We start from the raw sequence: 72089 nt of genomic DNA on the forward strand, positions 1-72089 counted from the left end.
CAGCCCGTAGCTGCCTGAGGGCAAACGGTCGGACTCCTAAAGCTCCACGTTCATTGTTCCCAGGTTAAACCTTCAGTGGGGCTAGAATGGAAGCAGCATTCAGATGTGGGACTGACATTTAACTGTGAGCTGAGAACAGCCATGAGAATAAATCCTCCATGTCTTAAACAACAATATAAGTATAATACAAGTATATCAACTGCAGACAGAAGGCTAACATCAGCCACTCACCCAGGGTCACTGTAATCAAACTTTTCAACCAAGTGTAGCTGGTTGAAAGTCGCAGCTTCATTTTCATAATGACTATACAGTAAGCCTAAACATTTAGAAAGAACAAAAGTTATCTATTTGTCAGAAAAGTGTATTGTAATATAGTAATTAATGGCAGGTCTGTTGGTATGGCTAATGATCTCTTGAATGTGAATTTGGAGTATTGACCTTGTTATGGTACAGAAAAAGAAGAGTGTCTCAGATATTAATATTCAGATATAGTCTCCTCCTCACTGGACCAGAGTACGTGTTCTGAGGAAAAAAGCGCGAATGTGCAGTTTAACACCGACAGAGATTAAATAAACCGTTTGGGATTTAAGATAATAATGTTTATAATTCTGGTTAATTCCCAAACTGCCATTCTCACACACACACACACACACACACGCACACACGCACACACGCACACACACACACACACACACACACACACACACACACACACACACACAGCATCATCAAAGATTTTGGCACGTGGTCGTCTGTCTGTTGAGGAGGGGTGGCGGGGGACAGTTTGCAGGTAGGTGTGAGGCCCCGCCCCTTTCTCCCGCCACTTGTTCATTCATTTCACACGCTGCTGCAAACTCTGTCATTAACATGACTGGAAAAGAGTTTCCTCTGAAAACCACCATATCAATGGAAATCAGGGCGTAAGAAACACGGAAAAGTGCAATATAGATATACTTCATGAATACTTTTTTCCTAAGGATTGATCAATGAAACTTAGCTTACTGAGTTTAGGATGCTGTTCCCAAATCCAAAGTATTTATTAACTTTAAAAAGGCTTATTGTGTCAAATGCTTTATAAAAATCATCTACAAATAAAATAAAACTATTGTCCAATATATATTCATTTAATCAATCATATCCGGTATTAATTGTATATAGCAAAGACCAATGCAAATATCTATATATCTACATATACATCTTGGCATCGTTCCTTTAACAGACTAATCGGTCTCCAGCTCTCAATACTTTACAGCAGTGTTTATATCCCAATATTAGCTTTTACATTTGCAGATTGTGCTTCAAAAATCATAAAAGTGGGGTTTATTTGAGAAAAGTATATCTTTCTGAACAAAACATGTAATATCATAAATGTTTGTTTGCCACAGGGCTTATTTTCTGCTATCAAAAATCCTATAGAGCTATGGAGACCTATAAACACTGCATCAGTCACACTTCATTCAAAAGTAACAATTAATCAAATGTATTTACAAAGCACATTTAAAAACAACCGATGTTGACCAAAGTGCTGAAGAGACCAGATCTGATGGGGAGGGGGAGCTTGAGTTTCAATCGGAGGACAGCAGGAGCCCTGAGTCAGCAACCCGAGGGACCTGGAGGAGGAGTAATAATGGGCTTCATAGACAAACAGGACAACCTTCAAATCAGGTCTGAACCGTTCTGGCAGCCAGTGGAGGGTAATATGGTCCTTCTTCCAGGTACCACAATATACAATAATAATACAATAGAAATAGAATACCATACTTGTTTAAATTAGCTTTACCTTCAAAAAGTGCAATAATACAATGTTCAAATTGACGTCACATTTGATGGCAGGATTTAATCTTGTTCTCTGAGCTCCTTTTATTTCAGTAAAGAACGAGAATCCTTCTGTCGCCACTCTGAGTTCACCCCTCAGAAAGAATGTGATGAACACAGCTCCTTAACGTGCAGGTGTCCTTCTACCTGCAAATAAATAAAGACTTATACGTTTGCTGTTTTTGTTTTGCATTTATCAAAAAACTGTTCAATCACAACCTGAAGATGCACCAGCATTATTCATCTCATCACAATCAGTTCCACAAATGTCCGGTGTGAGATCATCTCTACATGTTACAGTAAAACGGAATGAAGCAGTTCAACTTTTTTTTGAGTGTACTGATACTGAGACAACGCTATGATTATCAAAATACATATTAATATTAGCACAATATCAAATGTATTCATGTCACCGACCACTAGTGAACGTAGCTTTAACTCTTTGGCTGAGTTTTACTGCTACTCACCGGTTGTTTGATGTGAGATGCAGTCTTGTGACATCTAATCTGTGAAGACACTAAAACCTCTGCAAACAGCAGCATTTCATTGTTAATCCTCATGAAGTCCTCTAAACACAGTTGGAAACCTGCCTGAGCTGCTTCTCTTCCGTCCCTGCAGACTCTCAGACACTTTGGATAAATAAGCGCAGCAGAGAAGATTCACAGATTGAGAAGCCTTTAAGCTTCAAACCACATCAGGCTGATCCTCCATCAGTCCACAGAGAGAAACCACAAAGTTACTGGTTCAGTTCATTCACTTCCTTGTTTTCTCTCCATAATACTGTTAATGGCTATTTTATCATCTATAATTACATTTTCAATAGAGTTTGACAGGACTCCTGTGCGTTTTTACTTCATGCAGTTAGAGGTGGTGAATATTTATATATTTATGTATTTAGGATGTCCTCATGGGCCTCTTTTGCCTTAATTAAACACCAGACGGACATTTGAGTGACTCACTGCCCCTCATGGTGTGACCCGGGGGCCAAACAGATCTTCATGTACGCTGACAGCCTGTGGACATCACTGATTACTACACAGTGTGTAATGAGACCATCATAGGCGGGCAGGACACAAGTTGAACGTAGCCACAGGTTACTAGCCTTCGACTGTAGTTCACCCTTCAACCTCCTCGGTGTAAAGACATGGCTGCACACAATAGAAGATCTTTACATTCTTCACTGATACTTCTTTGCTTTGGTCAGCAACTAAGGAAAAGGTGGAAATGATCCAAATACAAAAGGTCCCTTAAGGTGAGTCAACATTTGGGGATTTTTTGGGGTCAACCGTTTGCTTTAAAGCAGTGGTCCCCAAACTACGGCCCGCCTCCACATTTGGTCCGGCCCCCTGAACAAAACCAGAGACGCATTATGAATTTTTTTCAGTCTGCACAATTAATCGAATTTTAATCGCGATCACCATTTTGGCTGCCACGATTAAATGAGCATGATCGTCTGTGATATTGACGTTTAAAATACGTGCTCTGCTACATATCAAACAATTTGGACCTGCTCAAAGATCTGGAGCAGTGGTCCCCAAACTACGGCCCGCGGGCCGGATGCGGCCCGCCTCCACATTTGGTCCGGCCCCCTGAACAATACCAGAGACGCATTATGATTTTTTTTCAGTCTGCACAATTAATCGAATTTTAATCGCGATCACGATTTTGAGCATTAAATGAGCATGATCGTCTGCGATATTAACGTTTAAAATACGTGCTCTGCTACATATCAAATCAAACGCTTCCTGAATCAGCCAACCACCAGGGGGCGAACGAGATGAGAGCTGTCATGCACGCGCCCTGTAGAAGTAGAAGAGTAGAAGAAGTAGAAGAGCAGAGAGACGGGAGCTTGAAGGACGAGTACTTGTGCTTAATTTATTTACACGCCAGCATGTCATGTCTGTCACTACATGGTTGCGCGTTTTCAATTCCCCTGCTCTCTGTATCGCGCACGGCGGTGTTCCGCCCCGATCCGCGCGCACGATGCAACAGTCGCTCACCTGCGAGTAGCACGCACGTAGCACCCCCCCCCCATCATATCATCATATATAATATGCAATACTTTATTACTTACGTGACATTTTAAAATAATTTTAATTTCACATATAAGTATGTATAATCATTGACATTATTTGACCAGAATGGACATGGATTCCTGTCATTCCCTTTAGAGTCAGACTGTTTCCATACAGGCTGAGGAGGCTTTCACTGCATTTCAGAGGTGCAAACTGTGCCGACACCTTCACAGATGGATACTTGTGAAGCAGGAGTCCAACAGAGAGGGGACAGGGAAAACAGATGGAGAGGTTTCAAGCCACCGCAGGGTTTCTACTTTAAATCCAAGAATGTGACCGATTCCTGAGGTTTGGCTGGAATTCAACTTGTTTTTCTGTTCATTCGCCTTCAAATGTACACAAGAACTACACGTGGTCCCTTCAAACCTCATCACAAACATCTGTGGTCTGGAGAAGTAAAGACAACTTTAAACCATCTTTACTTTTTCCTCTTTTGTGCTCCGTACACAAGAAATAATATAATGCTAAAACTTGTACTGTAACATATTACAAATAATGCAGTTCAAATCTAACTGGTAAAACAAATTCAAGTGCTCACTTACTCAGAGAGAGAAGAGTAAAGTGTGTCTCTATTGAGCATTATTTGGCATTAGTGTGTCCTATACGGAACAGGATGGCTGGAAACAATATTTTAAATAAATCCTAAATTAGGGGAAATTCCGTTTTATGGGGGAACTGGAGAGAAATCCACAGGTTGTAAATAGTGAAGGAAAATAACTTCACAGTAAGCAAACAAATAAAGTTGTTTATGTATCTTGAAGACTGGGAATCAATCCCGTTTTATGCTCCGATAGAAGGAACGAACTCCAATGAAAATGTGGTGAATGTAAAAGAATGTGGACGAAAAACTGTGTGCAAAGACATGGAATAAGCATAGTTTGTTTCCTTTATTGAGGACGTCAATGGTGAGTTCACATCAACACAGAATCTTTCAACAAGCACATTCAGAGGAACGGCAGCTGAGCACTTCCTCTCCGTGGACGGTTGTTCTCTCCTTAAGGAGGAGAGGAGAGGATTCACCTAAAGAGGCCTCCTCGGGTCATTCAAGCTGCTCCATGATACAATTAGCATTTATGTATGTTTGCTGAACTTTAAAGAGGGTTTCTAGTTTAGCTGACAAGGTCCTTAATGTTCCTTAGTTAACATGAACACACACACACTGCAGTTTATTTTGACCCCATACCACACACACCCAGTAGAGCACCAAATGTGGATTGATCTGCCGCTGAAAACAGTCCCAAACAGATGCGCTTTTTTCTCCTGTTTGTTTGATTAAAAACTACAGTGACCAGCTGTTTTAGAAAATTACTGATGAAACTGTACATTTGTGTTTTTAAAGATTTCCGTCACCAGTGGGCTTGGAGGCACAGACAGGAAGTCAGACGGTATTGAGCGACGGACTAACAATGTCTTTTTTTATAGAATGTTTTGACGATAAGGAAAAGTACAGCACTGTCGCCTCACAGCAAGACGGGCCCAGGTTCCCAATCCCCGGCCGGGGACGTGAACTTCTCCTGTGTTGAGTTAGCATGTTCTCTGTCATGTTCTCTCCGCGGGTCTCAGCGTGGGTTTTCTCCAGGTTCCTCCCACAATCCAGAGAGGATTACATAATTGAGGACTCTACATTGCCCGTAGGGTGTGTGCTGGAATGGTTGTCTGTCTCTGTGCGTCAGCCCTGTGACAGTCTGGAGACCTGTCCAGGGTGAACTCTGCCTTCACCCAATGTCAGCTGGTCCCCCCCCCCCCCCCCCCGAATAAGAGAAGTGGTTTCAAATGAAGGATGAATGATCTTTTAACCAATTGTAAATGAAAGATGAGGAAAGCGACATTAGCTTGAATTCTTTTTTTTCCTACAGCTCGAGCTCAGCTGCTATTCCAGTCTTCATTGTGGCCACAAGCGGAGATGATTTCCTGTCCATGCCACCACCACCAGTCCTACATATCCAGTCCTTTATTTCTTATAAACAATAATCATTATTTTAACTTTGTCTCCAGCAGCCCGTCAGCACACTCTGACACACACACACACACACACACACACAGAGGAAATAAAAAATAAAATAAAATACACAATCTGAAGGTGTGGTACAGGATCTCAGGTCAGATCCTGTGAGCGGCGGGGCTAACCAGAGCTGGAGTGGTGATAGCAGCGCTGATCTCAGATCAACCACCAAACCGCCAACAACAAGAGTTTATCCTGACCTGGATCCTCTGTTTTTTCCTTTTTTAACCAATCAGCAGCTTGATATGCATCACATCAAGATGACCAAAGGGAGGGGGCCGCCGACGCCCTGCCTCCATAAGAACAGGAAGTGCCTCTGTCATTGGTGCAGAGGACGGCCAATGTTCCAGCACCGCAGACCCGCCCACTGAGACATGATTGGTTGTAGGGACCGCTCAGCTACAGCACGCGGGTCTCCTCTCTCCCCTCCCTCTTTATCCTCTGGCCGTCCCCTCGATGCAGATGGCGAGCCGGGCTGCAATTGGTGGAAGTGTGAGAGGGGGGCGGGGCTCATTGCTGTTTGGAGCGCCAGAACCGCGAGGCAATGGAGCCGAGAGAGAGTCCCTGTTTCTTCTGCTGGGAGAGCTCGGCCAGACGCTGCTCCTCCTCCTGACGGACAGACAGACGATCGAATGAAATCAAACAACATCCAGACAAATCAAACCAGGGAGCACTAGATTGTTCCTCCTACCTGAGCCAGCTGAGCCTGTCTGCGTTTGAAGGCCTCGATGGGGTCTTCCTCCAAAGCGTAGTTCTCCAGCACTGAACGCACGTCGTCCACTCCGCTCAGAGCGATAGCTGCCGTTAAGGAGGAGGTCAATCAGCAGAATATACTTTTTCGGTTTTTAACAAAGCAATTTGACTTTATCATTACTCAAAACTCACAAACATTTCCTTCACTCTTATGTGTGCAGAACTGATTTGGATTACAATCCACTAATATAACATATACTATTCCGCATAATGAGTACTTTTACTGTTACGGATGATAATACTTTTCTACGTTTACTTAAGTTAAGCTTTTAACTTCTTGTATCAGATTGTTTCTACTCTTGTACAAGTACAAGATGGAGTACTTCCTCTTCCACTGCTGCTACAGTTCTGAATAATGAATGAGGCTCATTGTGCTTTAACTGAAAAGAATAGTTAAAACTTTTGGAAAATACATGCATGTGCTTTCTTTCTGAGGCGAGATGAGAAGTCGGGTATCATCTTTAAAACTCACAAAATAATAACACATATGTTGTTATACTACTGAGAGCAAAGGAGAGAAAAGAAAGAATGGATGGAGACGACTGAAGCCTGAACATTTGGTGTCTTACTCTTGAGGAAGTTGGCGAGGTCGTAGAGCGTCCGGTCCTCAGAGTTTCCGTCCCACTTCTTCAGAGCCATGCCGTTGAAGGGCTGCAGGCTGAACGCCTCCCTCTTACAGTCCACCACGATCACCTTACTGGTGTCCCGGTTCAGACAGGACACGTCCTGGACAGACAAGAGACGCAGAGAGCTGGGTCCAGAGGTTCAGAGAAACACCTTCATTCTGCTACAGATACAGTATGAGCCACAGCAACATGTTGACCTTTTTAAGGCCTCATCAAATACGCAACTTTATTACCTTAATGATCCAAATGAAAATCCACAAAGTCTCTGGTAGCTCGAGCTGGTGACTATTTGTGTGTGTGTGTGTGTGTGTGTGTGTGTGTGTGTGTGTGTATGTATATATATATATATATATATATATATATATATATATATATATATATATATATATATATATATATGTGTGTGTGTGTGTGTGTGTGTGTGTGTGTGTGTGTGTGTGTGTGTGTGTGTGTGTGTGTGTGTGTGTGTGTGTGTGTGTGTGTGTGTGTGTGTGTGTGTGTGTGTGTGTGTGTGTGTGTGTGCGTGCGTGCGTGCGTGCGTGTGTGTGTATATATATGTGTGTGTGTGTGTGTGTGTGTTTGTGTGTGTGTGTGTTGGGTAAAGCTTAACTCGTGTGTCTGCACATACACAAATATTTAAGTATGTTCACCTCCTCAGTATTCATGATACATCATAATATTTTTTCCATCATATTTATTCGGGCCAAAAGGTTCCAGAGGTTGTGGGTCAAACACAAATACACAACATACTGTATTTGCATATTTAGTAAATCAGTGGAGGTTTGTCTGTTTGGTGCTAAACTAGAATTAGAATGAGTCAACTCTTCATTCTTAAGAGAGTTCAGGCCCTTTTTAAAGCAACGTTGAAGGCCATTCATTTGCATGTCAATCAAAAACACATTACATAATGTTACGATACACTCACAAGGTGTCATTTCACTCTCAGCCTGAAGAGCGGCGTTCATTTTATAATCTTTATAATCTGGATAAGATTCAGCTATCAATGTGACTTGCTCGTCTTTCAACAGTACTCTTTAATAAAGTCCATAAAAACTTCCCTTTAGTTGTGAGCACTTCAAACTTTATTGAAGCAACAAAAGGTGGAAATATTTTCGATGCAACAGTTTTGCCAACAAATTATTATTTTGTATTTGTTTATTCAGGACACATTCAATGTGAAAAGGCTTTTGAGAAATTGAATCAGTGCAGTTTGATGGAAACGAACCAACCTGAACAGGTTTGAGTGAGAAAGCACCATTAAGGAGCGAACAGACTCCAGTTAGATCGTGTGGATGCGAGCCTGCATGCCCCTGTGTGTGTGTGTGTAGGTATGTTGACTGTCAACTGTTACAACACTGCCATCACTTCCAGTAACGAGGAAGCTTGAAACTCTCCAGAAGAGCAGCTATTGTGGTATGAACTGAATGAATACTCCAGCACGCTACAGCAGAAACACCTGCTGAGAAGCTTATGTTGACTCAACGTTAACTTTCAGGTGTGTTGCTTAAGCAAAGCTATTCTTATAATGTCACAAAAGAAATAAAGTCGCATCATTTACTGCTGACTTTTCTCAGAGAGATTAGGAATATCATATTATTTCACGTTGTAATCATGTTCATATGTGTTTTTACATGCATTTGTTTTATTAAAAGAAATGATTATCCATGGTGTCATTTTTAGCTAAAAAGGCTGCATTTGCATGTGTTTTGTGGGTTGAGCCTTTAATAAATAATGACATGAATAAATATAAAACATGGCAATTTATTATGTCATCGTCTCCTGAAGTCTACAGGTTTAGATTTATAAAGTAAACATGAGGATGACACATTAAACCTCCTGACAGTGACAGCAGGCCGTAGTAAGATAAGTTTGAAGTAAGACAGTTAATCCAACTGTTGTGTTGCGTTTCCTGTCCCGGCAACAGCCAACAAACAATAAGACGTCTGACGCTCAGATGCAGGGCAGCAAACAATAGCTGCATGTTGGTCAGGTTTATCAGAGGGTGAGGAGGGTCACCACACTGAGGCTCAGGAGGAATTATGGAGCTGTTCACGCTTATTTCTGAAACACTACCAGACAGCAGAGAGTAAAACAACTCCACAGGCTGCACATGTTATAAAAGTAGTATGAAAGGAGCTGCATGAAGTCTAATAAATGTCCTCAAGTGATGTCACTTGAGTCAGCGTCGGTTAGAGATGAGTAAAACATCACAGAAAGAAGTGAGAGCTCAGTCAGCTGCTCACCTCTGCTGTAGGACAGACGCTCTAGCTTACATTAGCTGCTGCTAGCATAATGCTCTCCAATCTCTGCACCACTAGAGTTGCATTGTGGGCAATCTAAACACCAGGAAGAAGAATGTGTGGCATAAAAGCTGATGACATCTCTGGTTCTCTTCTGCATCGATTTTGGTCCTTTTTGTTTTCTAATTGTCTGCTGTGAGCCCCACATGACCCATCAGTGGAGGACTCTTTAAATGACTTGTGTTTGTACATCCAGAGTGCTACATGTGACAAAAGATGCAATGCTCAGCAACAATTACAGCCCCACCATGTTTCCTAACGACACTGAATGGTCTCTACAGTCGTTACTCCACTAGTGGAGCGGTTCTAAGAATAAATGTGAGTGTCTGTAGTCTAATATTTAGAGTGAGGCTGGCGGTTCAATCCAGAGGATTTGTACCATAACTTTATTGTCAGTTTATACTGAAATACATTTAGCATCCTTGGGCAGTTCCGATCCAGAAACTTACAAAGAGGTTGAAGAAACAGCTACACGTATGGGACCATTTTGTAGACGTACAAAACACATTCAAACAGTCATGATATTTATATCGCCTGGCTTCAGATCTCAGTTAGCGGTGCAGTGATTTTGGTTTAGCAACAGGATAGACTGATCTATAAAAGAATTCTTCCGCCTGTTGTGTTTAGATGGAGCAACTCTAAATCACCTATTGGAGGGTCGAAGTCTTGCAGGAGACAAAAGACACAATGTGTGTGTCCACAGGTTGTGTTTTTATGTGTGCATAATGTCGCTGCCCCTCTTTCGGCACAGGCTGAAAACTCACCTCTTCAAGAAGTGCTACCCTGAGCCTTCCTCTTAGCACTTATTGTATTCATATTAGTTTGTTGCACTTATTGTATTAGTTTGTTTCTGCACTGTACGAATGCTCTGGTTTATTCTCTTAGATACTTGTTTAAACAAGGAGATGCACTCATGACTTCTGGTGACTAGTAGTTCTCTTGAATACCGATGTTGAATACACTTATTGTAAGTCGCTTTGGATAAAAGCGTCTGCTAAATGACTGTAATGTAATGTAATGTAATGCATGCTTTAGGTGTTGCAGTTTTTCTGAGCACTGATGCGCATTTGACAGTATCTGGTTCATAATTGTAGATGGCAGAAAATGTACATCCATAAACATTGACTAACTGTGTGTTGACATATGTAGCATCTCTAACTCTCCCTCAGCATATGGAGCATTATTAACTCTCTCTTAGCATCTGTTGCATTCAGCTTGTCTTGGCGTTATGGAGATGAGATGATAAGTGTGTCCTCTTCCTGGGAAGTAGGTTAAGTAGCTTCTTGCAGCCTCCAGACTGTTCGTCAATAAAAACCCAGAGATGACAGTTGGAGTAGGGGGGAGGAAGACAGGAGGAGAGGGAGGGGGGACATGAAGGAGGGAGTAAAAGAAATGGAGCAAAGGAGATGAGAGGATGGAAGGAAAGGAAGGAGGGCAGGGGTGAAAGAGGGTGAAAGGGAGGTGAGATAAGAGGAAGAGGGGAAAGACGGGAGGAGGCAGAAAGGTGAATGAGACCTGAGAGGGAGACAGAGGGGAGGAGGGAGGTCTATTGTGGTGAGGAGGAGGAGGAGGAGGAGAAGAATCAATGTGGCAGCAGAAGGCATTTAATGCAGCATGTTGGTGTTTACAGGTGTTCTATCATGTTCTATTCATTACTACATCAAAAAAGAACACTTTGAAAACAGGAACCTCGACTCAATCGAGTGGTAAAAAAGTTTTAGTGATAAACTGCTCAGGGTTGGCTAGAAAGGGGAGTTGAGGTCATGTTTAGTATCTCAAAGTGTTTATTACCATCAGGTTTTAATGCAATAGGTCCTATATATCATCATTAAAGACGTGATGCACACACTTAAGCAGTAAACTAAATGCTATGACTGTTCTGTGATGAAACCCATCAATGCTGATGTTAATATTGACATTTATTACCAAATTTATAAAAATCATGGTTTCATGGGTCAACACGCCATTTACTGTTTTAAATGAGTCGCAAGCCTAGCAAGCCAATGCTGACAGAGTTGACCGATGTATATAAATATATATACACATACACCCACCCAGCTTACCTTCACATGATGTCCCTCCATGTAGTGTGTTGCATCTCTGAAGAGGCGATACATAACGAAACCCTGAGGATCAATGCTGTCGATCAGAGGATACGCCGTCTGGGGGACGGGGAGAGACACACACACACACACTGTTATTCATTAAATTGAACCAGCTGATCTGTAATCATTGACTGACTCATTAGACAAGTTTAGTTTTGAGTCAAATCGATATTGAAGATTGTCTGCAGCCCTAACAATGACTACAGACTTAAAAATAACTGTGTCTGTCTGTCTGTGTGTCTGTCTGTGTGTCTGTCTGTGTGTCTGTCTGTCTGTGTGTCTGTGTGTCTGTCTGTCTGTGTGTCTGTCTGTCTGTGTGTCTGTGTGTCTGTCTGTGTGTCTGTCTGTGTGTCTGTCTGTCTGTGTGTCAGTGTGTCTGTCTGTGTGTCTGTCTGTGTGTCTGTGTGTCTGTCTGTGTGTCTGTCTGTCTGTGTGTCTGTGTGTCTGTCTGTGTGTCTGTCTGTGTGTCTGTCTGTCTGTGTGTCAGTGTGTCTGTCTGTGTGTCTGTCTGTGTGTCTGTGTGTCTGTCTGTGTGTCTGTGTGTCTGTGTGTCTGTCTGTCTGTGTGTCTGTGTGTCTGTCTGTGTGTGTGTCTGTCTGTCTGTGTGTGTGTCTGTGTGTCTGTGTGTCTGTCTGTGTGTCCGTGTGTCTGTCTGTGTGTCTGTCTGTGTGTGTGTGTGTCTGTCTGTCTGTGTGTGTGTCTGTGTGTCTGTGTGTCTGTCTGTGTGTCTGTGTGTCTGTCTGTGTGTGTGTCTGTGTGTCTGTGTGTCTGTCTGTGTGTGTGTCTGTGTGTCTGTCTGTCTGTGTGTCTGTGTGTCTGTCTGTGTGTGTGTCTGTGTGTCTGTCTGTGTGTGTGTCTGTGTGTCTGTGTGTCTGTCTGTGTGTGTGTCTGTGTGTCTGTCTGTCTGTCTGTGTGTCTGTGTGTGTGTCTGTGTGTCTGTGTGTCTGTCTGTGTGTCCGTGTGTCTGTCTGTGTGTCTGTCTGTGTGTCTGTCTGTGTGTCTGTGTGTCTGTCTGTGTGTCTGTGTGTCTGTCTGTGTGTCTGTGTGTCTGTCTGTGTGTCTGTGTGTCTGTCTGTGTGTCTGTGTGTCTGTCTGTCTGTGTGTCTGTGTGTCTGTCTGTGTGTCTGTGTGTCTGTGTGTCTGTCTGTCTGTGTGTCTGTGTGTCTGTCTGTCTGTGTGTCTGTGTGTCTGTCTGTGTCTGTGTGTCTGTCTGTCTGTGTGTCTGTGTGTCTGTCTGTGTGTCTGTGTGTCTGTGTGTCTGTCTGTGTGTGTGTCTGTGTGTCTGTCTGTGTGTGTGTCTGTGTGTCTGTGTGTCTGTCTGTCTGTGTGTCTGTGTGTCTGTCTGTGTGTGTGTCTGTGTGTCTGTGTGTCTGTCTGTGTGTCTGTGTGTCTGTGTGTCTGTCTGTGTGTGTGTCTGTGTGTCTGTCTGTGTGTGTGTCTGTGTGTCTGTGTGTCTGTCTGTCTGTGTGTCTGTCTGTGTGTGTGTCTGTGTGTCTGTGTGTCTGTCTGTGTGTGTGTCTGTGTGTCTGTGTGTCTGTCTGTGTGTGTGTCTGTGTGTCTGTGTGTCTGTCTGTGTGTCTGTCTGTGTGTCCGTGTGTCTGTCTGTGTGTCTGTGTGTCTGTCTGTGTGTCTGTCCGTGTGTCTGTCCGTGTGTCTGTCTGTGTGTCTGTCTGTGTGTGTGTCTGTCTGTCTGTCTGTCCGTGTGTCTGTGTGTCTGTCTGTCTGTGTGTCTGTGTGTCTGTGTGTCTGTCTGTGTGTGTGTCTGTGTGTCTGTGTGTCTGTCTGTGTGTGTGTGTCTGTCTGTCTGTGTGTCTGTGTGTCTGTCTGTCTGTGTGTCTGTGTGTCTGTCTGTGTGTGTGTCTGTGTGTCTGTGTGTCTGTCTGTGTGTGTGTCTGTGTGTCTGTGTGTCTGTCTGTGTGTCCGTGTGTCTGTCTGTGTGTCCGTGTGTCTGTCCGTGTGTCTGTCTGTGTGTCTGTCTGTCTGTCTGTCCGTGTGTCTGTCCGTGTGTCTGTCTGTGTGTCTGTCTGTGTGTCTGTCTGTCTGTCTGTGTGTCTGTGTGTCTGTGTGTCTGTGTGTCTGTGTGTCTCCTTCAGATGACTGTAAGCTAGTGGACGCACTTCACACACAAACAGAGCAGAGAGCTGCCTAACGACATCTAAAAGAACAGAGCAGAACCAGGCAGCAGGATTGTGTAAGTGACACTGCTACTCATTACCCATAATGCCACATAAAAAACCTGTATGTGACATATTTACTTCTTTGGTTAAACCAGTGACAATAAGTGAGCTTTACCTTTAGTCACTCTACAAACATTTCTAAATGAAAACATGTAATTAGATCATCAAACTGCTCATGTGTAATAAAACGGTGGTTCCTCGGGCAGCTTTCTGCTCCTGATGACAGTAAACAGTGAATGAGCTGGTCATACACACAGCAGACAACAGGTCTGACCTGTCCGCTCACATCGGCAGGTCAATGAAACCTCTGTGTGTGTGTGTGTGTGTGTGTGTGTGTGTGTGTGTGTAGGTGTGTGTGTGTGTGTGTGTGTGTGTGTGTGTGTGTGTGTGTGTGTGTGTGTGTGTGTGTGTGTGTAGGTGTGTGTGTGTGTGTGTGTAGGTGTGTGTGTGTGTGTGTGTGTGTGTGTGTGTGTGTGTGTGTGTGTGTGTGTGTGTGTGTGTGTCCCACCATGCCAGTCTCTGCAGTGAAGATGACGATCTCGTAGAGCGGTGCGAGCTGCTGGAACAGGTAGTCAATGCCCGGACGTTTCTTAAACCGCCAACCTGTCGACAACTGAAACAACGAAACAATCAAGGACTCAGAGGAAACACGCAGGAACCATCCATTCTTCCTTCTTAACCTGAGACTAACTGTGGCCTTGAGTATTAAATCACACACAAACTAAACCTCAATATTGTGATCATCATCATAATAGAATAAAACATGCTGATGGTGGATGCAACACAAATAATGAGAGCTAAGCATGAAGAAAGCTATTATTTATGAGCTATATTGTAACAGCAAATTATAGTCGTGACAGATCACTACAGCAATGATGTTACAAAAAATAAATGTGTCAAATAAAACAATAGAAACGTTGCTGGAAAAGCTCTCAGACACAGCAGATGGAAGTGATCCACCAATCAGGTTTAGCCAGTCCATGGCTGTGGTTTTACACTAGAGTGATCGGCATGTGGAATTGGCGGAGGAGGCAGAGAGACAGAGCTCTGATTGGCTGTGAATAATAACTAATGAATCAGTGATTGCAGCCATTCAGACTGGGTTGGAACAGATTGAAGTTCTTAAAGGTTCATGATGTGCCAAAACAAACTCTCAGAACAGATTTTATAATTCTGAAAGTTTACCATGGCAACAGTCACAGGGTTAACTTCGTATTTAAGGTGTCTCTGGAATCAACAATTGTCCATCTGCAGCAGGACAGTTCTTTAGTTCTGCTCAGACGCTCAGAGGTCCTAACCTCTTCCACTCCCGACGCAGCTCCAGTTAAACACACACATCAACAACCTGAGGGCTGCCGGACGTGCGTCCGTCCGTCCTTCCGTGTGAGTGAGTGAGTGAGTGAGTGGAAAGCTCGTATGATATTTTCCTACCAAAAGCCTGCAACACGTGTCAATTTCAGCTTGTTACATGCGTACTGTTTCAAAATAAACTTCTGTCCTCACAGGAAACTACTTAGTTAGGAAAAGATCGCCGTTAAGCCGTGGTCACACCAAACGCGATGAACGCGATGAACGCGGCGTGACTACATACAAAGTCTATGTACAGACGCGATGGCGCGGCGCGTTCGGCGCGGCGCGATTGACGCGTCAAAACGCCGAAACGCAGAAGTTGAAATATTTGAACTTCTGCGAAAAAATCGCGTGACGCTCCAGCGCGATAGCCAATCAGCGTTGAGTTGCTCTCTCCGTCATCAGTGAAGTCCTGCCGTTGCTAAATCAGAAAATAAATGCTGTGCTGTGTTCACCCAGAGCTCTACGATACCTCATATCAGTAGAGACCAGACCAAACTATGTGTAGACATGTGTGTGTGTAAACCATATGGTACAAACAATGAATAGACGCTGCCGTATTTACGTCTATATGACGTTATCGTGAGTGTTGATGGAGCTGCTATAATGTTAGCATAGCCTAGCACCGATCGATCCGAGCTTCATTGATAAAACAAGTACAAATCAGCATCATTACGTAGTTATTTCGGAGTCCCTTTTTGTCGGTTTATTGCCGTTAAATCACAGCCATGTCAGTTTATTGTGTGTTCATACAGCTGTAGTAAACAGCCGACGTGTGGCTCGCTAGACACAGCGAGCTCGATGAAATCCACAGAGCTCCTCCGGACTATGTTATGAACCAGACATGACGGCGTTTAGTTCCCCGTGATATCTGGGACTTCCACAACACGTACTGAGCAGAAATAGAGGCTATTTTTCTACGGTTGATGGCGGACAGTTGAACAGCTTTCAGGCCGATAAGCCACGCCCCCTTTTCGGCGCGTCCAGCGCGATGGACGCGATGCACGCGAATGAACACAAATAGTCCCCGGCGATGCCGGCGGCGCGATGGACGCGATGAACGCGATTCGCGCCGCGTTCATCGCGTTTGGTGTGAACGCACCTTTAGGGTTAAAATAACCACGGGAGTGTTGCGACTACTTAAGCAAGTCACATGACAAATAAATCAACGTTGACTTCTCGTTTCACACGGAGAACTTACAGCGGTCTTCCTGACCTCCCCTCCCGGTCTTTATACATCTTTGTTCATGATTACGTGGATAACATACGGGATGATTTCGTGGGATATCTACGATATTTTTAGGTTTAGCTACGAATGCTGGATGAGACCAGACCGGAAAGAGGACATGAAGTGTGTTTGCAGGCAGGGCTGTAAGGAAGAGGGAAGAGAGCTGGAAACAGAGTGTGTTTGTGTGGAGAAATAGATCATAATAATAATAATAGTAATAATGGAGAAATGTGTGTGTTACTGCAACAGGGAGGAAAGTTCAAGAGGTTGGGCAGGTGAAGCTACTTGAGTGTTTGTCTGTTTTAACAGGCGGCAGGTGTCGAGTTACGGCTGCTGCACACCTGTCAGGTAGGTGGACAGTGTGTGTGTGTGTGTGTGTGTGTGTGTGTGTGTGTGTGTCTCAGCAGACAACAAGACAAGTCGACAGGTGGTGGGACACACCTCCCGACATACACTTCGTATCCTTGACCTGTCCCATAAAACCATTAACCTACTGCGGCAGAGCAAGGTAGGAGAGAGCATTCAGGCCTCAGCGTGCTTCAACCAAAGGTGAGATGTGGAAACTCGAAGCCTACAGGTCACAAACACGTTTTACGACATCTTGTGTCCAACAGTTCTGCACATCCATGAAGTAAAGTGAAGTAAAGTGACGTACCGACCACTCCGGGTGCAGCAGGACGTCGGTGAGCTCCAGCACCAGCGTGTAGGGAGGCTGGTAGTACGGCTCCTTCAGGGGGTCGGGCAGCAGCTTCGGGCTCGTCGGCTCGATGATCATCTGACCGTGACATCATCAACACACACAGAGACAGCATGTTACACTGTGACTTCATAAATCAACATTAACCCTGAACGTAAAGTACCGCTCAGAATTTTTTAATCAGCTGTTTGGTATTGATGTTCTTCTTCTTTCCTTCAATACTAACTATTTCAACAGAGATAAAAACGGAATAATTCAGACTCCAAATGAATTATTCAGATGGTTATTTGGTGTTTGAACCATTGCACAGCGTTCTTTTGACTCTGTGACTAAAGCAAAATAAAAGAGGACTTTCTACAATGTGAAAGCATGAAAACCATTCAAACATAGAGTAGTCCTCTCAGACTTTGTGGCAAACATTTCAACAATTGTTGAGTACGATGAGGAAGTCGGGTAGTCTGAGGAAATCCATCTGAGAGGCGCTAGATTATTTCTGTTTATCAATCAGCTCATATTATCGCTCTGAAAAAGAAGCTGTTTAACAACAAAACGTCTCTGCAGGAAAACCCAAAACCACAATATGAATCCCCTTCACACTGATGGAATTACATTTTCTCATTCAGTGGGAGTGTCTGTTGTTAGTGTCAGCTTCTACAGAAACCTAGCACTATTACTCTGGTGAAAACCTGATGGTGTAAAAGATTCCTGCCTTTCCTTATATATAATAAATGTGATCCTGTTTATCTTGTATAAATGTTAGCTTTCTACATTTGTTTATTCATGAGTATATAAAACGGTGTGTTTGTATATAACATAGCATATATTTTACAATACAATGAATAATGTGCAAACTAATAAAACAGTATTTCCACCATGAATTAAATTCTGGTGAGGAAAATGTGTATTTATTATTGTATTGTGGGCACATTTAAAAGCCTTTACAGTTCAATCCCACTGACTGTATATCACACGTGGACATCCCATAGGTCTGTAGCTTTAATTATGTACACATGTACATAATGCTTAGAGCTCGTGTTAGGAAGTCACAAGTCATAGTTCACTCTCCAATCTATTTTATATTGCTGTGAAAACATCACAATCATGAGCGTTATAATTTAACTTTGCCTAAACCCATTTTCACTGAGGAGAGCTTGAACGCACCACGCAGGTCAACGCAACCTCCGGTAGCTGTTAAGCTCCGTGCTGTCAGTCACTGCGATCACTCTGAGCTGCATGATGGGATGAATTACAATATGATGCGTGTCTGATTAAGTAGGTACGGTTGTTCCTCCACGGAGGATTGTGGACTTTCAGTTGTTAATCTTCTTCACTCACCAACACATGTGGTGTTTGAGCTACAGTAGTGAAAGTCAAATGGACTCATCTACATAGCGCCTTTCTGGTTTTGGACCATACAAAGCTCTGAGGACGAGGACGGGGACGGAGACACACACACACACACACACACACACACACACACACACACACACACACACACACACACACACACACACACACACACACACACACACACACACACACACACACACACACACACACACACACACACACACACACCTTGTATGTGCAAACGTACTTGGCAATAAAACGATTGTGATACAATGTTTACTGAGGTAATAAATCATGAGAGAAGTAGTCATTTTCTTCTATACAACCAGAGGAGTCGCCCCCTGACAGTAGAGAGAATGCAGCTTTAAGGCACTTCTGCAATGGTTTCACTTTTCAGACCCTGAAATGTACCATTACATTGTCATTACAGTTCTAAAACATATTTTTACACATTTAAATTTAATTCACTGTTCCGCAGCTTACTCGGCGGTCAGGATGTCAGACTCACCTGTCTGTAGTCCTGGAAGTATTTGAAAGTTCTTTTCAACTGTTGGACGACGGGAGGATCTGAGAGAAAGAATGGGAACCCCATAGAGGGAGAACACTGGTCATCACGTGTCTAGACAGCTCTCTATACAGCGAATAATTCAATTTCATTCACTCATTCACATAGAAACAAGAGAGTGCAGGAAGTGGAAATCTATCGCCCTGCATTTTCAACTTTCATTAAGGAGAAATGTATAAAAAAATAAACAGAGATGAGCTCATCAACCACACTCAAGTTGTTTACTACAAACGTGAGAAAGAGCACAGCTGTAGTCTTAATGGGTCTTAAAAACTACAACTCCCTCAGGAGACATCGTCACTAACAGCTGATAAGATCTGAGCAGCTCAATGAGTCTGTCTGGACCCAACAAGCTACCAAGCCACGCTGAGGGAACAACACTGAATAATGTCCATGTGACTGACCGCTGATACTTCATGCCGACTGCTCACTGTTGTTGCATTTTGACATTGACATAACGCAGTATTTCCTCACTTCCTCGGATATTAAAACCTTCCAATGAATCTTTCGTAATGGATGAATATTTAAATTCCTGTGGACTGAAAACAGCAGAGCACAAGACGCTGTTTAAAGCGTGTTGGACAAGTGGTGAATCATCTTCAATACTTTCCATTTCAAGTCTAGCACAATCAGATTTCATTCTCCAAAGATATCCTGAAACATCAACACACTGAGCTCTTTAAAAAAGGTACAGAGACCCAGCTGTAGATACTTCTATTGAACCGATTCCTTCACATTCTCATTATGAATGTAATAACTAATGTGCTAAATAATCTCCCAAAAAGACACAAACTGGTTCTTTTGTTTCAAAGAGATAAAAAGTGTTACATTAAATTATTTGCTTTCTTAACATATCTGAGGCCTGTAATAAGAGGAGAAAAATAACTTTATTTATGAATGTGTTAATCCACATGAATTATGTATTACAGTATAGATTCTGTTTTGTTTGTAGAGGCTCAGCTGATCACATGTATTTATCGAGTGTGGTGAGCAGACCTGCAGCCTCCAAACCCATCAATGAGGCCGAGACCAGATGTGCTGATGAGGCTGATAAGCCAGCTAGCCGAGTCCTGTTAATAACACCTCCGGCTGTCAACGTGCTAATGGCTAATAATGATGAAGACTTGGTTTCCCAGGGGGCTCATTACTGTAAAATAGGACTACAATAGCGAGACACACGCACACGCACGCTTCACTCTGGCCTTCCATCTCACTCTAAACACACATGCTGAAGCTAGCACACTCTGGTCCCAGGAGACTCAATACCCCAGAGTGCATAGCAGCGTACTGAAGCAGGAAGCGGAAGCCATCTGCCGCTGTGATGACGCGCTGACGCGTTCACACGTGTGGCTGTGTGTGTATGTGTGTGTGTGTGTTAGCAGATGGGGAAGGTAAATGAAGATGAAGGGTGGAGCAAAGGTCAGAGAAGATGGATGTAGAGAAACTCAAAGTTATAGGGGATTCATTTTGACAGCAAACTCGTGCTCTGTTGGAAACGTAGAAATGAAGATACATTTACAATTACCATACAGCTCTCTGAGGAAGATATACTTCAAATATGCGCTGATCAAATAAAAGGCAAAAACACAGCCACACAGAAGTTGATCTCATTCTGATGCTGTACTTTTGTGAGCTTACAGAGATGAGAGAAAGCAGAGAATAAAGCGAGCAGAACATTTGCTGACACTGGCAAGGCTGGTTTACCCGTGAGCCAAAGAAGCTAATGTACTGTATATTCTAGAAAACTAAAATGCACTGAATTCAGGTGAAGGAGGAGCTCATCTTAAGTCTTATTAATACAAACATTTGTTAATTAGCAGGAATGTAATGTAAAATGTTTTGGTACAATTTAACTTTGCTTCTAGAAGATGTACTGTGAATATCGATCGTCTTATTTTGAAGGAAATATTTGTACATCAGCAGGAATGTCACACAACATGGTAGTGAAAGCAGTGTTGTGTTTAACTAAATGTGAAAGTGTGATAAAAGAAATAAAGTAAAAAAATGAATGATTGGCCGTATATTATAAATGTCCCATATTATAAATGTCCCAAAACAGTGTGGAATTCTAAATGGCGCATAGAAACATGATATACATTTTCTCAGTATGAAAATGAGAAACTTTCATATGCTGTTGATAAGGTACTTTGCTTGACAACATAATAAAAGCAGTAATTAAGCTATTTCTAACAACGGTAATCATTTCAAAGCTGACACTAAAACAGAGCCAGTCTACAGCTTATAATGACCGATTCAAACACTACATCTGGCCTGTTGTGCTGCGAGTGGCTCATTCTACATCCAGGACCAGGTTAAACAGTCTACGGTCTGCTACTGCCAGTCACACTGCTACTCCCTCACTATGAAGGGGGCCTAGCCATCGCTCCACAGAGTCATGACTGTTTCCTAGCTGCACACGACGAACAGCGACATCAGAACAGCAACAACTACATATCTTCTGACTGACAAATTACACTGCACTATGACCAATCAAATAAATCAATGAAAAAAAAAAAAATCTCTTATGGTCTTTAAATGCAGCACTTGAGGTAGAGCTGCTTATCTGTATATTTGATTAAGTTGATGTATTGTTAATAATCCACTTTTTCTTATGTGTGTCAAAAGTTAAAAGTCCTTGTGTTCTCATCTTAACTTTTGATGGCTTAAAGAATACGTGCCATTGTAGGTGATGTCAGACATTGTACGTAGAACTATGAGGATTTTGTATATATTCTTATTTTCTGTTTTGGACAGTTGGTTACCTTGATGTCCGAGCTTTGCTCTTGATGTCTTTGGGCCTGAGAGAAACACGATTTCATTCTCTTTTATGGTTGAAATGTGAATGATTTCTTTCATCACATTACTCATGAAAACCTGTTTGATTACAATGAAGTCAGAGTCCATTATGGTGATGTCAACGTGTCAGAGAGGGCTGCTCTGGCTGTCGAGTTACTCAGTGACCTGTGGACTCTCACAGGATTAAAACTCAAGTAAAACTTTTGAAATGCTTTAAACAACCTCTATTTTTAGCTTCAAACTTGAAATCTCCACTTCACAAACTGCAGTGTTTGGATGTAAAATGAGTGATTCCTGAGTTTCATCCAGATCATATTCTGGGAGATTTGAGGAGAGGCCATCGCCTCCTTTTTCTTCTCCTCTCCCATTTCTCTCCTTTCATCTTCTCTCCCTCTCTAACGGTTTTCCTTTCATAGTCAACGTCGGCTCTTTGTGCGAGAGGCCTCGCTCTGTCGAGCTGTCCGATCAGCGGTTTGTGTTTCCCTCCAAACCCGGCCTGGGTGGGCTGATCTCGGCCAAAACAATTTCCCTCCTGGCCCCAGGCTGATCTCTCCGGGTGATGCTCAGGCCAGCTAAATGTGTCCTGCCTGAGGTTATCATTCAGGTTTAGCTACTATGGATGTAATACAGACTTGTTATTCATCAGCAAGTCTCTTACCTGTGTCTGCTATTTGCTGCTGAGCAGGTAGCAGCTGCTGGAGACTGAATCAGACAGAAACTGTGCCATGAAACCACAAACTACGACTTAAATGGAGCTAAAAAGCTCTGATAGATGCCTAACAACATCCAGAAAAACTATACGACTAAATGGTGTTGGATTTCTTTTGCTTTTTCTAAGTTTGACAATTGTTTGGTGACATAGTTGTCAGATCCAAATAATCTTTACAGCTTACAGGTGGAGTCTGACAGAAGAAACATATTCCTGTGATCTGTAACATCGGTGGTAAACATTCGGTCATCCAGAATCAAAGGCTGCCATTTTTAAACTGCCAGTCAACAATCATACAAAGGAAATGCTTTGGGAGGGAGGAAGCCCAGGGACCTAAAAGGAGTTTGAATAAGCAACTTACATTTTTTGGGGAAACAAAAATACAATTGCTAAGTGAAGTAGAAACAGATGGTGAAGAAGAGGCTACACAAATTTAAAAGATTCCTAAAATATAATGAAACCTTTAAAGTTGTTGGTTAGTGCCACATATTTTGAAAGTGCATAAATCTATTTCAAGTTGTACTCTCCGTCACATGTGTTGCAGGGTGGACAAATAGAAAAAAAGAGAGTGGATACAAACAAATTTAAGGAGGGAGGGAGAAAGAATGAAGGAGGGAGGAGTTGAGCAAAATAATAAGAGAAGAGAAGAAAGAGTTTGAAGGATTAATAGAAAGAGGCTGTTATGAACGCAGCATAGAAGGGAGAGGTGGTAAAACAAAGTAGAAAAATAATAAAGAACGCAGGATAAAAGGATGGATGACAGAAGACAAGGAGAGGAAGGATACAGGTTAAGGAGGAGGCAAAAATGAGAATGGGAAGGAGGTAAAAAAGGGAGGAGAAAGAAAAGGAAGGATAGGAGGGACCAGCGGAGGAGGGACGAAAGGAGGGAGATGAAAATAAAATGGAAGATTGAAAAGAGAGAAACTATAACAGGAGTAAGTGCTAAATGAAAGTATGCAAGGAGAGAATGAGGAATAACAAGGAGGAGAAAATGGAAGATTGAAAGAAAGAAGGAAGAAAAGGCACAGAAGGAAAGCAAATGAGGAAGAAAGATGAGAAAAAGAGGGAGAACATGAGGAGAAAGAAAAGAGGAAACGAGGGATGAAATGAAGAGGTGAAGATGGAGGTGTGGAGAGACGGATGGAGGGGCCTCCGCCCCGAACAAAAGCTGTGGTCAGGCTCAGCATCTGCTTCACAACCCTCCCCCCATCGCAAATCGTTTGTTTTCTCTGTGTATGACAAGCAGCAGCGTGGCCCCGGCCTCTTTAGTGTGTGTGAGCGAGAGAGCGAGAGAGCGAGAGAGAGTGTGTGTTCATGTTAGAGCAGCAGCGGCCAGCCGTTTTTAAGCTCCACATTAATTATTTTATGATAAACACTAACAAAGATACTCAATTGGGCTCAGACAGTTCAGCATCACACACACAAGAGTTCATACAAAATACTTCAATATTTGCAAGTACTTGCAATCTGTCTGAAACAATAGCTAGGGGCCCATATGAACACTAGAATGTTCGTAAAAAATGTATTTATTAAATTGATTTTTGTTAATGAAAAATAAATATCTAGATGTTAGAAAGTAAACTTGTGTAGTTCTAGTATTGTGTTATACTGTGGACAGTTAACTGTAATGTAAATTAATACTACATGATGAAAAACACAGTATTTCTCTGTGTGCTATATGTTTAGGTGTGCATGTATATTTATCAGACATCATTGCAAAGAACGCACACAGAGCAGATAATTGTTGGCCTGTGAGGATCAAGGGTCAGTATACATGTCATGAAATCCAAGGGAAGTGCTGTGTGTGTGTGTGTGTTTAGGAGGTGTTATCTTTCCTGGTTGCTATGGTATCCGACGCTCCTTTGCACACGGAATGCCACCACTTGGCACGCAAACAGTCTGTAGTCAAACATGTCCCATTAGATCCAGTCATTCATCAATCCCTCCATCATCCATCCCTCGGGCCACCGTCTGCTGCTCCCAGAGGAGGAGGAGGAGGAGAGCAAGATATAGCAGAGGGGGAGGACAGGATGGCGGAGAGGATACTGGAGGTAGAGAAAGGGGGAAGACCGGATGGAGGAGTAGAAAGTGAATAGGTGAAGATGAAAAGGAAGAGAGGATTGAGAGGGATGGAAGGAACAGGAAGAGGAGGCTGAAGAAGAAAGCAAAGAATGGCAGAGGTGGAAGGCTGCCATGGAGGATAGGATGCTGGAGGAAGAATATGAGAGAGGAGGACAGGGTGGAGGAGAAGAGAGTTTACAGGTGAAGATGAAAAGAAGGAGAGGACTGAGAGAGATAGAAGAGGAGAAGAAAATGAGGGAGATCCCTGAGGGAGCATGAACTTTTACCCTGGTCCCTAAGCTCATCAGGGAATATTTGGCCCTGGTCCCTGAGGGCCAAATGGACTAAGACACGCCCAGTCGCATCCATCGCCTGCTCATTTTATGCAGCCAGTGTAGCATCATAATCACAGCACAGCACAAACCTTTTCTCTCTTTTCTGTAGACTTGAATTTAAGACATCAGCACTTTACAGAATCTAGTGGAACACTGTCAATGACTGATTATCTGGCAACAGCACTGATCTTTCCTACGCTGTCACAAGAACGTATGGAAGAAGCATTAAGTTGTTCACTTTGACTCATTTAGGGGCCGACTAGTTAGCTGGCTTGCTAATTCCTCGCTGATTTTATGCTACAGTTACAGAACATAAAAAGCACCCCATGAACTGAGTCTATGTTACTTTAACATTTAGCTGGATGATGGCTCTTATCTTTTTTTAGCTTATGCTAATCGCTAGCGCTAATTGATAAAGCTAATGGCTACTATTGTCATGATTACAGTGTGCTGTAAAGGGTCTGTTACAGTGACAAAATACAGCAATGATACAAGCTCTTACAGACATTTGTGAATTTCAGTTTACATGCTAGGATATGTGTATGCTAGCGATCAACATTGGCACTAGCAATTAGTGGCATCATGATTTAGATTCTAAATTAAAAAAAAATATATAAGCTTTCAACATTCAAACTCAAAAGCAGCACCAGCGATTCCCCCAGTATTTACCCCCCCCTACTTGCGCACATCCAAAAATAAATAAAGAATGTAATCACACTATCGCTTCTTAATTTCAATTGTATGTCTACATCACTTTGTATTGTAAAGCATGTAGGTGGCAGCCGACATGGATTTCATGATGAGTTCAGGTGCATCTTCTAAACTGAGAAACTCAAGATGTTGTGAAATGCCTTCCTGCCACTAAGTTCATTCCCAATTGACTGGAAACAGGGTCAGGGTCGTCCTTCAATCAGAGGATCGGTGGTTTGATCACCGGCTCCGCTAGTCGCATGTCGATGTGTCCTTGAGCAAGACATTTAACCCCAAAATTGCTCCCGTAGCTGTGCCTACGGTGTGTGATAGGCAAGTGTATCTTAGCCCCTGCCATCAGTGTGTGAATGGGTGAATGATGACAAGTAGTGTGAAAGTGAGTGGTCGGAAAGACTAGAAAAGGGCTATACAACTACAGTCCATTTACCATAACTTTAACTCCTAATTGATCATCAAAACACATTGTTGGTCCAAAACAAACAATGTGTTAGTCCGTCTCTCAACACTGAAGATGTAAATCTTTAAAAACACAAATGCATAGTTTCATCAGTATTTTCCTAAAACAGCTGGTCACTGTAACAAACAGGAGGAAATAGTGCAGTTGTGGTGATTAATCCACATTTGGTGCTCCAGTGAGTATTTGGGGCAGCAGGGTGGTGGATGTGGGACTGGGTCAAAATACTACAGTGTGGGAGGAAACTTTAAATAAATACCGAGTATATTGCGGCCTTAAACCACCCACACTATGTGTGAGCAACAGCTGTGGAGTTTAAATGCGATCGATCTGCCGGGACAGAACTCAGCTGTTAAAGGAATTCTGATCACCTGCTGATACCAATAATCCCTTCATCAATACCTCGGTGTTCCCGGAGGCCACATCCCTCCTTCTGTTCCCAAACCAATCCATCCATCCTTCTGTGCATCCATCTATCTACACATCATCCCATCCTCCCCTGTCTGTCTGTCCTGACCAGACCTCATTCACTCTTCCTGCAGTTTTCCTTTGAGCCTCAGCCTAGCTAAAGACCAACCAGCCGCCGGCTGCAAACAACACATTAGCTTTATGAGGCAAGGACCTGGAGGGAGCAGAAACAAGGACAGAGATGGAAACAGCTGGACAGACAGATAGAGACAGACAGGAAGAGAGAGGAGAGACAGTAATAAAGTTACAGACACAGTGGGAGGTTTGTGTTCAGGAGGACAGAGTGGACCTCGGGGAGTGTTTCATGATGGATTCAGGGGGAGGGATGAGTGCAGGCAGGAGACACAGGCTGGACCTCTGGGAGAGAGAGTTATTGATGAGCTGATTATTAGTAGCAGCAGGCCATCACAACTCGTTTAGACGAGCAGTCGAATAGAAGCGATCGATCGGAAGCATTTAGTTTAGTTTAACATCAGAATTCATCATCTCAAGAATTTGTGTTGATGATCGCGCTCGTCGTTCAGTGTCCATCTAAAAATTAATTTGGTGCTGATGTTTTACATTAAAAACATTTTAAAGACTTTTTCTGAGCCATCTCAAAGAAACTGCAGTTTGTATTGTCAGCCCTTTTAGTCTTAGTCCTGAGATCATACGTCTATGGAAGTTTTACACTTGTACATACAGCATGTATGTACAGTCGGGGCCATAAGTATTTGGACTGTGACACAATTTTTCTAATTTTGCCTCTTTGCACAACCCCAATGGATTTGAAACTAATCAGTCAATATGTGATTGAAGTGTAGACTTCCAGCTTTAATTCAATGGATAAAACAAAAAAAATCACAATGACCATTTAGGAATTACAGCCATTCTTACACAGCCACCCACATTTTCAGAGGCTCAAAAGTAAATTGGACCAACTAACATAATTGTGAATATAATCATTTGTAATACTTAGAGGAAAATCTTTTGCAGTCAATGATTGGTGATGTCTATGGGTGCCAGACTTCAGGCAAATGGTGAGTTTCCTCCCTTGAGATGCTTTGACAGACTTTTTACTGCAGCCTCCTTCAGCTGCTGCTTGTTTGTGGGTCTTTCTGCCTTCAGTTTTATCTTCAGTAAGTGAAAAGCCTGCTCACTTGGGCTGAGATCAGGTGACTGACTTGGCAATTGAAGAATATTCCATTTCTTTGCCTTGAGAAGCTATTGGGTTGTTTTCACAGTATGTTTTAGGTCATAATCCATCTGCACTGTGAGGTGCCGGCCAATCAGTTTTGTAGCATTAGGCTGAATCTGAGCAGATAGTTTAGTTCTAAACACCTCAGAACTCATCCTGCTGCTTCTATCAGCTGTGACATCATCAATGAACACCAGTGACCCAGTTCCATTGGCAGCCATACATGCCCATCCAAAGCACTGTCTCCACCATGTTAAACAGATGATGAGGAATGTTTCGGATCATGAGCCGTTCCTTTCCTTTTCCACACTTTTCTCTTCCCATCATTCTGGTACAAGTTATTCTTGGTTTCATCTGTCCAAAGAATCTTGTTCCCAAACTTGTCAGGCTTTTTCAGATGTTTTCTGGTAAAGTCTAATCGGGCCGTCCTGTTCTTCAGTGTTACCAGTGGTTTGTACCTTGTTGTAAACCCTCTGTATTCAGGCCAGCGGCGGGCCGTGCATTTTATATCTAGGCCTTCAGTGCTGTCCTGCAGCTGAAACACCACCTAATTTGTTGCTAGGGGTGTAACAATACACGTATTAAACCGTTCGGTCCGAGGCTTACGAACCGAACAATACGTTTGAATAATACTAGTGCATTTGGAAAATGAAGAAGCTTAAATTGTGGGAAATATAATGTTTTCGGTGGACTGCAATCACGTAGGAGACAACGGGCTTTGTGACCTCTGAACCCGGAACAAAAAAAACAAAAGACAGCTGAGGCCCCGCACTTCTGGGAGGCTACGCTAAACTAGCTTAACAAACAATAACTCTGCGCATGACGGTATGCTTCATAATTAACGGACAATGCATATAGTCCAAATCTATATAATTAACACAATGACAACAACAAACTCACAAGAACCAGTCACATATATTCATATGACAACAAAGCATGACAAATCAATCCAGCAGACCTGCAGCGGAACATGCATTCTGCTACACACTCGAGGGCCATTCAGATATTAGATGTAAAAAAACAAACTCAGTTGACTTACCAAATGCTGATCACTTAAAGACAAACTCCATCCTCCTTTCTTTGTTGACAAAGAGTTTAATCCCACGGTTAAATCCCAACTCACAAATCAGTTTCTCCTCCTTCAGCCATTGAGTGTTAAAAAACAAAGCTAGGTAAAACAACAACAAAAAATCTACACCAAGCAAAATGCAAAGAATTTCTTCCATATCTTTCAATTTGAACTCTTACTACTCCAACTAATCCTCTGATGGCTACTTTAAGTTTCGTTTCACAATAGTCACGTGCTCGCCCACTGACCAATCACAGCACATGCTGCACTTTACTGCAGAGCTTTACCTGGAAACTGAGGCCCACCACTGGTATTTCGATTCATGAAGGCGTCTCTTGATCGTAGACTTTGACAATGATGCGCCTACCTCCTCCAGAGTGTTCTTGACTTCAGTAGATGTTATGAAGGGTTTTTCTTCACCAAGGAAAGAATTCTGCAACAATCCACTTTAGATGTCTTCTGTGGTCTTTTAGGCTTTTTGGTGTTGGTGAGCTTGCCAGTGAATTCCTTCTTTTTAAGAATGTACCAAACTGTTGATTTGGTCAATCCTAATGTTTCTGCTGTCTGACTGATGGTTTGTTAAGTGTTTTCAGCCTAATAATGGCCTCCTTCAATTGAATTGACACCTCTTTGGTCCGCATGCTGAGAGTTCCAAGGACCAGCTACCAAATGCTAATTCAACATTTTGAATCCTATTGTCTGCAATTTTTAATGAAATAGTGACAGAACAGGCCACATCTGGCCATGAAACCATTTGTCAGACAATTGTCCAATTACTTTTGAGCCTCTGAAAATGTGGGAGACTGTATAAAAATGGCTGTAATTCCTAAACGGTTATTGTGATTTTTGTTTTGGTTAATTTGTTTTATCCATTGAATTAAACCTGAAAGTCTACACTTCAACCACATTGTTGTTGTGTAAATAAGCAAAATTAGAAAAATTGTGTCACAGTCCAAATACTTATGGCCCTGACTGTATGTAGTCTGTTCAACTGAGATGCTCCTCCTGACATTACCTTCCTATTTTCCCTTTTAAAAGTTTCTATCTAAAATTAGGTCGTCCTATGCTGTACAAATTGTAAAGCCCCTTGAGGCAAATGTGTAGTTTGTGGTAAATTAAAATGTACTTGACTAAAAGTCAGATTTAGTCAGCTTCATCCTTCATCCTGCTTTATTTAATCTATAATGGACATAAACTCTAAACATAATAGCCTTGTTTCAGTCCAGACCAAGAATGAGCATTTTAGTAGAACTTTAGCAAACTGCTTCCTGGTTCAAATTCATACAGTTGATATTCAGACTACAGACTGGTGCTGAAAATTGGCCACAAAATACAGCAGCTTGTGCAGCCTCAATGACAAGGAGATCTGAACAGAAACATTGTTAAAAACGTTCAGCCTCCAATATCATCAGCAATATTATATGAAGAATTTGTCTAAATGATTGTATGAGGACATTTTGTCTTTACTTTTTGTAGCTAATGAATATGTTTTGTCCAACATGCTGTGACTGTCAATAAAGTTGTTTCAAAACTGAGGACATTTTTAGTTTGGGTTTTTTCATCATTATTTTGCTATTCTTTCATTACGTTATGAGTGACCTCTGACCTCCACCCTCACTCTGCTGCCAAGTCTCTCTCTCTGGAGAAATAACCACAGTGTAAAGATGCATGCGTGTGCTCTGTGTTTCTGGGTAGTTTAGGGGAATGAATGATGGAAGAGGGGCATGTGGAGGGTTGGCACACACACACACAAGTACAAGTGCGCACACACTCACATACTATCTTTTGGGGGACATTACATTGACTTACATTCATCTCCAACCCAAAATGTATAGATTTATGTTATAGGGACGTGCAGTTTGCCCCCATAAGTGGGTCCCCACAGTTTGACTGAGGCTTCATCAACAGTAATACGTCTTAATACGACAAAAACATCTCCGTCCACACAGCGTTTCAGCAGTGTTTGCAAAATGATCTCCGTCCAGACTAGCACGCCTGAAAACGAATATCATATGACTATTCACGTACACTGGATATGTGTGTGCTGGTGTAAACAGGAAGTAGATTGGTTGCTTAGTTACAGAAACATACGACAGAGTATTATAGTAGTCTTTGATAGTAAAAGGTAGTAATGATACTTAAGATCAGCAGGATAAAAAAAGTCCAACTGAGACAGAAAATCTATTTTCCAAGATCTTCCTGTCCAATACTGGCAGACAGCAAGTTACAGACCAAAACCACAGAAATAAAGTCAAATCAGACATAAGCTGGCCAATAACAATCATGTGACCACAGAAGAAGACTATACATGACCCTTAAGGTGTGTTCACACCAAACGCGATGAACGCTATTTGTGTTCATTCCCGTGCATCGCGCTGGACGCGCCGGAAAGGGGGCGTGGCTTATCGGCCTGAAAGCCTTTCAACTGTCCGCCATTAACCGTGGAAAAAATAACCTATTTCTGCTCAGTACGTGTTGTGGAAGTCCCAGATATCACGGGGAACTAAACGCCGTCATGTCTGGTTCATAACATAGTCCGGAGGAGCTCCGTGGATTTCATCGAGCTCACTGTGTCTAGCGAGCCACACGTCGGCTGTTTACTACAGCTGTATGAACACACTATAAACTGACTTGGCTGTGATTTAACGGCAATAAACCGACAAAAAGGGACTCCGAAATAACTACGTAATGATGCTGATTTGTACTTGTTTTATCAATGAAGCTCGGATCGATCGGTGCTAGGCTATGCTAACATTATAGCAGCTCCATCAACACTCAACATAACGTCATATAGACGTAAATACGGCAGTGTCTATTTCATTGTTTGTACCATATGGTTTACACACACACATGTCTACACATAGTTTGGTCCGGTCTCTACTGATATGAGGTATCGTAGAGCTCTGGGTGAACAAGGCGGCTACAGTATTTATTTCCTGATTCAACAGCAGGACTTCACTGATGACGTGGGGAGCAACTCAACGCTGATAGGCTATCGCGCTGGAGCGTCACGCGATTTTTCCGCAGAAGTTCAAATATTTCAACTTCTGCGTTTGGGGCGATTCAGCGTTTTGACGCGTTTCGGCGTTTTGACGAGTCAAACACGCCGCGCCATCGCGCCATCGCGCCATCGCGTCTGTACATAGACTTTGTATGTAATCGCGCCGCGTTCATCGCGTTTGGTGTGAACACACCTTTAGAGACTACATAAAACACATCCACATGATCCCATTCATTCAGTTGTTCTGAAGGGACGTTATGAATCAATAAATAAAGGGAGGTTCATATCAAAGTGTTCAAACTCACCTCTGTCAAACTCATCTGGAATCTGTCAGGGAGGCACAAAGAGAGAGAAGTTATTACGATGGTAATCACATCAATCAATCTGTGTTGACAGTAAACATGTTAGCATCACATCGGGATCATTCATACGTGTGATGTGACAATTCAGGGTTATGTCTGTGCTGACGACACAACTACTAATCAGTCACTTCACCACTGATGGTCGGTCTCTCACACACACACACACACACACACACACACACACACACACACACACACACACACACACACACACACACACACACACACACACACACACACACACACACACACACACACACCAAAGAGAAGATGAAAAAGAAGGATGACGCAGAGGAAGAGGACAAAAAGAAGAAGCAACAGCAGAAGGAGCAAGGGAGAAGGAGTAAAGGTCAGAGGAGCAGCTGATGTGGGAAGGAAAAGAAGGAGGCAGCGCTCACAGCCAGGGTGAACGGCTCCACCTGGTGGCCATGACACAGATGTGCATTTAGTTATAACAGACTGACCCACTCAATGTGATGCTCCATTATGTCTCAGAGGACACCTGATGAACGATCACAACAACACACTAGACTGTCACTATCACCAACTTCATCTGCAGTCACAGTCACTGGCCACGTTTAAAGCTTCTTTAGTAGACACTTCTGTCCGTGATGAGGTGACTCATTCAAAATGAAATTAATCACAAGCCAAACGTTGCTTACAATTAAGCGAAAACATGATGGCTGACAGAGAAGTAGCTTTCAGAAATGTTGACACATTGGATTTCCATCATGTCAGCTGTTGGGCTCTCCTTTATAAAAGGAGGATGTGATGAAGGGCTTTCTTTTGTAATTTACTCATTTTTGCTCAGTGAACTTGACTAAACTTCAATAAAAACATGAACAAATTTACCATCTGAGGTTCAAATACTGACACAGGCAACAATCAACAGCACTTTCCTGCTGTGAGAGAAAGCTGTGCACAAACCGTTCCTAAAGGGACAGTTTGCATGTTTTGAAGTGGGGTTGAATGAGGTATTTGTGAAATAGACAGGAGTACTGTGCAGCTACCGTGTTCTGCGAGGTAAATAGATGTTTTTAGGCATCCACAGCAGTGCATTGCTTTGTTCCTGTGCTGGTATGATGACTGCCTTCTAGTGTAGGTATGGATAAGTACCTCATAAAGAAAAACACTCAAAAAACAGAGGACACCGACTCATTTACTTTAAAAGGTGAAGTATCAAAACGGAACAGGATGAAGCTGCGAGAGCGCAGTTTGAACACCCTCACGTGAACAGCGAGAGTCGTTAGCAGAGAACCAGATGCTCACATACGGGGGTGAAGTGGAGCTCAGCTGCCATGTGGACCGAGGTGTGAAGCACGCCGTTAAAACCTCATCGACACCTCGAGGAGCAGGTTTCTCACACACCGGACAAATACTACGACTTACGACAGCAAGTGTTGAAAGAATGTGGAGAACAAATCATTCTGGGATAGATTATTGACCACCAGACATTAGCCTGTGAAATATAATACCACTCATTAAGAAATATAATATTAAAATAAGATATCTTTCACAGCAGGAAAGAATCTGAACTGTGTATTGCTTACGCGAGTCAGAAGTTGTTTCACAAGGCGTTCCCCACAAAGACCAGTCTTTAACCAAAAATGTCTTTATGTTCATTCTTCCCTGGGCAGTTTAAAAGCAGTAGGTCTCATGTGTTCAGAGACTGACGGTTATTAAAAGCAGTAATGTGAAGTGCCACTAAAGAGACAAAGCATAACTCTTATGAGCAAATGAACCCACTCACATCAGATATGAAGGCACAGAACATCATCCTAAGAGCCCAATCATGATGTCAATAGAGCTGAAACAAGTGGCTTAATAACCACAGATCAAGTCCCTGCACACTAATGTCTCTCTTTAGAAGATGAGAAGAATATAATAATGTGGCTTCTTTGGTTGACATCTCTTTACCACTAAATTTAAATAGCAGGGCTATCTAGTTATATCAATTTTTCTATAATTAAGTACTATATTTTAAGAGACACATTTTTCAAAAGCTTTCCTTTATGTATTATAATTTTTAATCCAGCCCTGTATTCATTATTTGAGTATATATTTATAACTCATCCAGTTCAATTTAAAAACTGACAATAAATATTGTTGTTTCTATATTTGATTGGTCAGTCAGTTGTTGACTACATACAGACATTAATACAACTGCTAGGCTACTTCAATATATATGGCACTAAATCACAGCACATCCTGTGACGTTCCGGTGACGTTCCGGACCTTTGCATGAGGAAATTCTCTCTAAAAGGACCTCGTTGAATATTAATTGAATACCACTGGCCTAGACAGTCTAGCTGACAAAAGTTTGCACTATGAAAGAGAGTCAAATAACATGACTAAACTAACGTAGTAGAAGAAGCTAAAATAATCTACAATAAACTATGTATTATACAACTAACATGTCACAATATTACAAATATACAAGAGCATCAGCTGACAAACATCCTAAAATGTATCACTATAGTAAGATCTTATTAAATCGTGCAGGTCCTCAATATAATTATCTAGTGATGTTCCGATACCATTTTGTCCTGATCGATACTAATTCCGATACCTGGACTTATCGGTCCACACCGATTGCGGATCCGATATGTTGCGTTAAAAACTGGTGGGATTTTCCAGCGTTTACTATTGCTAAATTGTTGACATTGTGCTCGCTCTGGCTAACATTACATGGTAAATGGACTTGTGTAACCATTTTCTAGTCCTCAGACCACTCAAAAGGCTTTAATACTACGTGTCATCATTCACCCATTCACACACTGATGACAGCGGCTACCATGCAAGGTAGCCCATCAGGACTCTAACATTCACAGCATACCCATTCACACACCACAGGCACAGCCAACAGGTGTAATGTTGTAGGTAAGTGTGTTGCCCAAGGACACATGGACATGGACTAGTGGAGCCGGGGATCGAACCGCTGATCTGACTGAAGGACGACCCGCTCCACCACTGAGCCACGCTCGCTCCACAGTAGTTAGGCTCTCTGCTAGCAGCGGCATCATTAATGTGCTCTGTCCTCAACAGAGATGAGAAAGAAGAGAAAAGGCTCACTGCATCTGCTGCTGATGAAAGTAGTTACCGAGTGACGCATCTCTGCTGAGAGCTGCACATGTGCAGTAGTGATCGGGCAGGATGCAGTGATCGGGTAGCGAGTAGAAGAAGACAAAGTCTACTCTTGTGGATATTTGTATTCCACTAGAAACATACATATTCTGTTTGTAACAACATAACAGTGCCTTTAATATCTCTGGTTGTGTTATACTATTTTGATCAACGTTTCCAATCAATGATCACAACTGAGTTGCGGCATTATTGTTTTTTTGTATTAACATGATGAAGCACGAGGGTTTGACACATATTTAATCTGAAGGAAGAGAACCCTCTATGTGTATTCTATCTGTAAACAGTTTCTATCATTTACCAGTAAATGTAATAAGCAGATAAATCAGTAATCACTCCAATTCCTACGAAAGAAGGAAGGCTTCTGGAAATAGAACTTGAAGTGGTAGAGCGTCTGATGAAAGAATGGATTAAATAGATGTAATGTGGTCCCATGATGGCATTACGGCTGTACTGAGACCGAGATGCTCCCTCAAGATGAGAGAAGTGTGTCGACTTCCCCATCCGAACACAATGAGATGTAAAGCTGATGAAAAGTGTGTCTTTTGAAGAACTTCCCCATAGTGTCCCCTCTGACAGCTGGGACATGTGCACATTGCGGGGGGGGTTCCCTCCTTGGCTTTGAAGTGATCCAGTCTGCCTGTTGGTTAGACAGGATACAGCCAGAAAGCTTTACAGTGTGTGAGACGGGGAATTCAAGATCATTACAATACAGCATGGAAGAGAGACGGGTCCTGCTTCACACATCCTTCAGGATGGACTTATGCAGCTGACCGTGACCGCTAGGTAATAAAGGTTTGAGTGAGAAGACACTCTCCCTGTACATCAAGCTAAAACGTAAGTTTACTTTCATGACCGATTCATCTTTTGCTGATTTTTGTTTTTGAAGAACTGATTTGTCTAAAGAAAATGTCTGTCCAGTGATGAGAAAGTGACAAAGTCATCATGTGTGATATAATGATGAACTAATTATCAAAATTGTCATTTATTTCCTGTACATTGACGGTAACCGCTCTGAGAAGGTAACCGCTCTGAGAAGGTAACCGCTCTGAGAAGGTAACCGCTCTGAGAAGGTAACCGCTCTGTGAAGGTAACCGCTCTGAGAAGGTAACCGCTCTGAGGAGGTAACCGCTCTGAGAAGGTAACCGCTCTGAGAAGGTAACCGCTCTGAGGAGGTAACCGCTCTGAGGAGGTAACCGCTCTGAGGAGGTAACCGCTCTGAGAAGGTAACCGCTCTGAGAAGGTAACCGCTCTGTGGAGGTAACCGCTCTGAGAAGGTAACCGCTCTGAGGAGGTAACCGCTCTGAGAAGGTAACCGCTCTGAGAAGGTAACCGCTCTGTGGAGGTAACCGCTCTGAGAAGGTAACCGCTCTGAGAAGGTAACCGCTCTGAGAAGGTAACCGCTCTGAGAAGGTAACCGCTCTGAGGAGGTAACCGCTCTGAGAAGGTAACCGCTCTGAGAAGGTAACCGCTCTGAGAAGGTAACAGCCCTGTGAAGGTAACCGCTCTGAGAAGGTAACCGCTCTGAGGAGGTAACCGCTCTGAGGAGGTAACCGCTCTGAGAAGGTAACCGCTCTGAGAAGGTAACCGCTCTGTGGAGGTAACCGCTCTGAGAAGGTAACCGCTCTGAGGAGGTAACCGCTCTGAGAAGGTAACCGCTCTGAGAAGGTAACCGCTCTGAGGAGGTAACCGCTCTGAGAAGGTAACCGCTCTGAGAAGGTAACCGCTCTGAGAAGGTAACCGCTCTGAGAAGGTAACCGCTCTGAGGAGGTAACCGCTCTGAGAAGGTAACCGCTCTGAGAAGGTAACCGCTCTGAGAAGGTAACAGCCCTGTGAAGGTAACCGCTCTGAGAAGGTAACCGCTCTGAGAAGGTAACCGCTCTGAGAAGGTAACCGCTCTGAGAAGGTAACCGCTCTGAGAAGGTAACCGCTCTGTGGAGGTAACCGCTCTGAGAAGGTAACCGCTCTGAGAAGGTAACCGCTCTGAGAAGGTAACAGCCCTGTGAAGGTAACCGCTCTGAGAAGGTAACAGCCCTGTGAAGGTAACCGCTCTGAGAAGGTAACCGCTCTGAGAAGGTAACCGCTCTGAGAAGGTAACCGCTCTGAGAAGGTAATCACAATCGATAGTATTCATCAAAAGTACATTTTAAAATGTTTGCTCTGTTTGCTCACTGGCTGGTTAGAAAAGCATGTTTTCTTTTACCAAATTGACAAAGACACTATTTAACAAAGCACAAAACTGTAAAAACAGAACATATCGTTGGATTTTAAACTTTCCCACGGTCCCTGAAGGAATATGTGACAAGCGCTTCCATCAGAATAAACGATCAAATCAAAGCTAAAAATAGCGATATTTTATCAAAATCCCTTTATGTCCGATTTAAGATTTTCCAAAAATAAGCTGTTTGCACTTAGCACATCTAGTACAAAACATTGAATTCTGCAACACCTCAGCTGCACTGGGAAGCCATGATTGACTCGACTTAGACTGAGAGTCACGTGACAAAACGTTGACTGAACTAGAGGCTGTTTGCACAGAGAGGAGAGGACAGGACTTAAGCAGAGACTATAAACATGTAATATGTTCAATATGTATAGCATGTAGAGCCTAATTCTCCCCCCTAACATTGGAATAATACACATATGTATGTATTGATTCCATTGTTTTCCATTTTTTGTTCAATTAATCAAATAAATTAAACTTGCATTTCCTTTCATTCTGATTTATGGCATGATTTACATAAAGGCTCTCTACATGACAGCATAGCATATTGGCCATCTAAAGACATAGTGCAGTAAGCTGAGCAGAGAATGAAGTCAATCTCTCTGGGTGCAATGTGGAGGCGCCGAACCGTCCAAATAATAGTTAAAATAGTCTTTAGTTGCAGTCCTCATTCACTAATTAACTTAATTAAATGACTGACTTAAATTGTAACTGCTTTAAACAGCAGAGAAGTGACGGCAAAGTGCACCTTGGTCTTACTTTAGTAAGTAGGTGGTGTAACGAACCATTGGCGATCTGTGATCCGTACGGATCCCCCTCACGGTTCACCACGCATGTGAACCGCTGATTAATGACACAGTTTAACGTTAACCATCACAGTGTGAAATAAAGTTTTACTGACATCCTTATCCACCAATATTCAGTGAAATATGTGATCAGGACATCATGTGTGTTTTTCTAGTCTCTGATCTCTGATAATGTTACATTGTAAACAACCAATCAGTGTTTGAACTGACGGAGGAGAATGAAGGTTCTGTTCAGTTACATTATGATGCGTTCAGGCTCTGTTCAGTGAAAATGAGTATTGAGTGAAGGTAAATTATAACGTTATCATGATGTGGTCACATGTGATCTCGTAAAATGTAGTGTTGGTGAGAAACCTGAATAAATCCAGTTGTTTGAAGGAGATGTTTTCACAACATAAAAAGAGAGATGAATTATGAGCTGTTTACACTAGCTATAAGCAGCTTATAATACATCATTACAACTACTAATGACAAGATTTGTTTTAATCAATAAAATACAATCTTTTATTTCCTTGTCATTTGAACTGTGTATTTTCATGATGAAAAACAAACACTATAGGTGACTAAGGATAACATTTAGAATGTTTGATGTTGAGTGGTTGAAATGATCTTTGGGACGATGGCAAAAGGAGCCATATAGACCAGCTGATATAATCAAACAACAATATGGATCATCAATGATCTGCAATTAGAATCAGCGGCAAAAATACATGATCAGGGATCTCGATAAGTTATATTTGCTCCCTTTTTTTCTTTGGTGCTGATCCGATCTGTGACTCTGATCCGAACCGTGAGTGTTATGATCCGTTGCACCACTAGTAACCTACAAGGTCTTTTCCCCATGAAAATAAACAGTGAATGAACAGCGTAGTAACTGTATTACCAAAGCAGACGCTGAACAACCTTGAGACCCAGACCACCCACTCCCACGGCATTGACAGTGTCCTGTGGAGGGCTTACTTTGAAGTAAACTTGGGTTCCCACACAGCACCGGCACACGCCAGCGACGCCACATGTCCCCGTCCCATTGAGCCGAGACGAGACAGAGTCTCGAGGTGAAGAGGCGAGATAAGTGTGCACAGGACGGCCGGCACAGAGAAGTGTGTCGTCTGAGCTGGACGCTGCTGACAGGAAGTCCAGGTGAGATAAGTGTGCTCTTTGAAGAAGGTAGCCATCCTCCCCGGCTGTAAGGAAGCGAACGAAGCGGAGACAAAGGACTATCCATCTTTCCCACATCCACACTTCGTATCACAGCCAGGGTCATGCAGCCCCAGACTTGGTTCAAAAGAAACAGACTAACAAAAAATAAAAGTCAGGTTAGATTGTTTTGGTGACTCTTTGTTCTGCTTTTTAGTGCCAAAAAGTAGATTCCCATCCCTGCAACTTTTGTTAAAAATAATACATTTGGACATTTATATATAATGACGGTTTGACCAGCTGGCTATCAAATGTCAAAATCTGGTTCTTTGTGTTCAGGGTGGATTTCCCAGAGACAGCACTCATCTTGGTGGAGTATTGTATGATCAAACTATTGAGATAAATTCCTCCGCCTTTTTGCTGCAGGAGGTTGAGTCAAAATAAAATTCACTTCTTTCTGGCGACGGCTTCAAAGTCTCCGTGACAAAGAGCGCTCAGCAGGAAGCCTTCCTGTCCCGTTGAGGCTCCTTGGTACCAACAAAGGGATCCTAATGTGAGAGAAGTGTGCCCTTTGAAGTGGCCCGTCTTCCCAGGCCAACACCTCCAGCAGCAGATCTGAGAGCTGCTCAGAGAACACCTCAGACCTCAAGTCTAGCTTTATCAATACAGGAATCTTTCCTAATTATTTAACTGGTGCAGAACTATTTGATATTGATGATAATAAATGAAAACATGTTACTGATATTTTCAACATAATCTAATCTCAAAAGGTCCACTTGCTCGCTTTCTGGAGCAACTTCATCTGTCAACAAACACAAAGATGAAAGCTCCGGTAACCTTTAACATTACATTATTTTACTATGTGTACCGACTGTCAAGAATTCATGTCCATGCTCAAAAACTAAATGTAATTTAATTAAAAAAATATACATGGTTTTTTTAATCTGATTCTTTCATTATGAACGTAGGAATATATTACCAATTCCTGCTACTTTAATTCATTTATAAAATGCATAACACAATGAAACGAAAGCTGTTTAATAAAGTCTGCCACTGCTTGTGCCAGCTGAGCTGCCAATAATGACGATTTCAGACTCAGGTTGCCCGTTAGTGTGTGGATTGGGATAATTGGGCTCTTTGATGAACCCAAACTCACAGCTCAGACAAACGGCATGTCTCAGTTCCCCGTCGAGTGTGCTGCTGCTCTTTATATCACAGCATAACAATGAACACACGGTGAGAGAAGTGTGCTCCTTGCTTTCCCACACTCCTAATCGTCCGTCCACACGTCACGGCCGCCTGTGAAGTGTGTCCTTTACGGTGTCCTATACAACAGGAAGAGGATCATCTACCTAAGAGGTGCGCAAAACACCACCATACATCTAAAGGGGAAGCAATGGAGAGAGACAAAAAGGATGGCTGAAATTCACAGCGGCGTGCCGAAAGCGTGCCGACATGAGCCGCCACATCAGCTCGGCTCTGGTCAACACGAGAAGGTCCCATTTGAGCCCGAACAGATGGGTGAATGTGTCTTCACTGTGTGGACACAAGCTTTGAAATCCCCATCACCTTCAAACACAGGCACTCACAGGCACTGCTGGTGATGTGTGCACAATCACACTCGGAGGAAATATGAGTGTGTGTGTGCATGTGTGTGACGGTAAAAACTCACCATGTTTCCTTGTTCGTCCACTGAATTGGTGCCTAAAAAAAAAAAGAAACAACAATTTATCATCTGTGAAATTTGCTTCAACACTCTGAGCCTTTTTAAAGTGATACAAAAATAATCTTCAGGGTTTTACACACAAGTTGAAAGGTTAACCTGTATCTGTAGAATGACTATTAGAGTCATGCGACTCTATGGCCTTGAGGGTAAGTCTTTTCACTGAGTTTGTAGAGATCTCAGGGGTATTGAAGGTCAATATCAATCAAAAACTGACCACTGCCATCAAATGTCTGATCAGACTGATCATAGCTCCTGATTAAATCAAGATTTTGCCAATTTCTGAAGGCAAAGTTCTTGCAAAATAAGACACCCGAGTGTTCCTTTTTTAGATGAAAGCATCAGAAGAAGCACTGGATCTCTGGGTTTATATTGGCACTAGTGCTGAAACTTCTCAAATGATACCAAGACTTGTAAAAGACAACGAGCGGATGAATCAACTAGTTAATAAAGAGAAAAATAATCAATACAGACAAAGAAAAGTGGTCGATCTATTAAGTGACAATGAATCACTGGTTTAAAACACCATGAAGACAAGAGCAACACACAGTCACAAGAGAACACATGTTTTTCATTACTTTCCTAAAAACAACACATGCAAAACACCAAAATATTTGAAGCATTTCTATTTACAGATTTCATTAGTATTTCTGCAGTTTTATGAAAAAGGTCAGAGAGGAGAGATTCAATTCTACAGCAACCCGTACACCTGTAAAAACTATCTGCACGTCAACAGTAAAACCAAGTATTATTAGTATTTCACAAACCTATCTGCATGGAAACCACAGAGAAAGATGCAGCGTATAATCCAGAGTCTGCAGAATATCTTAAAGGGCTAATCCATATCCATCCAAATCATAAAGAGAGCATATTCCAATCCAGTATTCCACGTGTGCAACAGAATGATTCCATGATAGCGATGAGATGAGGAAAGAAGTTTAAAAGATTGCAGATGTGGGATCTCTAACTTCCAAAGTAGTTTCTGAAATGCTAAAAATAAAAATGTAATTCCATCTCCATCATGCCCACTGCTCTGCAGGTGGCCGTAAATCATTAGACTGCAAAGTGCTTCATCATTTCAAATAATGCCTCCGTAAACTTCAGAGAAACAAATAAAAGAGGACAACAGGGAAATCCAAACGTGGCTTTGTCTCAGAATAAAAAAGAAAACTTCAGGGTCACTGAAGAGATGGAAGGCTAAAGAAAATAAGGAGGAAAAGGAGGAGCCCTGCAGAATAAACTGCTGGCCCACTCGCTCCCTGGTGTGGATTGTCCACGGCTGATAGAAGCTCATCACTTACTATAGTTTTGTCAAGAAAAATCCTGAAAGCCGTCTTTGCTTAAAAGTCAAAACTCCAAAAAAGGGAGCTACTGCTGCGCTGCCTCACAGGAAGTTCCCGTCTAGCTGTGCTTCTCTGAGAGGACTCTCGCTCACATCAGACACTTCTGTTGCCGCCGACTGGAAAGTTACACTTCACTTGTGTATTTTCTGCTCTTTATTGTTCTCCGTCTGACTCTTCTCTGAAGACAAGCTGCTCGCCTCTGACTGACAGCTGCTAGCTCCGCCCCTCTGTGGGCTGTCCTTCTAAACAGGAAGCGATAAACCAATCACAGCCCTTGTTTACAACATCATCGATCCTGTTACTGATGGATAAGGTGGGGATCTGATCAACTGAGCTAAGCCAAAATACATATCGTTTTTGTCTGGCAAGTAGGGCTGCAATTACTCAGTTAGATTTTTCTCAATCAAATAATCAATTGTTTGGTATTTCAAGTGTCCCGATTATTGTTCCACTAATTGAGGAAATCAACGGTAGATTGATCAATACTGAAAATATGTATTAGTTGCCATTGCTTGTTTTGTCCGACCAACAGCCCAAAACTCAAAGATAATCAATTAAGTACATAACACAGAGAAATCAGCAAATGCTGGCTGAAAAGATGGAAAGTGCCCATTTTGGCTTTAAAAACTACTGACATTCATAGATTATCTGGTAAAGTTGCTGCGTAACTTTCTGTGGATCGTCTAATTATGACAGCTTATTAGGGCCATTGTAAGTAAAAATTAATAATTAATTACAGTGCCGAATGAGGGGGGTAATAATCTGAGGAAAAAACTTGAATATTCTGAGATTATAAACTAATGATTATTTTTAAGTGATTTAATTAATTGCTAAACAAAATTGTAAAAATTCTGCCAATCAACTTAATTTACATAAAACTAGAAACTAATGCAATCAATGTCACAGTGATTTTGTCTGATCCATTAATTGACAAATCATTTCAAAACTTCTCCAGACCCAGAAAACACACATGACCTATTAGCATTTACTCTGGAACACAACGGCTTCAAGATCAGTCCCGGATTAAATGAAGTGATGATCCCGTCTGTGTGCCAAGAGATAAAAACACTTCACTTCATGATGATCACGAGCTGTGGGTTCACTCTCAAGTCACAGCGGTGAGACTCAGATCAACTGACAGCCAGATGTTTGACTCCCTTGTTTGCATTAATCCAAGGTCTGAACATCAGCCTGTTTGAGGCTAAAGCAGCACATTAGTCTCTGGACATAATCAGTAGAGCTGAGATGTAGCGTGCCTGGATATTTCTAGTTTGAAATGACACACACTCTCTTTGGAGGTTTTAAAAGGACAGACGCTCAAACGTTTCAGCACTCACCGAATAGGTAGACCATGCCAACCGCTCCGCCAACCCCCATGAGTCCGGCGAGCCGTAGCACCATCTTCTTAGCGTAGGCCGTGTTCTCCTTCTGCTTCTTGTCCTCCGTGTGTTCTCCCTCCCTCTCGCCCTCGCCTCCCTCAGGAGGAGGCTGCCCCTGGTAAAATAAAAAAGATTGACCATCATTAACCATCCTGGATGCTGGTGGTACCTGGACCGTGGTGGTGCTTACTGCTGCCCTGCCTGACACCCACTACTACTACTACTAGTCCCATTTACAGCTGCTACGTTTACCACTTTTATTATCATTATTATACTATATTATCGACTGCTGCTGGAATTATTAGTAGTCAAGCATTTTTCTGTTATTATTCTGCTATTATTGGTACTTCTACTGCTATTATTACTCATTATATTTCTGTCAAATGCATTGTAACTGTGTAATGTTCTGTACACATGACATCTATCACACTTATTTGTTTGTTTTTATTCAAATGTATGATTTGTGACATTGGGCTACACAGATAAATGGAACTGAATGAATGACTGACATAGATTATGTCAAACATGAACTGAGGGGTTGAGTTGGACCTGATTACAGATCAGATCACCACCTTATCATTGCTAGTAGAGCTGTAACTAACGATTAGTTTCATCTCTCTGTCATTTTGAGATTAACCAATAAACCTTTTAGTATCTAAAATGTAAGATTATAATAGATCCAAAAAGCAAAAAGCGATGTCTTGAAGTTTTTGGTTTTGTAACACCAACAGGCAAAAACTCTGCAAGTTAAAATACAAGACAGTTCCTTGTAACTAGATGACTGTTACTTTTAGTTGCCAAATATCCAATGATTAATCAGCGATAGCAAATACAATCCTTAAAAGGTTCAATTGAAAGTTTTTGATACAAAGCAGCAAAACACAGTATATGTAAATGTATTGCTCTTTATGGATAATCAGAGCTAGACTGTTGTTGACCTCAATACATCCATCCTCAAAGAAATCCTGTTTGTTGAGAACACATAATACAGCGGATTCCTCATTCAACCATCTAGAGCAGTGGTTCTCAACCTTTTTTCAGTGATGTACCCCCTGTGAAATATTTTGATTTTATATATTTTGATTTATTAAACTGTTAACACTGAAGATTGCATTGTTTAGGACAGGGTTCGGCAACCTTTACTATCCAAAGAGACATTTTGATCTATTTTCCACCAAATAAAATTTGTCTGGAGCCGCAAAAGCTATTTGATGGCACAGTTTATAAAGTTTTATATATAGTTATAATATATATACATATATATATATATATATATATATATATATATATATATATATATATATATACAAAAACTAGTTTGTTGTATTTATGAAATTATAGAACAAGAATAAAGACACTTGTTGACATTTTATTGCTATTTTACTTGTTATAATAATATCAAATTCTTCTGAAGAGGAGAGTTTGCTGCAGCAGTTGAGGAATCGCTCTTTGTCGCTCATCTCCATCATGATACTTTCAGCTAATGCTGTGTGTTTGTTCTAGAAGCGTCTTTCAACATTACATATTTTGTTGTTTGCAAAGTTCTCGCCACATATCAAGCATACAGGTAAGCCAGCATCGTTGGCAATGAAAGCAAATGAATACGTCCACGCAGAATTAAACTCTCTATTTTCCTCCGTGACTTTTCTGTTTTTGGATTTATCCATTGATAGTTTACCGAGGGGGGCGGTCTGCAAATCATGATCAGCCACCTGCAGGGAAAGGCGCTAGACAGCGAAGTAAGCTGCAAATGGTGGATCGCGTCGTGCGGCCGTTTTTGAATATATTACTATTTTGCTCGACAGAGTTTGAATCCAGGTTGATGCGATCTTTCATAAATATATTTTCTTCAATGTATTTCTTCATACGTGGCTGTGGTGTAGTGCTCACTTATACAATCGTAATCTCCGCAAAATATATGAGATGTGGCTTTTAGATCTCCAGCAATATGTTTGTGAATGTTTGACAAATCTGACAACAGAGGCAGAAAACAGCTGCTGCTGTTACGCGAACACACACGCACGGAAGGAAACCAGTAGGTTTGAAAACCAGTAGGACGTAACACCGCCACCCACTGCATGCCCAGTGTACGTGGGGCGACTGTGGCTGAGTGGAGAGCAGGGCCGTCTTTCAATCAGAGGGTTGCTGTTTCAAACCCTGGCGCTGGCTCTGGCACCACTAGTTGCAAGTCGATGTGTCCTTGAGCAAGACACTTAACCCCGAAAATTGCTCCTGTAGCTGTGCCTACGGTATGATAGCATCTAAAATGTAAGTCGCTTTGGATAAAAGCGTCAGCTAAATGACTGTAATGTAGGGCTGCAACTAACGATTATTTTAATGTTCGATTAATCGATGAATCGGCTAAAAAAAACAAAAAACAAAAAAGCATTCATTTCCAACCCTTTAATCAAAAACAGAGCTGACAGTGCACATTCACAGAGCAACACATCTTCACAAAGTACACAAACAGGTTGCTCGAACATCCCTGAGCTGTTAAAGTCATTATTTAAAAAAATAAATGGACTAATATCAGGAGTGGGGTTCAGCGGGTTTACCCACGCCTCTCAGTGAAGGGGAGACACGAGCTGATCCACTCAGTGTGGCGCTGCAGCCCCGGACATCTAAGGGCATCACAGACCAGTTGTTGCTCAATCTCGTGAGGCTGAACGCCACTTGTCCCTCTAAAGGTGTGTTCACACCAAACGCGATTCGTCATTCGCGCCGCCGGTATCGCCGGGGACTATTTGTGTTCATCCGCGTTCATCGCGTTTACTGTGAATGTGTTCACATTAAACGCGGTGAATCGCCGGGGACTATTTGTGTTCATTCGCGTGCATCGCGCTGGACGCGACGGAGAGGGGGCGCGGCTTATCGGCCTGAAAGCCGTTCAACTGTCCGCCATTAACCGTAGAAAAAACACCTCTATTTCTGCTCAGTACGTGTTGTGGAAGTCCCAGATATCACGGACAGTTGAACGGCTTTCAGGCCGATAAGCCGCGCGCGTCCAGCGCGATGCACGCGGATGAACACAAATAGTCCCCGGCGATACCGGCCGCGTGTGAACACACCAAACGCAATCACCGGGGACTATTTGTGTTCATTCGATACCGGCGGCGCAAATGACGCGAAAATAATACAAATCGCGTAAATCAACTTCCGGTGTCGTCATGGCAACGTTTATACGCCGGTCAGCGTCAGCTACAGAACCAGAGTCCTGTTCCGTTATTCACTCAAACATCTCCGCCACTTATTGAGTGGCGTAATAATCGCGCAATAATGAAATTCGTTGCCAACTCTTTTAATCATCGATTTTTATCGATTTTATCGATTCGTTGTTGCAGCCCTACTGTAATGTAATGAATAGTGGACGTGATATTCATTTTCAGGCGTTTAAGTCTGGACGGAGATCATCTCGAAAACGATGCTTAAACGCCGTGTGGACGGAGGACTCGGAGCCGCAACCGAGGGGCCAAAGAGCGCATGGGTTGCCGACCCCTAGTTTAGGATAATGAAATTGAATAGCCTACTGAATATAAAATTCAGTTTATGAACTTATTTAATAAATATTCAATAAAATATAAGTAACTATTTTTCAAGGATTTTTGAATTTGAATTTTTGATTTTAAATCTATTTAAAAAAAATCTCATGTACCCCCTGGAGTGCCTTCACGTACCCTCTGGGGTACACATACCCCCATTTGAGCACTGATCTAGAGTGTGTAAGGTGGAAGACTGTGTCAAGTGTTTGAACAGTGATGGACTTCAGATTTTACTCTCAGACAACTAATCAACTGCTTCCCAACTCATTGCTGAAGCAATGAAATATTTACAAATGGCGCTCTTCAAGTTAAAAGTCATAAGAACCCGGTGGTGGTTACTTTTTATTATTATTGTCAAACAAATAAAAAGCTAGGCCTACACTACCGTTAAAGCTTGATTGTGTCAGACGTCTGAGAGGACCAGTCTATATGTCTGAAAGGTGTTTCATGATTGTATGTTGTAGAAAGTCATCTTTGCAAATGTCAGTAACACATGGTGTGTGTGTGTTTGTGTGTGTGTGTGCGCGCGCTGCAGAACTGCGTTTCCGGTAAAGGTTTAACTGAACGCAGGGAGGGGGTGAAGGTCTATTCTGACCTTCAAACCAAACAAACCGTGGCTTGTCAGCACAGTCAGTGTAACTAACAGCTGCTACAGAGAAAACATCTCGCTTCGTCAAAGACGTTTGGTTCAGTGTCTGTGTGGAGCTGATAAAAGCAGCAGCCTAAACGTTGCAATGAGCCAGAGAGATGAGGCACAGGTTAGATTGATGCTAACTACATGCTAACCGTCATAGCTTTCCAGAGCCAGAGACTACGCCTAATGTTATTGTCTATTTTGTTGGGTAATGTACCGACTGGGCTCAGGTATAAACTTGTTGAACTAACGTGTCCCTCCCAAGCGATACAAAAAGTCAACCAACCTACCAATTACAGTAATACGCATGCTAACATTAGCTAACTAACCTGTTAGCTTCCCTAATCTTAGGTTCATTCATTCAGCAAACACACAGATGGAGCTGAAATGTAATATTTATGAAGTTGACATTCATCGTGACATATGACAGGCAATATATAATCAATACGGTCTGCCACTCTCTGTTTGACAGCTTAATGTTTAGGTGTAAATCAGCTTTTAGCTTAAACCTGAGGCTGGAAATGTCAGAAAAGTGGCTCTGATTTGAGCTACATGGCCAACTTGTCTGGGTGGGGTTTTACGTCCAAGAGTTGCAGTGCATTCGCTCTCCCCGCCAACATTGCTGACACGTTAAACAAATCGAGCGCACATAAGCAGGCTAGTCGTCCCACCTGACTCTGCTGCTGCTGCTGCTGCTGGAGTCTCTGCTGGAGGATAGCCTGAGCCAGTCCGCCCGTCGCACTGCCCGTTCCTGTCGGCGGCTTGTCAGTGGAGAGAGTCCGGATTATGTCCACCACAGCCAGGGAAGAGGCACCTACCGCCCCGCTCCTGAGCCTCAGGAGGCCCCGGCTTGCTCGCACACACATGGGGAACACAGGCGTAACCGACATGTTGGATTGTAGCACAGTATGCCCGGCGAATGTAACGTGAAAAGGACAAAAGTATTTCATTGGCTTGGGCTGGTTTGAGTGACAGGCAGGAGGAGCTCTCAGAGCAGCGATAGGCCAGAGCCGCCTCTGCTAGAGGCCAAATGGAGAGGAGGAGGGCGGGTGGTACAGCGTCCAGCCCAATCAGGAGCAAGTGGGAGTCTGACCTTCGGTTGCGTCATAGAAGGTCCATGTTGGTTGATGGCAAAATGCCCAAACTCTGCTCACTTACATCACCTGTATCACTAACAACAAAACTATTCTCAAACGTAACAACTTTAAATTGAATACGGGAAATAAATAAATAATTTTAACAAAAATTCTGTTATATATTTTACTATATATATCTATATTATATGATTCTACACTTAACTATATTATACCCATTCTATACTGTTTTTGTTCTATTTAATATTATATTATATGTTACATTGTTGTATTATCCTATATTATGTTGTATTATATACTACCTTTAACCATATACATGTAATGTACCATATTATACTATATTGTGGGAATATGTTGCTATTTTGCATCATATTCTATGTTATATTATGTACTATTACATACAAACACTAAAGTACCATCATCTAATCACATCATCAGTCTGGTGTACACTGTTAACTTGCTGACTGCTGCAAATATACACCGCTGTCAATTTACCTTGTAATTTTTGTCCCCAGATGCTTTTGTGTAGTTTTCTATACATTTTTGTTCTATGCTTTTAAAAAAAAATGTATTTGTCTTATTATTTATTTATTTAACTTCTTTATTTATCAATACTATTGCTGTTCTTGCGCTGCTGCAACAACCAAATTTCCCTGCTGGAGATCAATAAAGTCAATCAATAAAATGTATCTTTCTTAATAAATACCTGAACCTCCATGTAAGAATAAAATAGTGTGTTACATAAGTACACAGTAACATCTTTGCTTTATTATGAGAATCAGCGTTAATAGCCAAATAAATCTAACTCTCAATGTACCGTGCAATGCCAAGAACAATCATGAGGAAGATACACATTAAGATAGAGCTAATCATTTTACAGGTGTACAAAGAGTGCTGGAATACATGGTATGGATAATGTATGACTTTGTGCGCAGTTTAGCAACTCTGCAATTTTCTGTGGGCCATTGCTACAGCAAACTGCACATGCCGATAAACAGCGATCACATCATCATTTCACATGAAAATCACATGATACATGCTCTTTAAAAAAACTAAAACATATTGGCTGCAAAGGTGGAAAGTTGTCTTTGGTCCATCTGGTTCAAAGTGAGGTCTTCAAATGCCCCGTTTAGTCCAACCAACACTCCAAAAAAAGTGTTCACAGCAACTGTCAGTATGCAAAGTTCAAAGTTTAAAGGCATTTTTAACATTTCAAAATAAAAGTTTCAAAATATACAGTATTGTTATACGCCGTGACCACCAGAGAGCAGTGTACACTAATCAATCACATCTGCTTCATCCTAAAGGCTCTTATGTCAATTAGCTGGACATAAACACTCACATAAGAGCAGACAGAGCAGCACGTTAACAGGTCCGGTAAACACTTTCAAAGTTGTATTAACTAATGCAACTATAATTTTATGTATCGATTAAATAAAAGCAGGAAACAAGACAAGACAACAAAGAGAATGACAGTCACCCGAACAAAGACTATGATATCAGTCTTACACACCCAGCACAACTCTTCTCTATTAATATACACTTGACACTCTAATAACATACTTGTTTTATACATACTTGTTTTATTTGTTTGTTTACCAAATTGATTGTACATTTTCATATTTTCTATTTCTGTGTTTATTGTTATATGCACAATCACAGAGCCAAATTCATTGTATGTGTAACGTACTTGGCAATAAACTGTTTCTGATTCTGATTCTGACATTTTCTAGAAAACTTAAATATTTAGATATAATATTAGAATTGTCCAACAACTGTGCATTTCACCAACTGTTAACTGTGCGATCTACAAGCTAAAGCAGCAGACTCTGACGGTCAAGATCTTGACATATGCCATACCTGTGAAGTTTTCATTTTTATTGTTAACTCTTCAGATTACAGACATAGAGATTCACATTATGCCATTATTACAAATCACAGAAGGACCACCCAGCTAAATCTTGTGCAAGCATGGCCTTGAGTTCCACACACTGGATCGCTACTTTGCTTTTGTGCATCAGACAGGAGTGATCTGTGGAGGAGCACTACCCTCCTCAGTGCTGGTAGACAAACGGGTAGATCCTGATCTTTGCTGCATTGTAAACCCTGAATGCTAACACATTACTCAGAAATGGTAGCTGCAAAGACACATCCTGTAAAGGCGTAGATCCGAGCCCTAGTATCCATGTTCTATAAAGACACCAACCCTCCTTCATAAGCCACAAACACCCAACCTCCCAGATCTCTTTAGACAAGGACAGAGAGACAGGAGGATTTGTGTTGAAACATCCCACCTTTATGTTTTCAGGGCTGAGGGACAAATCGATGCCCTTGCTGCTGAAGGCCTCTCTTGCTATTTCTCCTGTCTGCCCAGTCAGTGTTAGTAGAACCTGCCAGCTGTTTCTGGCTCCTCTTTATCTACCAGATTGATCTGTTGGTTGAGTGAACTGAATTTTGAGCTCTGGAAAGTGGTGTTTCTTTGCTTGAAGGTGAGGAAACTGATGGGCGGACTCTGAAGGAGTTTAAAGTTGTCCTCTGTCTTTAAAAGCTCCTCAGCTTGATACCCATCTAACTGTTCTCTTGGTAATCTCCAGCCACGGTTGTCTGATTGGTGCTTCGGCCCATCGCTCTGCTACTTTCTGTGTCTCCTCCAAAAGCTCAATCGGCTCCACCTTTTTGGTCTGATTGGAGGCCACCAGAGCAGCAAAGGCCTTGACAGTTTCTGCCTTTATTCTCTCCACTTCCTGCCAACCAGCATCATTGAGTTATGAATCCTCCAAGCAGCGTTACACTTGAGTTGCCTTTTCGTACACTTCAGCATAGTTTTGCTGTCCTTAATCTCTTCCTCTAAAGAGATGGATTCATGCGGCACATGGTTGTCCCTCAAGCACACAAAGTAAACTGTGAGCCATAACTATTCCATAAGACATAAGCCAACTCAAATTTTAAATCAAATTCCGCTCAGTATTTCATCAGGTCTGTCTCAACGATGATGCCTCCTCTGGTGGTCGTTGAAATCATCACCATCGGTTGTAGAAATCCAAGACAACATCAGATAGCATTAAAGAATTGAGGAAGAGAACTTCAGTAGTCAATGACATCGTCTATTACGGTGCATATATGACCAGGTGTGATTGTAGTTTTCATATAGTTTTGTAGAATCGCTGCATTGAACAGCACTCCTTTGATTCATATATGGTTTATCGATAGGGGAGAGCAGGGTCAGTTGAGACAGGAGGACAGCTGGGAGACTTTTTATGCCATTCTCTCTGCTCATACTCAGCCTCACTACCGCTTCAATTTAAACCTTCTGACTATAACTTACATTTTATTCACAGTTTTGAAATCTACATTTCTGGCACCTTTAATAGTTTTCGTCTACCATACTGTTTTTAGGATATCCACATACAAAAAAAGATATTGTTGGAAAGCTTATTTTCTGGCCTATCAGATTATAATTTGTGTTGGTAGCTAGCATGCGTCCAGTTAGCAGGGGGCAGAGAGTGTTGTTTATAGTTCCTACCTAGTCACAAATCAATAAAAAGCAGACAAAATGACAAATGCTTTTCCTAATTAATAATTCTCACTGATAGGTCACTGAGTGATTGTTTACTCAAGTGGCAGCCCGTTGGAAACATTTTTGTTTTAAAAATTCCATATCACAGAAATGTATGAAAATACCACAATTCTATGGTTTTCTTTTTATCAAAGAAATCTGTGAACACATTACTGTCTTCACCTGCAACTATCTTCGTCTTGAAAAGGAAAGTCTCCTTGCACAGTGGACACTGGCTGAATTATTTTTAAAAGTGAAGATGTTTTTAAAAATGAGGACATTTTTGGAGAGGTAGGACACAAAAAAATTCAATTTTTATTCATCAATTAATTTATTTTTAGAAAGTGCTGTTGCTCCGTTTATGCTTTAGTGTTTTGCATCAGTACGTGACGCCAGTGACATGAATTGAATTAAATGAAAGAGAGAGAGAGAGAGAGAGAGAGAGAGCGAGAGAGAGAGAGATGTTGTTGTTTAATGTTATTGTATATTAATGTTATTGTGTATTAATATTATTGTGTATTCATGTTATTGTGTATTAATATTATTGTATGTTTAATTTTTGTGATGCTTTGGCAATACCGTTTCTAAACGTTCATGCCAATAAAGCAAATTGAATTGAGTTGAATGGAGAGAGAGAGAGAGAGGGAGAGAGAGAGAGAGAGAGAGAGAGAGAGAGAGAGACAGAGAGAGAGAGACAGAGAGAGAGAGAGAGAGAGAGAGAGAGAGAGAGAGAGAGAGAGAGAGAGAGAGAGAGAGAGAGAGAGAGAGAGATGTTGTTGTTTAATGTTATTGTATATTAATGTTATTGTGTATTAATATTATTGTGTATTAATATTATTGTATGTTTAATTTTTGTGATGCTTTGGCAATACCGTTTCTAAACGTTCATGCCAATAAAGCAAATTGAATTGAGTTGAATGGAGAGAGAGAGAGAGAGAGAGAGAGAGAGAGAGAGAGACACAGACATCGGGAGCAGAGCATTAGTGTTGTTTCTGCTATTGATCAGAGGAGAGACAGGTTCCTCATCACCGAACAACCAGCGGCTTATTTTCAGGTAAAAACACCTTCAGCTGCATGTCTTAGAGCCTAACGCCTGTCTTTTGTTATGTGTTGATTGTTGTCGGTCTGCTGTGTCTCGTGTTCTTTCTGAGAAGATGGAGATGCTGAGTCAGAGGGACGATCAAAACAACCCCCCCTGAAATAAAGCTGCATTGTTACATTCATCTGGCAGTTTAAATCAAACGAGCATCGTGTGTTTCTCATATCTAGTCGATTGTGAAGAGGTTCACGTTTCTTTGTGCGTGTTTTCATGATCTGTTAGCGGGGCGTTTTTTCCCCATCTCGCCCTTCACTACGCACATTGGCACAAACCGGAGAAGCTTCGTTTTGTATATTGTGCTGTTGATTTGTTCTGATCGTAAACGTCGCTGGAAGATTTGACGTTGTGCAGAACACACTGTGTGCTTCATCTGTCCGTGTGTTTTTCTCCCGGTAGTTAATGTCTCCGCTTTGGTTTGTTGTAAAATGGAGGCTGGATGGAGGAGATGGAGGAGGAGGAGGAGGATGCTGCCATGGCCTCCCTCACTCCCTCCGTCTCTCACGACCTGCTGATACACAATACATGGTTCTACAGTGATGATTGGAAACCATTCCTATTTAGACCATATTTCCATATTACACATATTTCGTCCTGGACATTATGCTAATAGCATATCATCATTATGGATCCTTTGTAAAAAAACAAAAACAACACATCCCATGTTCTCAGTTGAATGCCAGTGTTGCAAATCCTAGTGAAACATGGTCTAAATGTGATGCATGCCTGTTTAAACCTAAAAATGCTCACCCTATAATAATTTACATAGACCCGTCATATACCAAGTCAACAGTTTCCCCTTAAAGGGCAAAGAAAACCATGTGAAACAGGCAACAATTAATTTGTATTTATTGAGCAACAATTTGAATACAACATGAAAAATGTTCTTAAATACAATTACAATGAAATAGAAAAAAAACACATAATTGTTGACAGTGCAAACAATAACAAAACCTCCTTTCCCTTCTTTAAATGTTTTTGACACAATCAGGAGCTTGTTTCAGATGGTCTACCATGTGGTGGACGCCTGTAAAAAAAGTATTACAAATAATTACTATGCAAGGGTGAAGTCTATGAGAACAACTGCAGTTTAGCAATTTGACACAACTCAGGATAAAAGATAAAGAGGGTGTCCTCTCTATATTACACTGTGTCATACTCCACACTGTTTGTATGTCGCTGTATGCCAAACAACACTGTTTTGACTTTCTTCTTCTTTGCACATCCCTTTGTTTTACTCACTCCCTCCATCCCAACTCGCTCAACTCGCTCCCACTGCTCCCAGTGCTCCACGGTTAGCAGTGCTCCACGGTTAGCAGTGCTCCACGGTTAGCAGTGCTCCACGGTTAGCAGTGCTCCACGGTTAGCAGTGCTCCCAGTGCTCCACGGTTAGCAGTGCTCCACAGTTAGCAGTGCTCCCAGTGCTCCACGGTTAGCAGTGCTCCACAGTTAGCAGTGCTCCCAGTGCTCCACGGTTAGCAGTGCTCCACAGTTAGCAGTGCTCCCAGTGCTCCACGGTTAGCAGTGCTCCACAGTTAGCAGTGCTCCCAGTGCTCCACGGTTAGCAGTGCTCCACAGTTAGCAGTACTCCCAGTGCTCCACGGTTAGCAGTGCTCCACGGTTAGCAGTGCTCCCAGTGCTCCACGGTTCGCAGTGCTCCACTGTTACCAGTGCTCCCAGTGCTACCAGCACGCCACTGTTACAATACGTTCTATTTGACATGTATAGAACTGCTCCCATTACAGAGTCCTGGTAGCTTCTTGTTGTTAGCACACACTTTATATAGTTCAATATTTATGACATTTGATATAAAACATTAAATGCGTTGAAATGACGTCTTCGTTTCGACCATATTTCACCATCCAGTGTAATGCGACTTTGGATAAATACATTCATAGTAATCAATATCGTCCGTTTTCAAACAGGTTGGTGTTTTGTGACTCGATGATGTTTGAACTAGATTGTAGCTGCTTGACGTTGAAATCCCAGCTGGTGCTCACTAGGACCCTTCAAATCGTCAATATCACAAATCACAAATTTACCTCAGAGAGCTTCACAATTTGTGAGCACATCCTCTGTCCTTGGACCTTTGCTTATTGATGGTTATTAAGGTGGTTATATGGAACTAAGTGTGTTAGAGATGCTGCTCCAATCTCTATAATAATAATAATATCATAATCACAGGACTGATTCAGTACAAGGGCATCATAAACTCACAGGCTATACGAACATTATCCAAAATAATCAATACTGCACCCTCATCCATTACTGTATTGTACACAAAGCAATTCTGTCTGTCTGTCTGTCCATAGCATTACTATACTGTCCTCCATTTATGCAATAAAAATATATTTATTGGGGAAAACAATGGTAGAGTAGAAATGCCATAAAACATACATATTCATTTCATAGAAATGTTATATTACAACCCTATAATTATAATACTATATTCCTTATTTGAAGAGGAGACACCCCAGTGCATGAAAAACATCATAGTTCATTTTGAGATTTTGGGCTCTTTTGCTTCCATAAAATGTCGTAGAAAACATACACATTTATTTATTTATTTACTTTGTCTATCTGCATCTGTCTAATTCTCCTTAATTCACCAAAAGTTATTATTAGATAGTGCCTTATTTGCACATTTAAGCATAACATTTCATAAAACGTACCTATTCACATGTAGTGTCTTCAAAATGTGTGGAATTTTACCTTTAAAGGCCGTTTTCTCAAAATGAGTTTTTTCTCAGACTCTGAGCCGAACTGAGCCACTTCAGCAGCTCTTATATACACCAAACCTTTGTCATTCATTCCTGTTTATTCTGAAGGTTTGTACAGAGGGGTTTGTTTAATTTACTATTCATGGCTGAATTTACAGAACATTTTATTCCTAAACACATGGCAAGACAGTATTTTCTGATTTATGGAGTGATACAAATATCCAAAATCCCCTCTGTAAAAACCGTTGACTCTTAATATGTCAACACAATGAAACAAACATTTTGAACCTGGCTTTATCCAATGCTCGGATTTCGTTTCCGGAAATGTATGGAAATTAGCACATATTTGTTTATTTGCATATGTTAACAGGCAAAAACGTGTGTTACAAAAGAAATATTTGCCTTAATGTAAGCAATCAACTGAAGAAGATTCATGGTGATATCTATCAGTTGAAATGTTTACTCTATAGTGTTACTCCTCTTAATACTCTGGTTTTGGCTGACTGTTCGATGAGCATCACTTGCTTTTATTTTCTTCTAATCAACGTGTAATTTTGCTGTCTGCCAAAATTGTTGTGCTCAATCTTAACTATCATTATCATCACAAATCTGTTGTTTCTTTATCTCTCGTTCACCCGTGGGGAATGGTTCCTTTTTTTCCCTCGTCCAGGTGATTTGCCCATCTGGGTGAGGCCATCAATTCGAAAGTGCGTTAGCATGTCGGATGTGTTTCCATTCACAACCCCTACAACAGTGGAGCAATGCCGACACACCGTCTCCGCAGCTGCTGTAGCTCACCGGGAACCTAGAGGCAGTCTTCCAGCTCCGCCATTTTATTTGCGCTAGCCAATCGGCTTGTTGTGCTAAACTCAGCACATGCTGCTAACAGTATACGGGTAGAAGTTTCCAGACAGAAGTCACTCTTGTGATCTTTGGTTTCATATCACCATACCATGTATTCTGTATATATTGATACGGACGTATATTGTATGTTATGTGCAATTGTTCATTGTTAAAAAAACTGATTTAAGAGAACCTTTTTAAAAATGTGTGAAGAAGATTAGAATCAGTGCATCCTCAGCAGATTTTTCAAACTGTCAAACATCATTATTGGTACCAGCCTTGAATATCCTATAGTCTTTATTGTTTTTAATGTTGATCTATGATGCTTATGATGCTGTGTGTATGCTGTCGTGTGTGTCTGTGCTGACTCATACGGTTGTGTTGCGTAACCTTTGTCGTGGCCTCAGCTGAGTCCCGTTTGAGACGGTGATCACTGTTCTGCTCAGGCAAGAGTCAATCAGATGAGACACACACAGCTGGCATTACATAAACCATGTTACAGATACAGGGACAGATAATTAAATCCACCCTCACAGCAGGAAGATTTTAATTAGAGCATCTACAGGAAGCTGAAGAGAGACACGGGTTGTTTCCATGTGATGACTTTGATCACGGATTGGATCAGCACAAAAGAAAAAAGGGAACAAGTATAACTTTGAGCAACGTATCCATACCCTCGTACGACACCCTACGAAGTGCGTTATCACTTTTTACATACATAGAGTCTTTTCAAAATAATCTTCCATCTTTACAGGAAACTCAGTTGGGTTTGGCAAAAAACCAACTTAGTTAGATTTAGGAATAGATTCTTGTTGTCGTTGCCAAAGTACGCAAGTTACGTGACAAATAAATCAACGTTGACCTCTTTATACATGCCCACCGTGTGTGATTTAGCTGTCTTTATACATCCTTGTTCAAGATTACGTGGATTAGATATGAAATTATATTTGTGATATATTATGTTCGTAGGTATTGCAACGAATTCAGGATAAAACCAGCCTGCATTGAGGGATGCCCCGATCACGTTTGTTTTGCCTCCGATACCAATCGGCAATCGTTGATCTATTTTGGCAGATACAGATTGTTTTTTTTGTTTCGTTATAACAGTTACAAAGCTCCAGATTATTCACCACCAAATATTTTCAACCGCTCTGAAGTCAATGTAAACCATCAGAAATTCTAAATATTATCCTTTTCCTTTTTTTATAGTCATATTTGCATAAAAACACAGAAATAAAAGGAATTAGCAGTTTTATTTATGTACTAAATGTTCCTTCAAGCTAGTGTGGAAGCAGTATTCCGTTTATTTAAATGTGAAAGTGCAATGAATTATTTTGTTCCTAAAATGAATAATCGTGATAAAAAAATCGTGATCTCACTATTTATCAAGATAATTGTGATTATCATTTTGGCTATATTCGTGCAGCCCTCGTATTTCATATCATATGGAACGACGAGGCAGGAAGGAGTTCAACAATCTCTCTTCATCTTATTCATGGCTGAGACCAAATCATTTCAATGCATCAACCTAATATTTCAGTTATCAAGCCAAGTGGCCATGCAAGGTCCGACTAACGCTGTCTTTTTTAGATTCTTATTTTTCTGGGATTTTACAAGATCAAACTTGGGATCTTGGGATAAGTGTCAAATCATGATTTTTAGATTCACGTCTCAAGTCGACAGCTTTGTCGAAGCTTCCATTACTGGGTATCCTCACATTTGTTTGAGCTTTTGGATGTTGAGTTTGTTTGGATTTTTTAAAATGCAACTTGGACAACAATGTTAACAAATGTACAGAGGTGTCATTAAATCAGTTTAAACTGATCTACTTGTTAAAAAAAGTATTGTTGATGAACATGTGTGACCTGTGATGCAATACAGGCAAGCAGAATATACATATACATAATCCTGCATATTGATGTGATTTGGTGGAGGAAGTTGTGTTCCTGCTTAAAAAACAACAATATTTGACGTTATAAAAAGTGTCTCTCTGTCTCTCTGACAGGCCCAGCTGCAGCACCCCTCACCATGACTAAAGAGGAGAACCTGGAAGTCCAGGAGAAGGAGAGGCATGACAGGGAGGAGCAGGAGGAGGGGAAGGTCCAGAAAGAGGAGGAGGAGGCACTGACTGAGGAGGAGGAGGAGGAAGAAGAAGAGGAATATGACCTAGAAGAGGAGAAGGAGGGGGTGGAGAGGGCAGAGGTGGAGGATGAGGAGGAGCAGGAGGAGCAGGAGGAGAGAGAGGAGCAGGAAGAAGAGGAGAATCCACAGGCCGGTCGGGAGTGTGACGCTGATCCAGAGCCCGAGCCACTGTCAGTGTCCCAGTACCAGAGTCCGGTTCACGAGCCACGCCGCCGAGCCATGGTGCACCCCTCCGCCCAGGCACCGCTGCCCAAAGACTACAGTACGTTATACCAGCTTAAATACTACACACTGCCATACCACCTTAAATACACACTGTCATATCCCTTTGCCCAGGTATACTATACCTGAAGACTATGCTAGGTCATACCACCTTAAATACATACTGGAGTAACACTGTAAATAAACACTGTTACACCACCTTGAATACTACATACTGTCATACCACTAATCATATACTGTTGTAACACCTTGAATACATACTGGAATACCAGCATGAATACACACTGTCATATCCCTCCGCACAAGGCTTACTTAACCTAAAGACTGATGGTAGATCCTACCACCTTGAATACTGTCATACCACCTTAAATACAAACTGTTGTAACACTTTGAATACATACTTGCACCTTAAATACACACAGGCATACCCCTCCATCCAGGCACCACTACCCAAAAACTACGGTGTGTCATTCCACCTTAAATACTGTTATGGCCAAAAAACAAGGTGGTCACGGCCAAAATGCCAAGCTCATGACTACGTCCATTTCTTATATACAGTCTATGTGTCCAAGGGCCGCAATACATCATACCAACTTAAATACATATTCATACCCCTAACCAAAGTCTAGAGTATGCCATACCACCTTAAAACCATGCTGCATGCAACAGACATTCGTGTATTCACATTCAGTAGGTACCCCTCTATACTAAGATTTCATTGTCACCTGGACATTTTTATAAAGACAAAACGGTACATTTGTATTTTTAGACTACAGAAAGTGGCACACAGTATTATCCTCTTTAAATCATATTAAGCAATTTTGTTTGCTTAATAGTAATTGTGTCCAGAGTTTTGTTTTGCATGTTATGGATAAACAGTCAACAGACTGAAGTCAATGCAGAGTCCAGCCTCTAATTACCACAAAACATCAACATGAAAAAACAACCACAGTAAGCTAACCTCACATAGCCACAAAACGCACATAGAAGCATGTAGTGGTGAAAAGTAAAGACACTATCTGAATCATAGACCTCAGCGGATTGTTGGTGCACACAGTCTTGTATTAGTGACAGCTTTGATCGACCCATAGCTTTGGAAAGCTCTGGAATGACTTCTGTGTGGATGATAGGCTCATTGGTATTCATCAGACAAAATCAGTGCATGTCCTCTCCATTATCCAGCAGGGAATACAGAGCGGTCCTCACCAGCACCAGTTCATCATTCACTAAAATGAAGAGGATAGCTTAGATCAATGGTTCCCAAACTTTTTGATGATATAGGAACATTGTAAACCCCCCCCCCCCCACCGGACACGACCCCACCCACCCCAAATTAGTCGTACATTCTTTGTTTTGAATGAATTGCATTATAATATTTAAACTCTCTCATATTTGTTTTTCTTTCTAAAATAAGTACATATCACTTCACTTTTCCACTTCACGTTTTATTGTTCAGTTTGTTTTACTTTAGATTGCTCTTAAGTAGTGCTTTCAGACATTACTTGCATTACATTCTTGAATATATTTTCAAGTAAAATGAACTTCAAATGTTAAAATTGAAGTTAGGAACAGTGCAACAACTTACATTTCCCCAACTAACAGTAGGTTTTTCAAACTGAATTACTGTGCAAGAAAATAAAACATCCTACATACAGAATAATGATCAAAGACAAGATGTGCAAGTTACTCAGTACTTTCTCTGCATAGGCACATATAAAATGTATAAAATGAACTTAATAAAATGAACTTAATTTCTTTGTGCAACGTATATTTCCCCACATTTAACAGCGAGTTGTGCTTTCACAGGGACAGATGCAGCTTTTACAAAGTGACTCTGCTTGGCATGACAGTATTTTAAGACACACAACACACTGGAGTCTCTCTTCTTGGCCGACCATACTGCTTGTAAAGCCCAGGGACAGATACGCCTCATTATATTTTCTTGCTTTTACCTTTTTTTGTGCCGTTGTTGTGGTGGTCGCGTCGCCTGTTACAGCTGTAACAGACTTGCCATTTGATTTGCGCTTTATACCAGTCACACATTTGTCCATCTTGATACATCGCTTCCTTCCTATCTCTTATCTTTTTCTCTTTCTCTTTCTGTGTCGCTGTGTCTCTCTCTCTCTCTCTCTCTCTCTCTCTCTCTCTCTCTCTCTCTCTCTCTCTCTCTCTCTCTCTCTCTCTCTCTCTCTCTCTCTCTGGTTTTACTGCTAGTTGGTCTGTAACATGAGCTGCTCTGGGGGGCGTGGTTGGAACACAGTGCACGTCATGTCCGTTCCGGTAGATTTCTTTTTATTTCTTAGGTGCAACCATATGATATAGTGCCCCCTATCTTTACAACTTGTTTGCAATTGTATTTGTTATAATTTTATTTTAAATTGTTTTACCGGTGTGTGTGTGCCTGTGTGTCTGTGTGTTTGTGTGTGCCTGTGTGTGTGGGTTGGTGATGAAGTCGCGCCCCCCCTGTAGTTCCACTGTGCCCCCCCTTAGGGGGCGCGCCCCCCAGTTTGGACACCACTGGCTTAGATACTGAAATAGCATCAGTTATGGCAGAACTGAAGGCTTTTCTGGATCAAAAAGATGTTTTTGCTTTTCACAGGACCGGCCTTGGTAAGAGTTTGATTGACAGATGGTTGATCCAATCACCTGCCAAGTATTATTTTGTTAGCTTCTGGTGTGTGTAGATCCCATGTCAGCTTTTCTGATGGTTCTGTGTAACAAACCATCTTGCTTGACAGATTAGCTGGACTCACCCTGACCATCTTTCATGCATAGGGGCCGATTTTGATTATACTGGGGTGTCTCCTCGATTCCTGGAGGAGGAGGCAAAGAGGTAAGCAAGGAAGAGACGCGAGGAGAGAGGGGTCGAGGCAACAGGCATTTAATAAATAAGACATCCTTGCCTCTGAGTTGTCATTTTAAAGGGACGTCAATTAAATATAACATCTGTCCAGGCGGAAACCTCCGGTTATGATGAGGGAAGCCAATGTGGAAGTGTCTTAAACATGCATTCTCTCTACTGACCAGCAGGGGGCGACTCTTCTGGTTGTAAAAAGAAATCTGATTGTATAGAAGTCTATGAGAAAATAGATACTACTCTCTTCATTTATTACCTCAGTAAACATGGGTTTATGGTCTCAGCCTTCTTCAATGACAGCATGATGTTCATTTAGTAAATGATGGTCCATTTAGAGTCAAAGACACAATAGAGCAGGGTATGCTTTAGGGCAGGGCTACCTTGTGATTGACAGGTCCCTACCATTGATGTATACGGCGACTCTACATCACTCCTCCGCGGTCGAAATATGGACACTTCCGTTCACTGGTTGCAGAAAGCCAAGATGGCAATGGCTGAACTCAAGGCTTCAAAACGACAGTCCACAAATCTATGGGTCTAGTCATGATGACTCATCACATCTACATCAACTGTCCATTGTTTTGTTATAGCATACTGGGTTTATGTCTTAACTTTTCTCATCTCCATCTCCAGCCTTCACCTTCTTCGACCCCAATGACCCGGCCTGTTTAGAGATCCTCATGGATCCTCGGACCACCATCCCGGAGCTGTTTGCCATCGTGCGTCAGTGGGTTCCCCAGGTGCAGCACAAGATCGACATCATCGGCAATGAGGTAAGAACACTAAAACACAAGCACACTGAAACACTTCCATCCCTGTTTTGTGTCAGTTTGTATTTAAAGTCACAGTGATGTGTTAAATGGTTAGACAAATCATTTATTTGTCAACTTACGGAAACCTTTAATAATCTATTATTGGTTTTAGTCATTTATAAAATAAGAATACTAAAGTTTTTTAGATTTCGCTTCACTAATGTGGATCCTGTTTTTTCAAACATCAATCTAACTTTATTTGTACAGTAAGCACCTTCTGCATGGAGGTTAGTGCAAAGTGTTTTGCAGCTGACTGACAAGCTGATATAAAGACAGTGCAAATGCAAACATTAACTAGATACTAATGCACACAACACATAGAAATAATAAAAACAATACGATAGATAAAATGCAGTAAAATAATGAAATATATAAAAGGTATGTCAAGTTTAGGAATCACAAGCATGTCAACAGACAGGCTGATGCTAAACCATCTAGTGCTTTATAGACTAGAGAAAGATTTATAAGATTAAAATGAAAAATGATGGGCCAATTCTGTATCAATATGAACAGATTTAAGACAGGAGTGCATTGCAATAGTCGAGCCTGCTCAGAGTGAAAGAGCACATTAGTCTCTTTGTCCCCATCCACATTTAAGGCTGTTCTTCAGAGGATAAAATCTGATTTAAATACTGAGTCAAACATGACACAGAGGTTTCTTGCCTGTTGGCTTGGGGTAAAAAGGGAAGCAGCTAATGCTAAAGCTAAAGCAGCTAATAGTAATGCTACAGAGGCTAACTTAAAGATGTGGCTCGAACCTTTAACCAGTTGTGTTTAACTGCATGTCTGCATCGCCTGCCTTATAGTTGTTCTGGCATGGAGCCTGAAATCCACACTCATTTTCACATTGACCCATATTCAACACACACACACACACACACACACACACACACACACACACACACACACACGCAGAGTTAATTAACAATACAATCCCACTGAGCAGTGTGGAGCTGCTGTTAGAGATGTAAAAGCAATGCCTGAAGGCTGGACTTAACATTTCAGATTTGATTCGGTTTCAGGCACAAAATATGATCAAAATGTAATATTAATAATAAAAATAATAACAGAATTGAAAGCTGCTACAGAATAACTGCCAAACAGGTTTATAGCATAAAGGGTAACCAACTGAATACCCTTCTGCTCACCCCTCCATTTCCAAGCGCGTCAGAGAACTACGGTGACCTTTAGGTGCATTCAGGCCACCAAGTTCAAGCTGCCACTTCAACGTAAAAATGCGAAAGGCCCTCACCAAAGCCACTGTTTGTTTTGTCCTTTCTGGGCTACAGTAGATACATGGCGGTCTCTGTGAGGAGGACCAGCTCCCTATAGATAGGAAGGGCTGACCCTAAGCTATAAGAAGGATTCTTAGTTTCAGGTGATTAAACATTCATGAAAACAAAGTTGTACATACATTCAATTTCTGCCAATAAATCCCCTAAATCCTACACACTGGCCCTTTAACACACAAACAAGGTGATGCTGACCCAGTTCAAATGGCTGCATGGACTTCAAAACAGAGACAGAGCTGAGAGAAAGTGATGCAGAAGGAGAGGGAGATTAGAGGGAATGTCATTGAGGCTCTACCATGACTCAGCAGAAAGCTGAGTCAGCCCGGAGGACTTAAACGGTGACATGACTGAAACAGACAGGATGACAGGGAAGCCTCATTCAGACAATCGCTGACATTTCCCTCCATGTGTAGTGCAACAACTTCCTCTAAAGATGTTTTAAAGCCTCATATCTGTATGGTTGGTTGTAAATGATATTGTAGAGAGCTGAAGAGCTTCAGGTTCTGGTCCAGAAGTTGGAAAACCTGTAAAAACTGTTAATTCAACATTTAGTTTTTAGTGGCTTTTCTCCTATAATCCCAAGAACACACTGCTGCTTCGTATTGTTCACACTAAAATTATGAGCATCAGAGAGGGAAAAAAAACAGCTGTAGATATGAGGAATTTCAATATCTCCCACTTTCTGAGAGGAACAATGGAAGTGTCAACAAACTGGCACTTACAAAGAAATTAAATCCAATATTTACAAGTCAATTCAGCTGATGACACTGTTTCTTCTGGGTTTCATTTGTTAACAAACTAGTACAAATATGTAAAACGATAAAACATACCTGATTTAGGCTGGATTTCCACATAAAACAATAATTAAAAGTGAATGAATACATTTTATTTATACAAAGTCAATGTACGGTTTAAATAAATGATAACCTCCTGACTTGAGAAGCTCAACAGTGTCCAGAAATCATGACCTGATTAATCAAGATAATCCACAGAGCTCGTTGTAGCAGTTTTATTCATAGGAACTAATAGCTCATGATTTCTGGAAAGAGACATCGCTGTTAAGTTTCAAATGTATTTTGGGTGATTTTAGTGCCTTTTAGTTTCATTATATTGATAAGGCAGACATCTCTACGACTGATACCTTCAAACAATTTAGATTTATAAATAGCAGTACAGGCAAGAAGACAAATAAGTATTTTTGATTTTGGAGTGAACTGTCCCTTTAAGTCACTTCTGCATTGGCTTCGCTTTTCAGACCAGGAGGCTACTTCCACCTATTTTATATCTATGATATAAGGAAATGAGGAGCGCGCAATATTCGCGATATTCACCCATAACGAGTCACCCATTTTCTTCTGTCCCTTTCGTACAAGGAACAGACATTTAACTAAAGATTCATTGAGGTGATGGTGGGACAGGTGCAGTACTGACATGGTAGCTAACATATAAACACCTACAGTGAGTTCTCCACTAACAAGAAAAAAATGGTGTCTTTGAATTGTCCATCGTGTCTCTCTCTGTTTTCCTGTCTCAGATCCTGAAGCGCGGTTGCCACGTGAACGACCGCGATGGTTTGACCGACATGACGCTGCTTCACTACAGCTGTAAGGCTGGAGCACACGGAGTTGGTAAGATACTTATTTAATATGGATCCAGTCAGTCAGTCTGATTCGACCTGGTTCAGCTACACTGTAATCAGTAAAAGGAAGAGCCTGGTGTTGTTTTTATCTTTTAATTAAACCAACAATTACCTGATTCTGCTGACAAATATAATGTGTTTAGCCAGAGCACAAAAGATTTTCTTCATTAATCGATCGATCGTTTGGTTTGTAAATAGAGTGAAAAGAGTGAGAAAGGGCATCACAATTACCCAGAGCCCGAAGTAAGACCTTCACAATGTTTGTTTAGTCCAACCTATGGTCCAAACCTCAACATTATTGATAATACATTCATACATTATAAGATCTGGAATCATCAAATGTTTTTTTCATGACAAATTACTTCAACCATCAATATAGTTTCAAATAGATTTTCTGTCAATCGACTAATTGATTGTTGGACTAATCGTTTCAGCTGTACATTTTCATATGTTTTGGAAGCAAACATCTGAATTAATCAATTAAGTAGAAGTATCGTAGAAAGTGTCATTAAGACGCACATGTCCTATGGGTTTAGTGAAATGACTCAAATGAGCAGAGATAAAGCCCAACATCAGTTCAGTCAGTGATCTCGGAGGATCTGTGGTGTGACGGGCGGCGTCTGGGTCAGTGGTTCTTTGTGCTCCTCTTAGCTCGGTCCTCACTGTGTGTGCAGGTGACCCGGCGGCCGCGCTCCGTCTCAGCAGCCAGCTGATCGCTCTGGGCGCCGACGTGAGTCTGAGGAGCCGCTGGACCAACATGAACGCTCTGCACTATGCAGCTTACTTCGACGTCCCAGAACTGATCCGAGTCCTGCTCAAAGCCACTAAACCAAGAGGTACACACACACACCAACACACACATAATGTTCGAAGCTCAAGCTCAGGAGTGGTGGTTAGTGTAGACTTGTTCTTCTTTTGTTGTCTCCGCAGTGTTGAACTCCACTTGCAGTGATTTCCACTATGGCACAGCCCTCCACATCGCTGCCTCCAACCTCTGTCTGGGTGCAGTCAAATGTCTCCTAGAGCATGGAGCCAACCCCATTGTCCGGGTAAAAACAATTTACTTTATTTTTGCAGGGTGAGAGTCAAGCTGTAGTTTGATGATCATCATTTGTTTTCAGTAAGGTCTTCTGTTGGTTCGGCTGGATTTCCAACAGACCGATCAATGGAAATACTCTAGATACCTTACACTCTTTTCCCCAGACATAACTCCTCTTGTGGATAATCATATCATATCATAGTCATGATTCTGTCCTTGCACCCCCCCCCCCCCCCCCCTCCCCTCCCTCTCTGCAGAACGATAAGGGCCAGGTTCCAGGGGAGGTGGTTCCCGACCCGATGGACATGAGTCTGGACAAGGCGGAGGCTGCCATGGCGGCCAAGGAGCTGATGCAGCTGCTGCTGGACGCCGTCCCTCTGAGCTGCAACCTTCCCAGAGCCACGCTGCCCAACTACGACAACATTCCAGGAAACCTGATGCTGACCTCGCTGGGGCTGAAGCTGGGGGAGCGTGTGATGCTGGACGACATGAAGGTCAGAGGCTCACTGAGGATCAGGGATGTTAGTCCGTCCACAAAATGTCTTAAACAGAGAATGGGAAAATGTGCTGCCGGTATTTGAAAGCAGCTGGTTAACTCTGCTGGTTTGTTAGGAGGGTGATCGTTCAGGAAACAATCTTCAAACATTCATTGATCATTTGATCACATACACTATAACCAATTGGAATTGGAAATTACGATTCTTCTGACAAAGTTATATTTAAATAGACGTAATAATAATCAATCTTCATTTCGGATGAGCGAGGGATAACTACCAGCTGCTCAAGAATGAATGCTGCCATTAGAAGTATGACAATGAATACCTTAATAATATATGGGAATCAATTAAAATGTCCTCTTTGAGCTCCCATCTTCATTGCAACCCAGGTCCACTGTAGGAAGGGAAAGCAACATAAAACCAGTTGGAATCACCAATACGAGGGCTCTAGGGATCAGATTAACTTTCCAAAAAGAAAAATAGAAAAAATGACCTACATGTTATGTAAAAAGCATGCCTGTGATAATCCTTTAAATCTGGCAGTCCCACTATAGCCATCAGCGAGTGTTTAAGACTCAGTTTACTATTTGAATGTAACAATTGACAGAAAGAAGAGACACAGTGATCATCTGCTCATACTGAATGACAGTTCCATTGTGTATTAGTACTGCACTGGAGGTTTTACTGGTTGTCTTGGATTGGAGAGCTGTACTGGGTTTCGATCCCCGGCTCCGCTCGTCCATGTCGATGTGTCCTTGGACAAGATACTTAACTTAACCCAAAATTGCTCCCAATGAATGGCTATGAATGATTAGTTATAGACCTGATGGGCAGCAATCAGTGTATGAATGTGTGTGAATATGTGAATGACATGTAGGGTTAAAACGCTTTGAATGGTTGGACGACTAGAAAAGCGCCGTACAAGTACAAGTACATTTACCATTCACCATTCTTCACATTGTCGTGGTCGCAGTCAGACAGGAAGATGGATGACCAATTACCAACAGTGTTGTTTGTATAATAACATCAAATGGACTCACAGCTCTAAAGCTACAGGAACCAGAAGGTGCTGTTGGCTTGAACTTGAACCCGAGCCTCAGTTTTCCACTGACTTTACCATATTCACATGAACACATGGAGCATGTTGCTGATGCATTTGCTTTTTACACCTTTGTTTAATTTCCAAATATGTACAGCCACGGGTTCTATAAGTATAAATTTGCCTATGAAAATAGAAAATTACACATACGTACAAGGTGGCAGGCAGGAGGTGAAGTGAGCAGGGGATCATCCTTCAGATAGAAATGTCTGTAAGCAAGACACTGAGCTGCCTCCACTAGGGCCTGATTATCTTTAAACCAACCTTCAAGGAATATATTACATTGGAACTATAAGTGCTGAGTCAAGGTTAACAGGACTTGCTCGGATCAAACTAGGTTGTGCAACATGTTATTGAGCCACGTTTGAAGGTAGTTATAACTGTTCCAACATGAGCTAATTGTTCAAATGGGGATAACGGCACACACTTTCAGACAATCAAAGACATTCCTAGTCAACCAGTCAGTAACAAATTAAATTTAACGTCAGTTTTAGACATGTCAGAGACGGCGTGTCAGTTTCCATTTGTTACATGCATGGTGCCTTCTCAAAATAAGCTTCTGTGTTCACAGGAAACGTATCGTTTCTGCTCGATACATGCATAGAGTCTCTTTTCAAAATCAGCCTCAAATGTAGGTTTACTTAGTTTTTAGATTTACTTATGCAAAAAGACCCCAAATTGGTTAGCTTCAGGAAAAGATGGTGATTGGGATTAGAATAAGTATGTTTGTATAACTGGCGTTAGTAAAGTACAGAAGTTTCTGTTTCCAACAGTTTCCAAACCGTTTCTAAATTACCCCTTACCTGGTTTGGCATGTATGTACTGCACTGTACATTTCAATTTAAAAACACTTGCTGTCAGTTAAATAGATGGTTAAACATAAACTTAAGATGACATTTCTGGTGCTCTGATTCGAGTGAACACAATCCTGCAAGACAGATTAAAGCCGGGGTTGTTTTGTGTGATGGCTGCCTTTTGTCCTTCACACCCTCACAATGTATGAGCTCTGAACAGTGTGTTCTCACTGTGTAGCTCCAGAGAGACCAGAACAAAGATGACAGCCCGCCTGAAAACCTCAGACAGGTTGGTTGGGCGCCGGCCGGAAACGTAGACTAACTGAACTCACTGCACCACTCTGACAACATGCTCTCTCCCTGTCACGTGTCACTCCACCTGGAGCTATGATGTCACGTCTCCGTCTCCTCACTTTTCCTTTCATAAAATACAGCAGCAGACACTCAGACTATCTGCCTCCATGCAACCTAGCCTAACCTGATGGATCTCTGCAGTCATGTTTCCAGCCTGTGAGAGTTTTAACCACTAACTTCAGATCTTCGTCTCTGTGTGTCTCTCTCAGTCCGGCACTCTGAGGTTTTGTGGCACTACAGAGTTCGCCAGCGGTCAGTGGGTTGGCGTGGAGCTCGACGAGCCGGAGGGGAAGAACAATGGCAGTGTGGGCGGCGTCCGCTACTTCATCTGCCCTCCTAAACTAGGTAACATCTGCTACCATGGTGCCCGGGAGCCAGTCACTGAACCCCTGCAAAGAAAGCTCTGTTTCCTTCTTCACGACTCCCAGCTGGATAATGGTGTCTGCTGGCTTTGAGGTTTCATTGCGTCTGTCTTTTTCTGCCCTGCAGGCATTTTTGCCCCGGTGTCAAAGATTTCCAAAGCCGTGGATCAGGCACCTTCATCAGTCACCTCCACCCCCAGAACCCCCCGCATGGACCTGGCCTCTCGCCTCACCCGGAAGACCAAGAGGGAGAAAGAGAAGAAGGAGAAGCTTAGAGAGAAAGGTAATGTAGCTCTCATGTTGTCCGTCTGTGGAATATTTGTGAATGTCAAATATAAAATGTCTCAAACCAGACTCGGCATTTTAGAATACAACATTTAATCCACGGTTTCTTGACGAGTCAGGTGTGAATCTCTGTGATACAGTATGTTTGTCTGCCATGCGTTCTCAGCCCAGAAGAAGAAGTCGTCAGTAGCCAGTCTGGATCCAGAAGGAATGAACGTGGAAGTTGGAGACCAGGTTCTGGTGGCCGGACAGAAACACGGCATCGTCCGCTTCTACGGCAAGACCGACTTCGCCCCAGGTCTGTCTTCTGGGCTGACCTTTTTGACATTATTGCTGCCATAACCAGATATTATTATACAAATCATCTGAGGCTGATCTGAATCAGAAATATATATATATTGGTTGAAATTTGAAGACTATTTTCATCAAGAGTGAGTGTGGTATCATATATACATTAACAAACAGTGTTTACTTCCTGTTAGGTTCCTTCCCTTTATATACAACAGAAAATTAGACCAAACTTCATCAAACTGTCCCTGCTCATTTTTTGTCTTTGTGATTAGAGCCACCAGGACAACCTGTTCATTATTATTTTTCATCGCTAATGGTGAAAAATCCAAGAATAACTTCTTCTGGCTGACTTATTGTCTTTTTCTTTAGTCCTGAGAAAGTGACAGCTTTCATCCATCAGTGATGATTCCAGCAGGTGTGACCCGAGCTCTCTATGTCCCTGCAGGGTACTGGTTCGGCATCGAGTTGGATCAGGCCACAGGAAAACATGACGGCTCTGTGTTTGGAGTCCGCTACTTCAGCTGCCTGCCCAAATATGGAGTGTTTGCTCCGCCCTCCCGGGTCCAGAGGTAAGACACCACAAAAGAATGTTTTAGTTTTGCTAATTATATTCTTTCAAACCAAGATAACTCATACAGCTGTGGTGTATGAAGTGCATAGTGTGAGGATGTTAGAAGTGCAGGGTGATGCATTAAAATCTAAATACTGCAGGACGTTCAAACCTGTGGAGGTCTGATGCTGAGAAAGAATCCCTTATAAACCTGGAAACATTTAGTTTAGTTACATTTTCTTCTCATGAGAAATTCACTCTGACAGTATCTTCAAGTCTCTAAACGCTTGGCTGTTTTCATCGTTGTCATATCAGAATCGGAGGCCCTAAAGACGGCTCCCAGAATGACATCTCCATGGTGAAGAAAGTCCACCAAGTCACCAGTAAGTACCTTTCATTGTTCTATTGCATCACACTGACTGACAGTAAAGTG

General features: G+C 41.9%; 2 protein-coding genes across 3 annotated transcripts in view; one reads left to right on the forward strand and one right to left on the reverse strand.

Moving 5' to 3' along the window:
* Positions 1-5659: 5659 nt before the first annotated feature.
* Positions 5660-49002, reverse strand: timm50 (translocase of inner mitochondrial membrane 50 homolog; the record flags this gene model as incomplete). Its single annotated transcript, XM_079166511.1, has 11 exons — positions 5660-6501; positions 6584-6690; positions 7215-7371; positions 11635-11733; positions 14362-14466; positions 17087-17206; positions 18987-19045; positions 32130-32151; positions 41167-41198; positions 43898-44054; positions 48784-49002. The coding sequence occupies 11 exons, from the start codon at positions 49000-49002 to the stop codon at positions 6403-6405; spliced, it is 1176 nt and encodes a 391-aa protein (XP_079022637.1). The 3' UTR covers positions 5660-6402.
* A 10447-nt stretch (positions 49003-59449) lies between these two features.
* Positions 59450-72089, forward strand: part of clip3 (CAP-GLY domain containing linker protein 3) — a gene marked incomplete at both ends in the record, with an annotated part of 18481 nt that continues 5841 nt past the window's right edge. The window contains 11 exons of one of the 2 annotated variants that reach the window (XM_079165934.1): positions 59450-59825; positions 63276-63415; positions 66281-66374; positions 67060-67221; positions 67316-67434; positions 67682-67918; positions 70378-70513; positions 70658-70813; positions 70982-71113; positions 71552-71675; positions 71972-72039. In XM_079165934.1, coding sequence (XP_079022060.1) covers positions 59450-59825; positions 63276-63415; positions 66281-66374; positions 67060-67221; positions 67316-67434; positions 67682-67918; positions 70378-70513; positions 70658-70813; positions 70982-71113; positions 71552-71675; positions 71972-72039 — 1744 coding nt within the window. Of the gene's footprint in view, positions 59826-63275; positions 63416-66280; positions 66375-67059; positions 67222-67315; positions 67435-67681; positions 67919-70377; positions 70514-70657; positions 70819-70981; positions 71114-71551; positions 71676-71971; positions 72040-72089 lie in introns of both variants that reach the window. The other variant, XM_079165935.1, reaches the window with a different exon arrangement.

The sequence above is a fragment of the Pholis gunnellus genome, assembly GCF_910591455.1.
Source record: "Pholis gunnellus genome assembly, chromosome: 9".
Taxonomy (NCBI): Eukaryota; Metazoa; Chordata; class Actinopteri; order Perciformes; family Pholidae; genus Pholis; species Pholis gunnellus.